This window comes from Dipodomys spectabilis, unplaced genomic scaffold, assembly GCF_019054845.1.
Source record: "Dipodomys spectabilis isolate Male_0828 unplaced genomic scaffold, ASM1905484v1 ptg000069l, whole genome shotgun sequence".
NCBI lineage: Eukaryota > Metazoa > Chordata > Mammalia > Rodentia > Heteromyidae > Dipodomys > Dipodomys spectabilis.
The window spans coordinates 26342973-26411944 of record NW_024870746.1 but is presented as its reverse complement, the minus strand read 5'-3'; the positions used below and the strand labels follow the sequence as shown (position 1 = coordinate 26411944).

General features: G+C 50.7%; 2 protein-coding genes across 12 annotated transcripts; one reads left to right on the top strand and one right to left on the bottom strand.

Annotated features, from left to right (window-relative positions):
* The first annotated feature begins 9560 nt into the window (after positions 1-9560).
* On the top strand, positions 9561-48669 carry Ppfia4 (PTPRF interacting protein alpha 4). Of its 11 annotated transcripts, none has more exons than XM_042681727.1 (29): positions 9969-10202; positions 13464-13565; positions 13978-14142; positions 14431-14505; positions 14625-14714; positions 15118-15309; positions 15585-15731; positions 16031-16138; positions 18825-18908; positions 19179-19310; positions 19589-19651; positions 20255-20346; positions 22440-22548; positions 24770-24978; positions 26153-26393; positions 26776-26811; positions 27034-27167; positions 27458-27624; positions 29696-29789; positions 30566-30647; positions 31178-31378; positions 31968-32030; positions 32621-32647; positions 35153-35328; positions 38511-38608; positions 39053-39228; positions 41697-41765; positions 47673-47850; positions 48445-48669. In XM_042681727.1, the coding sequence occupies exons 1-29, from the start codon at positions 9969-9971 to the stop codon at positions 48492-48494; spliced, it is 3594 nt and encodes a 1197-aa protein (XP_042537661.1). In that variant the 3' UTR covers positions 48495-48669. The 11 variants fall into 11 exon arrangements, with proteins under 11 accessions (XP_042537659.1, XP_042537657.1, XP_042537661.1 ...); XM_042681724.1 differs by having other exon boundaries at positions 16004-16138; XM_042681725.1 differs by lacking the exon at positions 19589-19651 and having other exon boundaries at positions 9561-10202; positions 16004-16138.
* Positions 48670-56297: 7628 nt separating this feature from the next.
* On the bottom strand, positions 56298-58121 carry Myog (myogenin). The gene is made up of 3 exons (XM_042682261.1): positions 57651-58121; positions 56974-57055; positions 56298-56419 (listed from the first exon to the last, which is right to left on the bottom strand). Exons 1-3 carry the CDS (start codon positions 58119-58121, stop codon positions 56298-56300), a joined length of 675 nt encoding a protein of 224 aa, XP_042538195.1.
* Between the last annotated feature and the right edge of the window lie 10851 nt (positions 58122-68972).

Sequence of the window (68972 nt, the reverse complement as noted above, 5' to 3'; positions counted from 1 at the left end):
TTCATAAAATGAAAATCCCTAAATCTCCTTTAAAGCACAGTACAGGGGTATAGTTTTGAAACCCTGAGCAACATTGTAAATATATAGATTTTTTTTGTTAATGACAAACAATATATAATGTATATATTATTGTATGACAATTGAAAATATAGATATACCTAAAACAATTTTATAGGTAAGTGTTGTATGCACTAGCTGATTTGCATGTAGAGGCCTTATGTGCCCAGCTAGTGAGTTGAGTCATAAGTGAATAGCTGATGTGCTTTTGTGGCTATTTTCCCCAGCTAGATGACTGTCATTTCACAGGAGAAATAGATTTCCATTCACTTTAAGAATTACTTCCGTGGAGTGCTGAAGAATAACTCCCTCCTCATATAGTAGTAGTTCCTGAAGTATGATTGAGTGAACACTGAACCATCAGGGATATTGTAGTAGGAGCCCCACACACAGGGTAGGGGAATCTGTGTCCCAGTTAGGGGGCTTGGAGAGGAATGGCTGTTGGATGGAAGAACCCTTGATATCTGCTTCAGAAGAGAGCTGTCCTGAGTTAGGCTCAGAGGAGTGCTGCTGAGGGTGGAGGGCCTGGGGAGTGACCAGGCCCAGGGCTTGGCCTTGGCCTTTCATGAGAATGGGCATACATTTTACTTATCCCTATCCCTTCTTTCTCTCTTTCTCTCTCTCACACACACATATGACTAGCAACACAGTCTCATGATCGCACACACATATACGCAAAAGCTTTCATATTTCTGCTATGTTCTGAAGAGCACGCATTCTCTCTCCATCTTTCACATTCACATGTGTACACCATGTGTTCTCATGACCACACACTGACACACAAGACCTCCCTCATATTCTCTTTCTTTATAAACGCTCTCTCTCTTTTTCTCTCCATGTCTTTATTTCTCAGGGTGGAATATACTCTGGACTTTCTCCCTGGCACCTGTCAGCACTTTAGTCCGTGTGTTTTCTTAATCTAATGTAGTGATTTCTTTCTTTTCTTTTTCTTTTTTGTGTTGGTTGTGGGGCTTGAACTTGGGGCCTGAGTACTGTCCCTGAGCCTCTTTGTGCTCAAGGCTAGCGCTCTAACACTTGAGCCACAGTGTCACTTCTAGTTTTTGAGTGGTTAGTTGGAGATAAGAGTTTCCCAGGAACTTTCCTGCCCAGGCCTCCTGAGTAGCCAGGATTACAGGTGTGAGCCATAGGCACCTGGCTTAACATCTATGTTAGTTTTTCTCCAATCACAGAAAGTCCTGTTCAAGATTTGTCCAAAATAGAATCTTTGTTTTCAAGAATTTGTGCTCCAAATCTACCTCACCTCACTTTTTTTTTTTTTTTTTTTGGGTGCAGGTACTGAGGCTTGAACTCAGGGCTTTGTACTCTTGTTTGACTTTTTTGCTGAAGGCTGGTGCTGTATCATTGAGCTATACCTTTACTTTTGGCTTTTTTGCTGGTTAATTGGAGTTAAGAGTGTTAAACTTTTCTGCCTGGGTTGGCTTCGATTCAGCATCCTCCAACCTCAGCTTCCTGGGTAGTTGGGATTTACTTGTGTGAGCCACTATATCCTGGCTGTACTTTACTGATTACTTTGATTCTTCTTTTGCAAACATATTTTTTTTTGGGGGGGTCCAGTCATGGGGCCTGAACTCTGGGCCTGGGTGCTGTCTCTCAGCTCTTCAGCTCAAGGCTAGCACTACCACTTGAGCCACAGCGCCACTTCCAGCTTTTCTTCTTTTTGCTTATGTGGTGCTGAGGAATCGAACCCAGGGCCTCAGGCATGCAAGGCAAGCGCTCTACCACTGAGCCACCTTGCCAGCCCCTGCAAACATATTTTAGAACAATTGTGTTAAGTAATGGTTTAGATAGATGAGAGGAAATGGCTAGGGTTACTGTATTCAATGTAAGTTCAGCAAAAAATGTACCTGTGTTCAGTGATTACTCTTGCTTTGGCTGAATACACAAGCTCTGAGTCTCCTGGAATGTGGACAATGATTGGTGGGTCCCAGAGTTACCTCTGCAGCTTTTCCAGGCTTATTGCTATGTTGTATTTGATGGTCTAGCTCTCTGAAAGGACTCTATTTTAGCAGAAAAAGAAGTTTTTCTGTAGACAATACTGTGTGTGTGTGTGTGTGTGTTAGTCCTGGGGCTCGAACTCAGAGCCTAAGTGCTGTCCTTGAGCTTTTCTGCTTAAGGCTATCTCTTTTTCTTGAGCCACACCTCCACTTTTGGCTTTTTGGTGATTGAGATAAGAGTCTTGCTGCCTATGCTGGCTTTTAACATGCGAGCCTTAGCTCTCAGTCTCCCAAGTAGCTAGGATCACAGGTGCGAACTACTGGTGCCCAGCAGGTACTTATATTTTCTGAGCAGGTTAAACTATGGCCTAACTTTTTTTTTTTTTTTTTTTTGCCAGTCATGGGCCTTGAACTCTGGGCCTGGGCGCTGTCCCTCAGCTCTTCAGCTCAAGGCTAGCACTCTACCACTTGAGCCACAGCACCACTTCTGGCTTTTTTCTGCTTATGTGGTGCTGAGGAATCGAACCCAGGGCCTCATGCATGCAAGGCAAGCACTCTACCACTGAGCCACCTTCCCAGCCCCTGGCCTAACTTTTTATTTTTATTTATTTTATTTATTATTATTCTTATATTTTGTTGGTCATGGGACTTGAACTCTGGGCTTGGGCACTGTCCCTCAGCTCTTCAGCTCAGGCTAGAGCTCTACCTCTTGAGCCACAGCACCACTTCCAGCATCTTCTGCTTATGTGGTGCTGAGGAGTTGAACCTACCACTGAGCCACCTTCCCAGCCCCGGCCTTAGCTTTTTAGAATATTAAAAAAAAATTTAATTTATTTTTCAACAGGGTATCACTCTGTAACCCATGCTGGCCTTGAACTGATGATTTTCCTGCCTCAAACAAAAAAATAGTATATGGGCACAGTACCTCAAGCCTGTAATTCTAGCAATTTGTGAGGTAAGGGTTGGAGAATCGTAGTTCTAGTCAATCTAGATTAAAAAAAAGTTTTGAGACTATACCTTGACCAATGTTGTGGTGTGGTGATTCATGCCTGCTATTTATTGACAAAGGAAAGCACAAATAGGAGGATCATAATCCAGGTTGGCATGTTCAATTTAGGCAAAGTCCTAATTTGAAAACAATCAGTGAAAAGGCTGGTAGAGCAATTCAAGTGTCAGAGCACCTGCCTAGCAAGAGCAAGACCCTGAGTACTGCCCAAACACACACACACACACACACATATCTGACAATACTTTAGGGCTTTTTTAAACCTCTTTTTAGTATTGGAGCCCTAGAACACAAGGGAATCTCAATCAGGTGCTTATAAACTGCCTGATTTAGATATGGTGGGACTGCAGTAGGAAAGGTGAGCGCAGAGTTCTTTGCATCTGTAGTGCTGCTTCACTTTTTTTTTTTCCACCCCAGGCTGCTTCTAAAAGCCCTTTGTACGAAGTCCAGTTTTCATGGCTGTCTGAAGGTAGAAAGGGTTGGTGACGGCTGAAATTCGGGTGTTATAGAGGAGAAACTATTTTGGAGGGCTACAGAAGCATGTAGTCCTCCTTCCTTCCATTTGTCTTTGTCATTAATCCTTTGGGGTGATGACAGTGAGGTTAGCTGTATTGTTGGGTGTGTTTAGGACAGACTTAGACTTGGGTTCTCCTGTGATTATTTGTGAGACTTCCTTCTACTTTGTGTATGTGCATGTGTGTGATACTGGAGGCTTTTTTTTTTTTTTTTTTTGTCGGTCATAGGGCGTGAACTCTGGGCCTGGGCACTGCCCCTGAGCTTTTCTGCTCATAGCGCTCTACTGCTTTGAGCCACAGCTCCACTTCCAGTTTTCTGGTGGTTAATTGGAGATAAGAGTCTCAGGGACTTTCCTGCCTGGGCTGGCTTTGAGCTTCGATCCTCAGATCCCAGCCTCCTGAGTAGCTGGGATTACAGGCATGAGCCACAGGTGCCTGGCTAATACTGGAGTTTTGAAGTAAGGACCTTGTGTTTGCTGGGCAGATGCTGTACTACTCAAGCCATATTTCCAGCACTTTTTGCTTTGTTATTTTCTGAATATGGTCTTGCTTTTTGCCCAGGCTGTCCTTATACCTTGATTCTCTTAATCTCAGTCTCCCAAGTAGCTCGGATTATAGGATTATTGGAACCAGAAAGTCTGGTTCCACCTTTCACCAGTGTCACGATTTGGGCAGTATGCTATGTGCTTGCCTGATGGGTGATAAGTCCTGCCTTGGAAAGAGATGGTCTGGTGTCTAACTCCTGAGGAGAATCTGGAGAGACTGGTTCACAGATAGCCCCTGGGGGAAGCCTGCCTGTTCAGTAAGCATGTACCTCCTCCTGTGTCCATGGATTGGGAAGGCCCAGAGAACTGATTGTTTGTGAAGGAGTCGCTAGCTACTCTAAAACTTTATTCTTTGGAAATAGCTTTCTCTATCCACATGGAAAATGAGAGGGCCTAGTCTTGAGGGCTCTGGGAGCTTTGGCTGCTAAGAGTTAATTGACAGAGTGTTTGCTAGGGAAAGGGAACTAGCAGTCTTCCTGTCAATTTATTGGAGAAGGTAGGCACTGCTGTCACCCATATTTCTCAAAGGGGGACTGAGGTTCAGAGAAGATAAGTACCTTCTCAGGGTCACACATATAGCCAGGAAGGAGCCTGTGTCCAGTCAATAAGCCTGCTCCAGATTGTATCTTTAAAGATAGGAGTAAGCCCAGCTGGCTTTTTATTTTTGGGGGGGTCCAGTCGTGGGGCCTGAACTCAGGGCCTGGGCGCTGTCCCTCAGCTCTTCAGCTCAAGGCTAGCGCTCTACCACTTGAGCCACAGTGCCACTTCCGGCTTTTGCTTTTTGTTTATGTGGTGCTGAGGAATGGAATCCAGGGCCTCAGGCATGCAAGGCAAGCGCTCTACCACTGAGCCACCTTCCCAGCCCCCAGCTGGCTTTTAAGAAGGTGTAGTTGCCTGACACTGGTGGCTCACTCCTGTAATCCTAGCTAGTCAGGAGGCTGAGATCTGAGGATTGTGGTTTGAAACCAGCCCAGGCAGAAATGTCTGTGAGAGTCTTACATCAGAAAACCAGAAGTGGTGTTGTGGCTCACAATGGTAGGGTGTTAGCCTTGAGTGAAAAAGCTCAGGCCCTAAGTTCAAGCCCCACAACTGACAAAAAAATCTGTAGTTTCCAGAGGGTCAGTTAAATGCGCTATTCACAGGCCTTGAGCCAGGTTTTCCTACGTTGGAGTTTTTCTTTGATGTCAGTTGAAGAAGGACTTCCCAGATAGCAGTGGGTAACACAGATGTGTGGACTCTTTGCTGGAACTTCCAAAGCTAAGTAGGATATGGTTCTTTAGATATGATCATGTGGTAGAAAGACACAGGGAATAGAGAGCTGTCTTGGGCCAGTGAAGGCCAAATGCTATGCATTGGAAGGAATCAGAGAGGAGGAGGTGGTATTTGAGATGAATTTGGAAGATAGAGAAGGGAATCTTAAGAGGCAGGCTCAGTGAAATGCAGAAGGTGTTGGATTCTTGCAATGGTGAGCTGGACAGGAGAGGAACAGAAGCTTCTGGATGAGAGGGAAGGACAGGTGGGCAGCCTATGGAAATCCATAGCCAGGAGGGGAGCAGTAGCTTATAGCTGGGTATGGAGCCACCCAGGGTGAAGAGAGAGCTCTGGGTGGGTGGTTGGTGCCTTGGCTGCAGGTCATTGCTTTTGGGAAAATGGTCCTTGTAATTGGTATGTCTTCTCCATGGCTCAAGGTGGAAGGGCAGCAGGGAGTGGAGGCTAGCAGTCGTCAGGCCACTATCTCCCTGATGAAGGTAGGGAGGGTCAGGCCCTGGTGCTTTGGTTCCTTGGGGGTGACGATATGCCTACAGGTTGCATTTCATTCTCTTGTCCTCCATCCCTCCCCCTCTTTGGAGTCAGTCAGACAAATGGAACCTTCAGTATTTCCTTTTTTTTTTTTTTGTTAGTTGTGGGGCTTGAACTCTGAGCCTGGGCACTATCCCTGAGCTCTTCAGCTCAAGGTGAGCGCTCTACCACTTGAGCCACAGAACCACTAACAGTTTTCTGGTGGTTACTTGGAGATAAGAGTCTCATGGACTTTCCTGCCCGGGCTGGCTTTGAACCATGATCCTCAGATCTGAGCCTCCTGAGTAGCTAGCATTATAGGTATGAGCCACTGGTGCCGGCTCAGTTCTTCCTTTTATCAGCTGTGAAATTTGCTCACATGACTTTGACTCCCAGTTCTGACATGTGTGAAATGGGGAGAAGGATTATATCTTCCTCATCAGGAATTGTGAGGAGTAAAATCAGTTAATATTTGGCACATGGTAAATATTGATAAATCATAGCAGCTACCACAAATCATTATTATTTCTTGGATCACCACTCCCTCCCCATGGCCTAAGGCTCCCACCCTCCCTCTAGCTCTCCTACTCTTAGCTCTGAAGGGACTTCCACACTGAGGCTCCCTCGGCCCAGCCGTACCCCACCACAGTTGAGCACAGGCCCCAGCCTGCACAGTAAGGCCACAGTCTCACCCTTGCTGAGCTAGCTTGGGTGGTTGAGGCCTGCCATCTGGTAGTCCAGTAGGGAGCCAAGAATATGTGTGTGGCTGGGCAGTGTCAGACCCAGGTGCCCAATCCTCCTGTCGGTTAGGAAAAGATAGGAAAGCCAAGATGCTTCAAAGTTTGTCTCCATGTTTGTAAAGCCAGAGGCCTACTTTTCCCTGCCCTGCCTCCTCACACCCACTCACCCTCGAGTCCTCTTTTGCAGCCTGCCTACATTCCAGGCAAAGCCCCTGGAAGATGCTTGCTTTCGGGGCTGGCAGCTTTCACCTCTGAATCAGGACCTGTAAGTGTTACTTACAATTGTGTAGGAGTTGAGAGGCCTCTGTTAGGCAGAGATGATAATTGTTCTATTTAAAGATGGACCTGGAGTCAGAAGAAGCCAGGTGTCCCCATGTGGCTGCGCTAGAGTTTCCTTCTGCTCCCTGGCTTGTGCAGTGTGTGTGTGTGTGTGTGTGTGTGTGTGTGTGTGTTGGGGGGGTGGAGTGTGTACATTGGGTCTTGTAGCTACCTCTGGGGTGTATACTTGAGACTCACACATTCCCACACATTCTATGTGCCTCTAGAGGCTCTCTAGTACCTGGTTTGTAGGAGGCCAGGGAAGAACAGCTCCTCGGTTGCCAAAGGCTAAGCTGGACCAAATAGAACAGTCTGCTCTCTCTTCCTGAATTCTTTGTCTTCCACAGTTGAGGACTGAACTCAGGGCCTTGTACTTGCTAGGCAAGTGCTCATCACTGAGCTAAATCCCCAACCTCTTCTGAGAAGTTTTCCAGCACCTCTCCTGTAAGCTTTTTAAACTCTATTTGATAGCCAGGTGCCAGTGGCTCACGATTATAGTCCTAGCTACTCAGCAGGCTGTGAGATCTGTGGATCACAGTTCAAAGCCAGCCTGGCAGTAAAGGCTGTGAGACTCTTTTGTCACCAATTAACCACCAAAGAACTGGAAGTAGAGCTGTGGCTCAAGTGGTAGAACACCATCCTTGAGTGAAAAACTAAATGACAGTGCCTAAAGCCCCAGTACTGGCACAAAACAGCAGCAGCAGCAACAACAACAACAACAATAAACCCTCCATCCATGCTGGGTGTGGTGGCACACACCGGTCATCCCAGCATTCAGGGGGACTACAAGTTCAAGATCAATCTGACCTCTACCTATCCAGAACTTGTCTCAAACATACAAACCACCCCACCTCCCCCCCAAACAACAACACAAAAAGCAAAAACTAAAAACAGATCCACCCACAGGCCTGCCTTTATCCAACACTCACTTCTCTGGCCTCCTGTCACTATAGGGCGCCTTCTACTCCGCAGAGCTCTGCTCACCCATGGTCTCATCCCGTTAAGAGCTGTAGTTCAACCTTAGAGGTTGTCAGCCAGATGATCTCTGGTAGAAGTGTAGCCCCAATCTAAGGCCCAGCTCTGGATTTCTTCCTATGATGGCACTGGGGATCTTCAGGGCTCAGGCCATCCCCGGGGCACCTGAGGTCCTGAGCTCACTGTTCTTCCTGCTCCTCCTTCTAGCCCTCCCTTCTTTGTTTCCTTCTTTCATTCCTCTGATTCCTCCTGGACTGTTTATGGGGTACAGGGACCCCAAGCATTCAGCCTTGCAGTGTAGAGCACTCAGTGAAGGGCCTGGACCCAGTGAGTAGGAGATCAGAGGAACTGCAAGAGGGAGATGGGGAGAGGAGGCTGTGACCCTCCTCCTCCCCTCCCTGCTGCTCTATGGGTTGGGGAGGGAAGTGTGGGCTGCCAGGCCAGAGTTCTATGTGCCGCCTTGGGGCCCTCTGGGGACCCTACCCTCCATGGTGGGAAGCTTGTGTCCAGTTTTGGTGTCTGTTTCTTGAAGGGTGGGGAGGAAGGAGAGCACCATTTATGGAGGTCTCCAGTGTACTCAGCACTGGGCTGGGACGCCATGTCCCTTTAGCACTCTTGTCCAATGGGAAGACATTGAGAGCTGATGAAGGTACTGACCCTTTTGTGGGCAAGAGGCTGGCAGCCATGGTTGGCAGAGAAGCTACCAGCTATATTATGCTTCCACATTTTGTCTTTCTTTGCCCTGACCACTGGGCTGCGCAGTGTCAGGCTCTGAGAATCACTGGAGCCATGTTACGCATACTGACATCCCTAGCTGTTGACTCCTGGTGGTGCCAGCAGTGATAACAAAGGAATAGCTTCCTAGGCTGGAGGAGGTGGCTAAAGGCCTACTTGGAGTAGCCATCCTCCATCCCCACGTGGACCCGGGGTTCATTTCAGTCATTTAGTCACTTATCCAACACAGAGGTGGTAGCTATAAATCTAGAGTCAAAGACTGCTGTCTGCCAGGCTTGTGTGCCACCCTTGGCAGGTTTCAGAAGTAGGGAATGACATGAGCCAGAGCTGCCCCCTTGAATTATGGACATTGTAGTAGGTCAGGACTCTTGGCCTAACCTGTGCCTAACCTGTGCCTCTCCAAGGCCTCAGCCATGTGTCCTCTGAGTGATGGCAAGCCCCACCATGCCTCTTTCCTATGACCCCAGAAGTCCAGTCTCTGTGGGATCCCTGCCCTCGAAACCCTTTAACGCCATCCACACTTGCGTTGGCCCAAGTGTATGGAAGAACTCTGAAGGGGCTGCAGGGCAGAGACCCACTTCCTCTCCTGCCACCCTTAGGTCTCAGGAGGGCTCTGGGCAGCCTGCTGGCTGCTCCCCTACCACTGACTGAATCATTTCTATATTTGGCCAGTGAGCCACGTGGGTGGGAAACCTCTGCGGCTGCACTGCTGACAGCTGCAGGGGGTGGGGCAGGGGCTGCAGGCAGCAGAGGCTGGGCAGCAGGCATGTGCATTCCTTGGGGGAAGTAAGGAGGTGCCACTGGAGTGAGTGAGCCTGGAGAAGGGGCTTGTGCCAACAGCTCCTCCCTTCTTTCCCCTTGGTTCCAGGCCTGCCCCCGTCCCCTGGATGCCCTTCTCCCCTTCCTTAGCAGGTCCTCACAGAATGCTCTTCTCCCGCAGACCACACAGCCTTCCAGAAACCATGGGTGTCGCTAGACCCAGCTGGGACTCTGCCAGGCTCCGGTGCTCAGTCTAAGACAAAGGCCGCCTCTCAGCCCTGCTCTTCCTGCCTGTCATGGCCACACTTGGATGCTGCCTGCTTGTCTGGGGACACAGGGCACTAAGCCCCAGCCCTAAGAGGTTAAGCCGGGCCTTCTGGCTCCATTCCACAGGGGCACTGCAGACCCCAGACTCCTTTCAGAGCAAGAGCAACTGATGCCATGGCAGAAACCCCTGCCCACCTGTCTTCTTGCCTGGCACTGCCCACTCCGAGACCTGTGCCCTTCTGGGTCCTCCTGCGGGTACCAACCCTGTGAGTCCCTCCCCATCCCCTGACGTGGAGAAGGTCCTGTCCACCCCTACCATGTGTGAGGTGATGCCCACAATCAATGAGGGGGACCCTTTGGGGCCCCCCCATGGCGCCGATGCTGACGCCAACTTTGAGCAGCTGATGGTGAACATGCTGGATGAGCGGGAGAAGTTGCTGGAATCCCTTCGAGAGAGTCAGGAAACCTTGGCAGCCACGCAGAGCCGGCTCCAGGATGCCCTGCATGAGCGGGACCAGCTCCAGCGCCACCTTAACTCTGCCCTCCCTCAGGTAAGGGTTAGGCTCTGCACCTCTCAGCCCCTCTCTCTTCCCTGGGTCCCTTTGATTCCAGCAGAATTGGACTGCAACCTTTGGCATCTTTTCACACATCAAACATGGAATACACGGAGAATTTGCTTGTCATCTTCCCTTTTCCTGTCACTTCAAAGCTTTTCTGCCCAGAATGGCCTCACCAGGAGAAATGAATGGAATTTGATGCCGGAAGTTAAGGCAGCCATAGTTGTCAGCTGCTTTGAGCCCAGCTTACCAGTAGGTGGCACCCTAGACTGGAAGGAAGCCTCTTGCTCTGCTTGCTCCTCACCCGAGCTCTATTCTGGGAGGTGGCAGGTAGGGAAATCACAGAAAGTGGAGGTGGGAGAAGCCTTAAGATCACCTAGTCCAGCTCCCTACTGCAGAGATGAAAAATCCAAGAGACGAAACACAGACAATGACAGGCAGAGCCTGTCTAAGAAGCCAGCTATTCTGACAGCCCACCTCACGCTTCTCGGAGGCACAGCCCAGCGCTGCAGTGCAGTCACCCTTTGCTGTGTCTTCCTGCGGACTGAGCTAGCTAATCCCTGCAGCCGAAGGTTCGTTCATCATCACTGCCATCCTGTCTTGTAAGGCTGAGATGGAAACTTGGAGCGATGGATCAGTTACTCGTGACCTGGAAGTTAGAGGGGCAGCTGCATCTGGGGCACGCATGCATCTTCAGAGGTGATGTGCTCCCTTCTCCCATCCTCTGTATTTCTCTCCACGTGGGCTCTGGAGCTCAGTGCCGCTTACTACTCCCCACTCAGTTGGTCATTAGATATTCCAGGCAAAAGAACTCTGAGGATAGGAAGGGGAGCAGGAACCTACTTTAGTTATCCTTCTGCTTGTGAACTCTGCCTGGTAACCAAGCCTGAGAGGGGGGTTGGCAACTGTCTGTGAGCATGGTTCTCAGGGATGGAGTGAATATCCTGCATTCTCTACTTCCTCTTAAGATAGAGATGGGTGTTGAAACCAGATTTGGAATGTATTATATAGCCCACCCTGAGCCTAAAAAGGTGCTTTCTTGGCCAGGGGAGGCAGCCCTGAGGAATCATAGCTCAAGCCTCAGGGCCAGGCTCTTTCCCCAAATGTAGGGAGATGAACCAGGCCTGGCTAGGGTGGGTCAGTTTTCTTCCCAGAGTTCAGATGTGCTGTTTTATTAACAAGAATATGGAGTCTGGTTGAGAGATGGTGTGGGCAGGTGGGCTATTCCTTCCTCATCATGTCTGAGACCCTGAATATGCCCTGTAGTAAATGAGCTGGTGTTGGCCCTGAGAGACCAGAAAGAAGGCACAGGAGAATCCAAATGAGTAGGAGAGAATGTAGAGGAAGATAAGGAGTCCCAGAAGGGTGGTTAGGTATGGCATCAGTGATTAAAAATAGCTGCCTCTGGTGGTGCTTTCTGTACATCAGGCTAATTTAGCAATTCCCAGAGAGAATTGCTTACCTCTGTCTTCTGGATCAGAGAATGAAATTAGTTGAGAAAGGCTAAGGAATTTGTCCAAGGTCACATGACTAATAGGAAGAGCTAAGATTTGATTCCATGCCTTGTGGATTGCTCTGCATGGCTTTCTGAGGAGGGAGGAAGGCTTGTACCCCATTGAGGATTCTGGAAAGGTCCTGGAGAGGCTATATCCAACTTCGGCAGGGCTCTGTGGGAGTTGAGGGGGAGAGTCCACTGGGAGAAGGAAGGTGTGGCATTTGGAACTCTTGCTGGTGTTTGGAAACTGTACCAGACACACAGCTGGACTAGCTAGGACTTAGGTGATGGGAGAGGAGCCAGAAGAAAAGTTTGAGAAGTTTGTACAGGCTGAGAAGTTAGTACATAACTTTGTAGATGTGTTTTTGGGACAATATTCTGGTAGCTGTCCACCAGATGAGTAAGGGAGAGAGAGGACAGGCTGTCCAAGACCAGGTAGCCACTCAACTTGAGACCAGAGGTGTAGAGAGCATCATGGCCCTTTAGTGGCAGTGTCTATGGTATAGGGTAGGGACAGGCCACTGAGTCCTGTCTCTGGGTATAAGCATATGTGTGTGTGTGTATGTGTGTATAAAGGTGTATGTGTGCATAAATATGACTCTGTGTGTGCATGAATGTTAGCTGAGGGATGAAGCAGCACCAAGCCCAGGCCTCAGTTTCCATGTGTGAGCTGGGTGATCTTGACTTCCTTGACCACAGCCTTGATGGAAAGGGACAATCAAGGAAAAGGATCAGAGGTCTCCATGCTGTAGCTTCTCTCATTCCCTGTCCCTTCTTAAAGCTCATCCAGCCTCTTTTGTCTGGGCTGGAGTTCTAAGAGGGGACAGCTTTGGGACTTCTTCCTTTGGTTATGGATTCTTGGTGTGCAAGCGGGGAGGGGCTGCAGTGTAGGGCAAGGCAGCAACCTCTTCCCAATCACTTGAAAACCTTTCTGATACCCTATGTCTGGTCAGTAGATAGGCTGTGATGGGCCTGGATCTGTGGGGTCAGGCTCTGTACCCTAGATGCTTGTCCTAATGGAAGATGATAAGCAGGAAGGGTCTTTGGCAATGTAGAATTGTGCTCACCAGAAAGGGATACTGAGTCACTGATACTCAGTGAAGCTGGGGCAAGTATTTTAGCATCAGGCCCTGGGCTGTAGCTGTGGTGAGTGGGGCTCCCAGGTAGCTAGGGCTGAAGCCATGTAGCAGTTGACTGGTCAGGGCTGCCTGTGGCCTTGCTCTCCCCTGTAGTTCTTCTATCTTCTTGTCTCACTGGCCACCTGCAGTTGGCTATACTCTGGGTAGGGTGTGGAAGAGAACTTCCTGGGAGTCACTAGATAGAAGAGTCTCAATGTGCTGCTCTCCCCCCATGTCTGTCAGATTGGTGTGGCTCTCACTCCACCAAACCAGCTATGGTACAACCCTCCACGAGTTTCTGCAGATGCCCTGAGTGGCTGGAGAAACGGAAAAACTGAGCGGGAGGGAGGGTGGGATCTGCTCACATTGGTGGCCAAAGGAGGAAGTGGCTGCCAAGCAGACTCTTAACTTTCTCGTTCTTGTGTGGGGCTCTGTTCCCTTGGATCCCAACACACCCTTGAGCTTCACAGAGGCCTCAGACCTGGGCACTGTTGGGGAAGCTCACACTAGCTACAGGAGGATTGGTTGGGCTCCACTGTATTGCAGGCAGAAGTGAAAGATGGGAGACAGTAGCTCACTATGGACTTGGGTGTGCAGGATACTACTTTAATCCTCAAGTACTGAGGCCTTGGGGGTTTTCAGGAATTTGCTACCTTAACCCGGGAGCTGAGCATGTGTCGGGAACAGCTTCTAGAGCGGGAGGAAGAGATTTCGGAGCTGAAAGCAGAACGGAATAACACAAGGGTAAGTGGGGGGTGATTGTGTACATGTGTACATGATGTGTACATGTGTGCATGTGTTCATGCATGTGAGCATGTGTCCACCTTGACCAACAGGCAAGACCAGAGGCAGCTGCAGCCCCAGCTCCATCCTGACCTCGTCCTGCCTTGCATCATCCCGTCATATGACTTAGCCACCAGTGCTGGGCTTTTCTGAAGCTTCTGGGTCATGGAAGGGTTGGGGATCCTAGGGGAGAGGCTGGAGTAGATGTGTTGGAGGTGGATGTTGAATTAAGGAGAAACATGGGAGAATTCCAATATTTTAGCCGTGGTATGGTTGTATTTGTGGCTATTGGGTGATCATGTGGGTCCTGCTAGTATTCTCCTGGGACACAAGCTCACAGCGCTCCCTCTTGCCCTCCCCTGCTTCCTGCCAGTTGCTTCTGGAACATCTGGAGTGCCTGGTATCTCGCCATGAGCGGTCACTGCGGATGACTGTGGTGAAGCGCCAGGCCCAGTCACCTTCGGGGGTCTCTAGTGAGGTGGAGGTGCTAAAGGCCCTCAAGTCGCTGTTTGAGCACCACAAGGCCCTGGATGAGAAGGTACCAGCTGCCCCTGCAGGGCTCCCCAGTGCAGCCAGGTTTCCTGAGCCGCCTGTCCTGCTCAGATCTCTGCATCCAGTGATAAGGGAGGACTCTTCAAGCTTCGGAACCGTCCGTGTTCTGCCGCTGGCCTAGTTTCAAGTTCTAGTTAGCGTCTCTCCTGGGACTTGCCTCTTGGCAGGCCCTTTACTTTTCCTCATACCTGATAGTAGTAGATCAAGCCCAGGCCCTCTAGTCTGAGGTCAACGGAGCCACTTTTCTTCCTTCATCTCCCCTTTCCTTGGGCAGGTGCGAGAGCGGCTCCGGGCAGCACTGGAAAGAGTTACCACCTTGGAGGAGCAACTGGCAGGAGCCCACCAGCAGGTAAGCTGACGACCTGCCCTTGGTCTGCACATACAGCTACTGAGGTCCTGCCGACTGGACCTGACACAATGTATAGGAAGTTCTCTCTGAGTCATTGCCCTCAATGCTGTGCCCTACAGGTGTCTGCCCTGCAGCAGGGCGCAGGGGTTCGGGATGGAGTGGCAGAAGAGGAGGGGACTGTGGAGTTGGGACCAAAACGCTTATGGAAGGTAAGTAAGGGGGATGCTATTTAGGAAGGGCCTCTATTCTTCAAGACAGGAATGGAAGTGGGAGCAAACCAGAGTCCCACAGAGAAATAACTTGAATTAAATTGGGGGATCTCTGCAGTATCCATTCCTCTTTCCTTCTTCCCACACCATAATCTACAAACAACAACAAAACATACGATTTCTGTTTCTGTGCTAGGCATGGTGTATGCTTTTCTACTTGAATTGTAGAAACAGTTTTTCAGGGGGTACACGGCAGAGCAGGGGTGTTCGGCAGCTGTCAGGAGTGTACTAGAAGCTGCACTCTGATGTGGGGGCAGAGCTGGGACCTTCTCTCCCCTGGGGCCAGGCAGGGTATGGGACTCCCTGGGTGCCATGACTGACAGAGGACTTGCTTTCTCTGGAGGATGACACGGGCCGGGTGGAGGAGCTACAGGAGCTCCTGGAGAAGCAAAACTTCGAGTTGAGCCAGGCTCGGGAGAGACTGGTCACTCTGACAGCAGCCGTGACTGAACTGGAAGAGGACCTGGGCATAGCCCGTCGGGACCTTATTAAGTCAGAGGAGATGAGCAACAAGCATCAGCGGGACCTCCGGGAGGTGAGTGAAGGTGCATGCCTGCTGTCAGTCACCTCCTCTTGCTGGGTATGGGTGTTGGCACTCACCAGCTGGAGTGTACAAGTTTGAACACTTACAGGTCCGGTCCAGGGTGGGCAGGGGTGATGGAAGATTGGTCAGGCCAGAATCTGGCAGAGGAGCCTATATCAAGCCCTTTCTGGGTTAGAACCAGCCACATGTGGGTGGGAAGGTACAGACAGGAGGAGGACAGGGAAAGGTTGGTGACCTTTGCTCTCATCCCCTCTACTTCTACCCAGGCTCTGGCCCAGAAGGAAGACATGGAGGAGCGAATTACCACGCTGGAGAAGCGCTATCTGGCTGCTCAGCGTGAGGCCACATCCATCCATGACCTTAATGACAAGTTGGAGAATGAACTGGCCAACAAGGAGTCCCTGCACCGCCAGGTAACTACTCCTGATGGGGTGAGTGCTTCACTTGACACTAGGGCTCCTCAGATGATGCTGGTCCAGAGAGAAGCCCGGCAGCAGGGGTGGAGGACAGGGAAGGGAATCTTGCAGGTTCCTCGGGAAAGGGAAATTCAGGCATCTTGAACAGTCAAGAACCAAGATTGTCCCTGCTATGTCTGACCTGTGACCTACCTCCCCTCCGCTGAGATGGTATGTGGCTAGGGTCCTAGTACACTCTCTTAAATCTTTTCCTCACCCCACCTCGCTAGTGTGAAGAGAAGGCCCGTCACCTACAGGAGCTGTTGGAGGTGGCAGAGCAGAAGCTGCAGCAGACAATGCGCAAGGCAGAGACTCTGCCAGAGGTGGAGGCTGAGCTGGCCCAGAGAATTGCCGCTCTCACCAAGGCAAGTGTGTCGGGGGCCTGGGATCTGCCTCTGTCCCCTGTGTGCTGAGCTCTTATGGAGCCAGGCAAGGTGTGGAGAGATGGGAGGCACTTCAGGCTAGAACCAGAGAACTGCTTCACACTGCCTGATGCTAGACACCACCTTGTTTCTGTTGGAAGAGCAATCCCGCCCTCATCACCCCACAGTTCTGTAAAAAGGAGGGTAAAAGTCCTTTTAGAGATGGATCTACATTGATATGCAGGATATTCATGATCACCTACAACATTATGATTGAAGCTTTTCCTGTGGGGCTGGAATGGAAAGATTAGGGTTTTCATCTCAGGAAAGAGGAAACCCAAGAGGAGATAGGATCAAAGTGTGCATGGCCCTGAAAATGTGCAGAGAGAATTTAGGTCAAGCACATCTTGAAGCATTCTAGATGTAGAGACTGCTCCTAGCCGCTTGAAGATTTCAGCTTTAGGATGAATATAAAAGGGAATATAATCTTACCTGATACGAGTGATGACTTTACAGAATACTCTTTCCTAAGAGGTGTGCAGGCTGAAACAGGAAGCTTCTGGAAGAGCTAGGTAAATGAATGCAAACTTAGAGACACAATACATTCGTCAGATGATTTTAGGAGTCTTTTCAGGTGGTTAGAGGCTTTTTTGGGGGAGTCTTATGTGGGATCACCATTGTTATGCCCAGACCTGAGGAGGAAAGGAAGCCAGGGTTTCACAAGCACCTGGTGCCTGAGCCTCTGCAGAATAGAGACTAGTCAGGTGCTCTGGGGGTGGAACTCACACCTGGCTGTGCCTCAGTCTGCTTCTACCGCTATCCTGTTTTGTGACCTGGGAAAGTCCTTCACTGCTTAGTGGGGCCTTAGTGTCCAAATCTCTTCAATGGCGAAGTTGGTGCTGGTCCCTTCAGTCTCCCAGCCCTTAAGAATGAAAGGCTGAGTTTAAATCACAGCAGAAGCTGTTATGTGTGGGAAGCTAAGCAAAAACTGACAAGAAAGGATGAGCTGAAGTGATTAATATGTTAAGTGAGTCATAGCAGAAGGGTTCTAAGGAAGGGTTTCCTAGTCTGTGGTGTTCTATAGTATCTTGCCAGCAGAAACAATAGGGTCTCCATCTCTGGAGGTATAAGAAGAGGAAGGGAGATGGCGCTGCTACCTGAGCTGGTTCAGTAACAGAGGCTAGTAGCACTGTGGAATGCTCACTGTTCGAAGCATTTGCTGTGGACTATTTCACTTAGTCCTGGTGAGGGACCCGTGGCCATTGGTGGTATCATTATCCACATATTACAGTTGGAACTAAGGTATGTAGAGGTTCAGCGGTTTCCCAAAGTCACAGTGGTGCTGGGAAGGAATCTGGATCTGAACCCAGGCACTCAGTATTGAGTCCATGCGCCAGTACAGTGCTGTCTATGGAGATGCACCATAGTGTTTGAAAGCGCTTTCTTTCTTTCCTTTCTTTCCTTTCCTTCCTTCCTTCCTCTCTTTCTTTCCCTCCCTCCCTCCCTCCCTCCCTTCTTTCTTTCTTTCTTTCTTTCTTTCTCTCTCTCTCTCTCTCTCTCTTTCTTTCCTTCCTTCCTTCCTTCTTTCTTTCTTTCTTTCCTTCTTTCTTTCTTTCTTTCTTTCTTTCTTTCTTTCTTTCTTTCTTTCTTTCTTTCTTTCTTTCTTTCTTTCTTTCTTTCTTTCTTTCTTTCTTTCTTTCTTTCTTTCTTTCTTTTTTGGGTCTGGTTGTGGGGCCTGAACTCTAGGCCTGGGCGCTGTCCCTCTTCAGCTCAAGGCTAGCCCTCTACCACTTGAGCCACAGCGCCACTTCCGGCTTTTTTCTTTTTGCTTATGTGGTGCTGAGGAATCGAACCCAGGCCTCATGCATGCAAGGCAAGCGCTCTACCAGAGCCACCTTCCCAGCCCCTGAAAGCTCTTTCTTTCAAGCAGTTTTTTTCCCCTTCTGAAAGCATGGGGAAAGGATTAATAGTCTTATTGAGCTGTCAGCTCTGGAATTAAAAAAAATTGGTGTCAGTCCTAGCATTTGAACTCCAGGTGTGGGTACTGTCCCTAAGCTTTCGTGTTCAAGGCTAGTACTCTGCCACTTGAGCCACAGCTCCACTTCTGGTTTTTATGGTACTTAATTGGAGATAAGGGTGTCATGGGCTTTCCTGGCCAGGCTGGCTTTGAATTGCAACCCTCATATCTCAGCCTCCTGAGTAGCTAGGATTATAGTTGTGACCACCATGTGCCCAGCAGCTTTGGATTTTTTTTTTTCTGGTCCTGGGGTTTGAATTCTGGGCCTGGATGCTGTCCCTGGACTCGTTTTTTTTTCTCAAGGCTAGTGCTCTACCACTTGAAGCACAGCTCCATTTCTGGCTTTTTCTGTGATTAATTGGAGATGAGAGTCTCATGGAGTTTCCTGACCCAGTTGGCTTCAAACCATGATCCTCAGATCTCAGCCTCCTGAGTAGCTAGGCATGAGCCACCATTGACCTGCTGCTCTGAGGTATTTTAAGGCTAACCTTGAGCAGGAAGGAAGCCAGGGTCCCGGCAGGGGTCAGGGGCAGTGGTGATGGTAGTTCTGCTCCCAAGATGATAAGTAGCATAGGGCTAGGTTTTCTTGTTAGTCAAAGCCACTGTGGGATATGGGAGCCTGAGCAGGAGGAATGAAGATCTCAGGGTGCACTGACCCATCCCTGCCCCTAGGCTGAGGAGCGGCACGGCAACATTGAGGAGCACCTGCGGCAGCTGGAAGGGCAGCTAGAGGAGAAGAACCAGGAGCTGGCAAGGGTGAGGGCACTGTGCTAGCTCTCAGGCCACCTCCCTATTCCCAGGGCAGGCTCACAGGTTGGGCTGTGGAGGGTCTCAGAGGAGGAGGGACACAGAGGAAAGGCCTGTCCACAGAGAGAGCCACACAGTGCCAGAAAGAGGTTGGCAGATGGGGGAGGAGGTGGTGGAGAGAGCCTGAGAGCAGAGGTGAAGGGGGCAGCACTGCAGAGGGAATGGGTGGCTCCTGGAGAGAGCAGCACCAGGCCCTTCTGAAGGCCGGCGGCTGTGCAGGTGCGCCAGCGGGAGAAGATGAATGAAGACCACAACAAGCGGCTGTCAGACACTGTGGATCGGTTGCTCAGTGAGTCCAATGAACGCCTGCAGCTCCACCTCAAGGAGCGTATGGCCGCCCTGGAGGAGAAGGTGCGGAGGGCCTGGAGGTTGGGGTGGGGAATGGGTGGGTGGGTGGATGGAGCCTGTCCAAAAGCTAGAGGTTGGACATGAGAGGGAGCATGAGAAGAGGGGCGTGGTCATGGTGAGGCAGACGGGCATGGCGGGGACTTCAGTGAGTGGGTCTGGACAGCAGCTGGGCCTGGTGAGGCAGGCTGAGACCCCAGGCCTGGAGGGTCTGTTCTACCCGGGAGATGAAGGCACAGGCCTGAGCCAAAGCCAGGACCTGGCTCATAGCTGCTCTCCCCCAGAACACGCTGATCCAGGAATTGGAGAGCTCCCAGCGCCAGATTGAGGAGCAGCACCATCACAAGGTACCCAGCTGCTGGCCAGCCCCGTCCAGCCTGGGAGGGCCTGGGTGTCCCAGGAAAGGACACACCCGGATGTCATGCAGCTGCTCTGATACCCAGCTCTGTGTCAGCCTCTCTTAGTCGTTTTTTCATGACAGCCCAACACAGTACAGACGTTGTGTGTATTACTACCCAGAGGTGAAGAATAGAGGTGTAAACACAGGACACAGAGTGGGCAGCAGACTCAGGGCCCGGTGACTGGATCTGTGAGAGGATTTTGGTGGCAGGGAGGATTGACGACTGTCTCTGCCGTAGCAGTACGTGGCAGCGCACCGGCCCCTCTGCTGCCCAACCTCAGTTGCTATGCTTTTGTCTGGTAATGAGGGTCAGTCCATCTCTTTCAGTAGAGTCCATTCCCAGGGTCTCCCTGGCTGGCCTGCTCACTTTCCAGTCATATCCTTCTCTTTGGTGTCATCATGGTCCTGGCCGGGCCCTTACTTCATGCCTTAGGTGTACTCTTCTGCCTCTCCCCAACTCCATTGTCCTCTCTGTCCCTCTCTGATGTCCACTCTTCCCTCTCTGCCCCTCCCTGGCCCCCCCCCCCCACCCTGTGTCTGCCTGGCACAGGGCCGCCTGTCTGAAGAGATTGAGAAGCTGCGCCAAGAGGTGGACCAGCTGAAGGGTCGAGGGGGGCCGTTTGTGGATGGCATCCACTCCAGGTACTGGAGCACGGGAGGCAGGGTTTGCCAGGATGGGGTCCTGGATGGACCTTGAGAAAGGAGGCTTCCCCTCATCTGAAGGCCGCCCAGGATCTTAGGGCCCTCCTCCCATTTGGGGGTGGGATACTGAAGCTTCAAGTACTTGGCCAGTCACGGAACTCAAATGGGCAGTTAGGTAGGGTGTTCTATCCCCTGAGGGACAGTGAGGTAAGTAAGCAGAGGGGGCTCCTTGTCCACATGAGCCATGCTTCTTGTGTCACTGACAGAGCCTACCCTTGAGAGAGGTCGGCCACATCACGTGCTCTCCCTGACCCATGGTCCACTGGCAGGGAGTGCCACTCACTCTAGCTCACTCTGCTCATTGGGAGGTGAGGACCAACCCAAGTTCAAGTAGCTGAAGTGGAAAGTAGATGATGTTGGAAAGGCAGCAGGAAGATTGAAATGAGTCGGTCAAAACTTCCTATGGTCAGAAGATGCCATGATAATCAGTTACATGGTTATGACATCCCATTATCAGACACGGTGAGTGGAGCTTCCATGCACATTTTAGAGAACCTCTAGATTTACCTCCACATTTTGTGAAGCTGTTGGCATTGTGTACAGACCTCATGGTTGCCCTCCATTCTCAGTCCAGAGAGATAGGATCAGAGTCAAGGAGACTGAAGCAGATGGTGCCACTCAAGGTTCCATGGTTTCTGACTGTTTTCTCTAAAAGCTTAGATGGAACCCTTGTGGTTCCCTTTGCTCAGTGTTCTTCCTGTTTCAGGAAAACAGGGTTCAGCCACTGTGAAGAAAGGGTTAGGGAATGTTCATCTGAATGCGTGGAGGCAGTGCTAGAATGAGGGAAAGATGCCGGAGCTTGAAACATCTGGGCAGTGGACACTCAAGTTCTAATCTTCAAGTTCATCAGAAATTATTGTATATAGGGGTCCATAGGAGCAAAGGACAGAGGCATACAATGGTAGTTGAGATTCCTCTTGTCCTTTCTGTAGGTTCATTAGAAGGGACAGACCCTCAGTTAATAAGATTCGGTTGGTCCGGAATTCCCCAAGCCCTTGCTAGTGCTTGCATCTCTTACTGGTTAAGCATTCTGCAGAGTCACTGGACCCATCATGGAATTGGTGTGAGTTGCAGGGAAGAGGAGGGGCCTAGGCAGGATCTCTGCCTCCCTCCAGGTGTCTGATGTAGTTTGTAGGTTTACCTAGCCCCCACTCCTGGTTTCCTTTGAGGGTTCTGGGCTGGGAAGACATAGGAAAGAAGTGTTGCAGGCGTGGTTTCTCCATACTTTAGATTGTTACTGTGACCTTAAGGTCTCAACATTTGGATAGATGCGTAGGAGCCAGCCAAGGTGGTTTATCTGCCTATGTCTGTGGCACTGTGTCAGAGCCTCCTGAAGTTTCCTGGGGCTAGGGAGAGGTTTCTGATTAGAATTTCACAACTACATTCATAACAATCAGTCTCTGAATTAGGGAAAAGGAGAGGGAAGTATATCAACCAGGTTAATATTCTGTGGCTGGGGTGTATGTGGTGGCATGTACCTTTTATCCTGACACCTCAGAAGCCTTAGCTAGGAGGGTTACAAATTTGAGGCCAACCTGGACTATCTCAAACAAGAATGGCATTTTGCTGGGTGTTGGTGGTTTATACCCAGGGTGAATTTTAGACAGGGACTCAGTATAGATTATAAGGAGTCCTGAGATAAGTTACCAGAAGACCAGGACACCAATACCTTCCATGGATCTTCCCTGAAGAGAAGTTTAAAAGACCTTCAAGATCAGTCCAACTGGCCTTTCCTAGTACCTGGAGCCCTTCTCCATTGCACTTGTAGAAGATCAAAGAATCGCAACTTAAAAAAAATGTATCACAAGACCAGAACCTTCTTAAACTAAATGGGATTCTGCTGGTCACTCTCACCCAGCAGCACCAGGGACTAAGTCTAATCTCAGGTTTTCCCGGCAGTCCTTCAAAGGTTTATGGTAGCTTTATGTCCTGTTAAGGCTCCCCTCCAAGTACAAGATCTCTGACTCATTTGGCCCAGGGGGTCTGAGCTGGGGCTCTCAGTCCTCAGGGCCTGTCTTTCTTGCTCCCTGAAGGTCTCATGTGGGCAGTGCGGCAGACCTGCGCTTCTCCCTGAGCACAACCACCCACGCACCCCCAGGCCTGCATCGACTCTACTCGGCACTGAGGGACGAGTCTGCCAAGGTAAGGGTGGAAGTGTGTGTGCGTGCGTGTGTGTCTCCCTCAGGAGTTTGGGGTCAGTTCAGCCGCGTGCCTGGCTCCAGTGGCACAGACGGCTGGCGTGTGGTGCAAATCCTTCTCCTGCCTCCCCCGTGGCAGCAACAGCTGCAGCCTTGGGGCCGGGGCCATCGTCAACTGCAGCAGCTGTGACCCTCGCTTGCCTCAGCCTCCTAGTGCACAAGAGGTGGGGGCTGGGAGGTGGCCAGCCAGCTCCTGAGGCCATGCTGACCTGTGGGCACCTGTGCTTGGGTGTGCGGTGTGTTTCTGGTGGCCACAAAGGGGCTGGGGGAGGGGTAAGATGGGATTGGCTGGCTTCCTAGAACAAAAGTGTGATTTATGGGAGATGAGGGAGGGAATGACATGTTAACTGGCCCTGGGGATGACACCTGGGGTTTCTGAGAAGCAGCTGTGGCTTCTTGCTGAGTTGGCTATGGAGATTAAGGGATAAGAAAAGAAGATGAGGGGCCAACAAGGGCTGACTTCCATCTTTTGGGGAAGCCAGATTCCTGCTTGGTCCCCTAATTGTTAGTCTTATTGGTCTTGAGTCTAGGTCTTCTGGGACACTGTAAGATTTAGATGGAGAAAGAAAGACCTCTTAGTTGGATGGGGGAAGACTCATCTTGGCCTTTAAGTAGCCTTTAGTTTGAGGTCAGGTGTGGCAGTGCATGCCTATAATCTCAGCACTTAGGAGGCTGAGACAGGAAGATCTGTCAGCTCTGGCAAAGTAAGTGAAACCTTATCTCAAAAACAATATTCAAAGGGAAGGGCTGGAGGCATAGCTCAGATGGTAAACCCCAGGCCTGTCATGTGTGAGGTCCTGAGTTTAATCCCTGATAAGAAAAAAAAGTCTGAAGGTACTCCTTTTTTCTCCCTCCCTTCAGTCCTTCACTCATCTGTTTATAAGAATACAACAGTGGGGCTGGGAAGGTGGCTTAGTGGTAGAGCGCTTGCCTTGCATGCATGAGGCCCTGGGTTCGATTCCTCAGCACCACATAAGCAGAAAAAAAAATCCGGAAGTGGCGCTGGGGCTCAAGTGGTAGAGCGCTGCGCTAGCCAGAGTTCAGGCCCATGACCGCCCCCCCCCCCCAAAAAAAAAAAAAAAAAAAGAATACAACAGTAGCATCCAGGGAGCTTAGACTAAAGTCACGAGAGGTAGAAGACATCCCTAAGGAGAAACTTGGGAGCCTGTGTGTTAGAGCCCATCTTTGTCCCTGGACCCCTCTATTCCTTTCCCTGCTCTTCTGCTTTCCTGGCCCAGGCGCATGCTATTCCTTTTCTGAGCCTTTGTCTATTGAAGATGTCATAAGATGATTTCTGAAAAATTGCTACTTCTCAGGGTTAACCAGAAATTCTTGTGATGTACTGAAACTCCAAAGCACACAAGATAGACAGGCTTGCTGGGTCTCCTCTTGTTCCCTGGCTAGTTACCTTGCCTGATGTTTCTTAGGTAGAAATCATGAGCCTTTATAGAGAGCCTGCTGTGTGTTGGGTACTATATATGCCTCATTGAAGCCTTACAACTACCTGTGAGGCATATATTCTTACTGTCCTCCTTGTACAGATAAAATGAGGTACAGAGAGGTTAAGCAACTTTGCCACAGCTATCCAGCTACTATTTAATGTAGCCAAGATCTGAACCCAGATAATCTCTCTGGAATCTGTTTGTAATCAGTCTGCTAGCTCTTTCTTCAAGAAGAATCTCTTAGAATGCAACATTAACAGATCAATATCAGTGGGATTCTGCATTTTTAACATGGTCTCAGAAAAGCAGCCAAAGTCCTGCTCCTCAGCTATCTAGGAGTCTTTTTTTTTGCCAGTCCTGGGGCTTGAACTCAGGGCCTGGGCAGTGTCCCTGAGCTTCTTTTGCTCAAGGTTAGTACTCTACCATTTGAGCCACTGTACCACTTGCAGCTTTTTCTGTGTATGTACTACTGAGGAATCGAACCCAGGGCTTCATGCATGCTAGGCAAGCACTCTATCACTAAGCCATATTCCCAATCCAAAGTTTCTTTTTTTCTTTCTTTCCTTCTTTCTTTCTTTTTTTGGTTGGTCATGGGGCTTGAACTCTGGGCCTCAGTGCTTTCCCTGAGCTCTTCAGCTCAAGGTGAATGCTCTACCACTTGAGCCAAAGCGCCACTTCCCAGGGGTCTTATTATTGCTTTTTTTATCTTCCTCTTTTGCTAAGGACTGGGAGTCATCACCACTGCCTGGGGTGCTGGCCCCCAAAGCCACGCCTGCCTTTGACAGCGACCCTGAGATCTCCGATGTGGATGAGGAGGAACGAGGGGGGTTGGTGGGTGCTGTGGATATTGTCTCCCCCAGTGGCCACTCGGATGCCCAGACCCTGGCCATGATGCTACAGGAGCAACTGGACGCAATCAACGAAGAGATCAGGTTGGGGCTGGGCAGAGGGCTAGGGAGCCTTGAAGGATGGGGCCTGTGTGTGATATATGTATTGGCTTGTCTCTTACAGTCTTAGAGTGCCACAGTCTAGGAGTCCACCTGGAAGGTTCTGGTTCAGTACTGACCCATGAGGGGCAGGGTCAGATTAATTGTCCATTTCCTCCACACTTTTGGATTTCACAAATTAGTTTCAAAGAATGTCCATAGGTAGAGTGTATGTGCACAAATACACACATACACGCATACACACACAGGAGAGTCACACAGTAATATGACAGCCCACCTTTTACTTTGCAAAGTAAACCATGAAAGATAAATACATCATAATCATGCTGCAAAAGAAAGGCCTGTGTGGTGTGTGTGTGTGTGTGTGTGTGTGTGTGTGTGTGTGTGTGTGTGTGTGTGTGTGTGTGTGTCTTTGTATCTGCGGTCCTGGAGCTTGAACTCAGGACCTGGCCACTGTCCCTGAGCTTTTATGCTCAAGGCTAGCACTTTTGCCATTTGAGCCACAGCTTCACTTCCAGCTTCCCTGCACCCCTACTCTGGCTTTCTTGGTCTGGTTGGCTTTGAACTGGTATCCTCATATCTCAGCCTCCTGAGTAGCTAGGATTATAGGAGTAAGCCACCAGCACTAGGCTCAAGGAAGGCCATTTTTAACACTCCCAGAGCTGTCTTGAAGGATGTGTGTTAACATATGTGTGTGTATGTGCACATGCATATACATATACATATTCCTTGCTGAGTGCCCCCTGGGCACACCCATTATTCTTTTTCTTATTTGTTCATGGGCCAGGGGAAATCCCGTTGGGGTCACCATTGGTTAAAAGTGTTTGGGAGCTACTGACTGACCACTACAGATTTGGCATATGGGAAATGAGGCACAGAGCAGAGGACCTGGCTCCAAGATGCCCTGTAGGTAGTGAGGGATAGCTTTAGAATGCTCACTTGGAGGACAGTATGTGTCTCACTGACCAAATGCCTCTACCTGTGAGGCAGGCCAGCCCGGAAGAGAGAAATGTTTCTAAGCCACAAGCCTTGAGCATTCCAACCAGAAACATCACCTTGCCAGGCCTGTGGTCCTAGGGTGGAGAGCGGGCAACGCCCAGAGCTGCCACCTGTGAGTCTACACAGCACTATGCTAGGCCTGGCTTTGCCCTCCTTACAGGATGATCCAGGAAGAGAAGGAGTCCACAGAGCTGCGTGCAGAGGAGATCGAGACACGCGTGACCAGTGGCAGCATGGAGGCGCTAAACCTGACACAGCTGCGCAAGCGCGGTTCCATTCCCACCTCTCTGACCGCCCTGTCCCTGGCCAGTGCATCCCCACCACTCAGCGGCCGCTCCACACCAAAGCTCACCTCCCGCAGTGCCGCCCAGGACCTGGATCGAATGGGGGTCATGACCCTGGTGAGAGTCTTTGTACAGCTGATAAGCACAAAGTTGGGCTTGGCATGTTCCCACAATGTGTGCAGACCCCACATTAGGCCGCTAGCATGCCCTGCAGGGCAGGGGAGGGCCTTCATAGCATCTCCCTTCACCCTCCCTTGGGTACACACAAAATGCTTAAAAAGCTCACCTACTGCCCACACTCTCGTGCCTTCACCCCACTTCTCACACCTCTCCGGTCCTCCTGACTTAACTTCTCCAGGTGAGATTTGATATTCTGTTCTCCCCAGGCCAGTGTGAGGCTGGCTTCTGACTCTCTCACCCTGTCTCCTGGGCTCCTCTTGGGGTAGGTGTTAGGGCAGCCGGGGGGGAGCCCCAGCTCACTCTGTTCTCTCTCTTCCAGCCCAGTGACTTAAGAAAGCATAGGAGGAAGCTGCTGGTGAGTGCTGCCTGATGACCCAGGTACTAACGGGGTACCTCCCAAGCCCCTCCCTTTCCACTCCTCCCCCAAGGTCCTGGGGGCAGAGTCTGAAGTTAAAAGGCAGCAGGGCCTCCCCCACTGCGTTTCTTTGTTTCTCCGCTCCTCTGCCTCATCCTTCTGGGCTGGGTAGGCAGGCCCACCTGGCCCCCTCCATCCCCTGACGGCCCACTGTCTGTTCAGTCGCCAGTGTCTCGGGAAGAGAACCGAGAGGATAAAGCCACCATAAAATGTGAGACTTCTCCTCCTTCCTCACCCAGGACGCTGCGGCTAGAGAAGCTTGGCCACCCAGCCCTGAGCCAGGAAGAAGGCAAGAGGTGTGTGGAATGGGCCTTACCTCTCTTGTCTCTGCCCTGCGCCATCTCATCCTTCCCTCTGCCTCTGGAGAGAGCACTTTGCACCTGTCCTTGGTGCTTGCCTGTTTTGCTTCTTGTTGAAACACCATGTGGAATGGGTATTCCCATGTCCTCCCTACTCTGATCCCACCCTCTTGCCCCACCCCGCTGCTGACAGTTAAGTTCTTCCTGAGCCCTACCTTCTATCTCTCCTGCTATAATTTAAGTATGTTTTTTCTTGTTCCACCGGCTCCTGTCTGCCAATCCTGTAGTGCCTTGGAGGATCAAGGCAGCAACCCCAGCAGCAGCAACAGCAGCCAGGACTCCTTGCACAAAGGCGCCAAGCGCAAGGGCATCAAGTCGTCCATTGGCCGCCTGTTTGGGAAGAAGGAGAAAGGGAGGCTGATCCAGCTGAGTCGGGATGGAGCCACAGGCCATGGTCTCTGCCCCCATTGCAGCAGAGGGCTGGGTGGGCATTGGGAAGTCAGGCAAGAGAGCAGACTTACAGTTGGCCTCCCCCCTGCCTCCAAGGGGCCATGGGCAGAAAGAAGTGCAGCCAGGTAGTTTCACACAGAGGGCAGTTTTGTTAGTGCTATGTTGGGATGGGATTAATGTTCTTGTACGTGGTAGCTCCTGTGCCTAGGAGCATGAGGCAGTAGCTGGTGGCTGTTTATTTGGCAGGGATTTGTGCAGTTGGTCAAAGACTGGACTGCTGGGGGGGGGGGGGAGGGTTTCCTACTCTGGAGGCTCTTCCCACCTCAGAAACCCTCCCACTCTGGACCCCCTTCCACCCACAGAACTCCCACTTTGAAGGCTTTCTGATGTGCTGTACAGGACCTGAGGAGAAACTTCTGCTTTCTTTAGAGGAGTCAGATCTTGGTTAGAACTTAGCTCTGGTACAGCCTGCTTACAGGACAAAGAATATGGAAACATCTAATTATGGCTTTGTTGACATTCATTGAAGGAAGTGCTGAGGCATGGGTAGCACTTGTCACTGCTATCGCCATATAAAGCTCAGATCACGTTTGGCCTGTGGGAGGAACACAATAAATGTTCACTTCCCTCACCCCTTCCTTGTTTCCTTTCTTCCTCTCTCTCCTCCCCTCCTTTTCCTTCCTTCATCTATCCAATCATCTGGCCATTTATTGAATAACTCCTATTCCTCAGAGTATGAGGGGTTGGAACAATAGTTTGTTCAAGGATCTCAGTGTCTAATGAAAAGAGAAAAAAATAAAAAAGATAGTTCCCACACAGTCCAAATGGTAGAGAGAGGTCCAGATACCTCAGGAGCTTGGAACCAGCTGTGGAGTGGTAGGGGCTGGTGGGAAGGGCTCCTCCTTAGGCCATCCTCTGACTCAGAGCTTGAAGACAGCTAGGAAATAGCCATGTCAAAAGGAGGTCTGTGTGTTCAGGGTTTAATCTGGAAAGATGTGTGGGTGAGAGGGCTTTGTTGCCAGCATGTCTGCTCTGAATGGAGGAGGAAGAGGATGGGAGTAAAAGAGGGATGGACAGCTGGTCAGGGCCAGATCCTTAGCTGGTAGAAGAGGGTTAGAAGTCTCCCGAGGCGAGGCAGTGGGAACACTGGTGAATCATACAGGAGAGGATCTGAATCAGCTGGAAGAAAGGAACCTTTGAACTGAGTGCATAATTTGCCCTTCTGCACCTTAATAAGGTGTGAATCATAACACTGCTAGTGGAAGGAGGAGGGGAGGGAGGAGGCCAGTGTCTCTGCTTAGGCATTGGGAGTGTCTTCCTAGGAACGAGCAGAGCGTCTTCCTTCCTAGCCTCACGGGTGAGATGGGCTGTGGAGCCAGCCACAGACGGGGAAGCAGGAAGGTCTGATCAGGGGCAGAGGCATTTTGTGAAAAACCTTATGATCTCCTGTTCCCCACACCTGGTCAGTATATAAATCCAAGACAGTGTCTGGGATTGGTTTCTGGATACCTGTACCTGCTGCCCCTGTGCACGGTGGGAAGTGACCAGGATTTTGGCAAACTCTTAAGATGCTGCCTTTTGCCAAAGGTTCTTTAGAGTTTCAGCACGAGTTCAGGAGATCCTTAATAGAAGATAGAGCAGGGTGTGTTCCTCTGTGAAATCTGGACCAAGAAGCAGAGAAAGAAGCCTGGAGCTAAATAGTGTGCCAACTTCTCCTCCAACCCAGGCAGCACTGTCCCCTGTGAGCCTCATAGACCACACATATCTGTGCTCTTGGTTTGCTTTGTGCCTTGACTAGGAGAAGGGACAGGTTTTGTCTCTGATTCTAGGGAAGGACAGCTTAGGTCCATCTTGCTGGAAAACACCCTCAGGGCTGAAGTTCTTGTGGTACCATCTAGGCTAGGGAGGACCCTCCCAGTGCCATACCAGGATTGCCTGGATGTGGGAAGAGGCTCCAGGAACAACATGGGCCCCATCAGACCAGCTTGGGTCTTCCTTCTTCTACTCTGCACCCAAGGCCTAGGCCCAGGGAGGAGAAGCAGAGGTCTGCTGACATGCCTATCGTTTTCTTCCAGTTCTATTGACAGACTCCGAGCTTAGTCTTCAGGAACCTCTGGTCCCTGCCAAGCTGGGGACCCAAGCAGAAAAGGACCGACGACTAAAGAAGAAGTAAGAGCCACAAACCAAGTGCTGTCAAGGGACCTAGGCCCTACCTCCCTTCCTTCCCCTGAGCTGTCATGGACTGAGCTCAGGGAATCAAAGCTCAGAAAGTCTCTTCCCCAGATGTCCTGGTCCTTGTGGTCACATCAACACTGTCCTGAGTTGTGAGGAAGTTCTTTATTTGTTATGGTTGTGTTAGGGTTTGAACTCAGAGATTTGCACTTACTAGGTAAGTGCTTTGTGCTAGAGCCACATAAATGATTTTTTGCTGTTTTTGAGATAGGGTGTAGCTTTTTACTGGGTGTATCCCCCTGTTTATGCACCCTGCTGTAGTTTGGATGACAGGCATGTACCAGCACACCCAGATTTTCCTATTAAGATAGGGCCTTGTGTACTTTTTGCTTGGGTTAACTTTGATCTGCCTCCCAGGGATTATGAGCATGACCCCCCAGTGCCCAGCTGCAAGAAGGCTCTTAGGATGATCCTAGGAAGAGGGGAGCATGGGGACAGTGGGACAGTGACACGGTACTCATGGGTTTCAGAGCCAATTGAAATGTCTAACTCAGTATTTGTCAGGCCATGTGAAAACAATGTGAAAGCCCTGGGCCTTCTGTAGAGGTGCCTTCTCCCTCCCCCCACCTTCCTAGTGTCACCTTGTATCAAGCAGAGAGAAGAGTCCAAGGAAGGGGAGAAGGGAAATGGGGGTCCCAGCCCAGTTCAGTCATTTGTAGGAGTTGCCTGGGGGAGAGATGGAAGGACTAGTAAGTCTGTTTTCCTCTTACAAGACACCAGCTGCTTGAAGATGCCCGCAGGAAAGGCATGCCCTTTGCCCAGTGGGATGGCCCTACTGTGGTCTCCTGGTTGGAGGTGAGTCTGGGCAAGGGAATCTGCTAGGGGGGTCTGGAGGGAAGACTGTGCGGGGTGGGACACCCTGGTCAGCGGGAAGTGTTTTCTATCACTTTGTCAGCATGTTTCTCCCCTGCCAACTACATGTGTGGCAGCCCAAGCATTTACCCCTCCCCCAATGTACATATAGCACCTAACTTTGTAGGAGAGACGTGATGTTCCATCCTGATGTCTCACGGATGAGAGGACCAATCCCTGTAGTTTACAGACAGAGAGACGTCCTATAGGCTGCCATCAAGTGCCAATCATGCATGTGATACTGAGACAAATTCCTTTACCTTCTCAGGCCTAATTTTAATCTGTAAAATGGGAGAGAGGAGGATTTGATGACAGTCCTCTCCATAGGGCTAAGCTTCTGTGCTTTGCATTTGCTGAGACCACAGATGAGGCCTGGCCTTTGCTCCTCACTTGGTATGGCCAGAGCTCCTGGAAGTGGGATCCAGGCCATGAGCACAGGGGCTGAGTGATCTCCTTCTGCCCCATGTCCACAGCTCTGGGTAGGAATGCCTGCCTGGTACGTGGCAGCCTGCCGGGCCAATGTCAAGAGTGGTGCCATCATGTCTGCCCTGTCAGACACAGAGATCCAGCGAGAGATTGGCATCAGCAATGCCCTGCACCGGCTCAAGCTACGGCTGGCCATCCAGGAGATGGTGTCCCTGACCAGCCCCTCTGCCCCGCCCACCTCCAGGACTGTGAGTGCCCTCCCTTACCCTGGACCCACAAAGTCTTCCTAGAGGGAAGGTGGTGAATGGATCTCTGCTTTTTAACTTCCCATCCCTGTAAAAGGCTTTCCTGGGTCATTAGTAGGATGTGATGTTCATTCTAGGAGCATCCTGCAGTCCCAGCCTCCCACAAGTTTCCACAGGCTCCATTTCCTTATCCCTACCCTGGCAATTTGAGATCTCTTGGGAGTTTCTGGGACAGGACTTCTGTGGTTCTGTGTTATTGCCGGGTTGGGGAAGGTCAAGGCAGTAAGGCACTTAGGACTTCCATCCAGTCCTATAACCCCACCAGCTCCATGGCCTCCCAAGGGAGTATCACAGTTGTTCACCTCTGCAGCTGGGGTCAGCCCTGCTTCAGCTCAGCATTATTCATTCCTGTTCACCAGGAAACATGTATGAGCACTGGGATAAGCAACGACAAAGGAGATGTGTGTCTGCTGTGAAGGTGCTCAGAGCTGGGCCGTGCAGAGCTTGGGCAGACCTATGGGAGGACTGGGGAAGGAGTTCTGTCTTGTGTTTGGGAGTCCCAAGATGAGCTAGGTTTCCTCTCTGCCTACAGTCTTCTGGGAATGTCTGGGTCACCCATGAAGAGATGGAAACTCTGGCAACATCCACCAAAACAGTGAGTCTAGTCCTTAGTCCTAGGACCAGTGATACCTCAAGGGTGAAGGGGAGAGTGTGGGAAGTTGGGGGGCTGGCAGTAGATCTCATGTCCTTGATTGGCTTCTGCTCTCAGGAGGTGGGTTTTGCAGGTGACGTGGGGAATATTCTGAGTGTGTGTATGTGTGTCCTTGGGAGAGTGTGGGGTGTGGGGTGCCTGTTCCAGGGTTATAAGCAGCCTAGGACCTGGAACACTGCAGGGGAGAAGACCTGGGGTGCAGAGGCTATTGTCCTGCTGGTGGGCCTGAGCTTCATAGGCCTTACTCTTGGCTTGGTCCTTGGCAGAGGAGCAGAGGGGCGCTGGGAGTACATGGCATCTTTCCTGGCTTCCAGTCAGGCCTGCCTGGGATGTGTGGCGGTGTCTGTTGCCACACCACTGTGCTCCCCTTTTACTGCCACTGTGGGTACCAGCCTTCTGCTCTCACTGTCTGCTAGTCACCCACACAGCTCTTCTCCCCCCCACCTGCCCCCACTTTGGATGGAGCTTGGGGTGGAGAGGCTGGGTTTCTTGACTTTCCTGTTTCCCTGACATGCCGCGCTTGTTCCTGCTAGGACAGTGAGGAGGGCAGCTGGGCCCAGGTAAGACTCCCTGGCTCATTGAGCCAGCTCTCAGGCCAGGACTTCGTCCTTCTAACAGCCCTCTTTAGCTTGGCCCACCTGGTCCCAGTGTGCATGCATCCACAGGCAGAGCCGTGATGCAGTTCTTTCCTCTTGCTGAACGACCCCTCCTCTCCTAACCCCCGCCCCCCCCCCTCCCCCGCCCCCGCCACTCCTCCTTAGCTCTGCCCTCTGATTTCCCCAGAGGGCAGCTGAGGTCAGCACCACTGGGTCCTCTTTTCTCAGGAATGCGGAGACTCAGATTCCCAAGTCCCCTCCTCTCCCTGTCCCTCCCTGGGGCGAACCTGGCATGTAATGTCTGCTGGCTATTCTAAGATGGTTAAGTGAACCAGCAAAGCCACCCTGGAGCTGTAAACAAGAGAAACTATCAACAAGCAGTAACAATAGGATAGAGATAAAAACAAACAAAGGGACAGTATTGGATCATGATAAGTGCTATGAGGAAAAAGGAAGCCAAGCAGCTACTCCCAGGAACCCCATCCGGGGGACAGGGCAGGGCATTGCTGTCATACAGTAAGACACTTCAGCAGAGCCTCTCAATCTGAGACATACAAGTGAAATATGAATTCCAGCAACATTTTAAAAAAAACAAAACAAAACAAAAAACAAGGGTTGGGAATATGGCTTAGTGGTAGGGCACTTGCCTAGCATGTATGAAGCCCTGGTTTGATTCCTCAGTACCACATAAACAGAAAAGGCCAGAAGTGGCACCGTGGTTCAAGTGGTAGAGTGCTAGCCTTGAGCAAAAGAAGCTCAGGGACAGTGACCAGGTGCTAAATTCAAGCTCCAGGCCTGGCAAACCAAACCAAACCAAACAAACAAAAACCAAGCAAAGTTAATATATTCTTTAGAAAAATCTTTATTGGTGACTGTAAGTATATATAATATGTGTATGTAATAGGCATATATATGCATTACTGGGGTTTGAACTCAGCGCCTTGTAGTTTCCAGTCAGGCACTCTACTGCTTGTGCTATGTCCCATCCCTTTGTTTAAATAAGGTCTTACATTTTACATTTATGCTTAGGCCAGCTTGGACGGTGATCCTCCTATTGACATTTCCTGTATAGCTAGGATGACAGTTGATGCCACCATGCCAGCTTTTACTGATTGAGATGGAGGTCTCACAGAATTTTTACCCAGACCAATAAAAAGAACTATGCTCTTCATCTCTACCTCCCAAGTAGCTAGGTTTATAGTCATGAGCCAATGAGCCTGGTTTGTAAGAATGTATTTTTAAGCATGAGAATGCCATACAGGAAATTGTGGTGGTTACTTCTATGGGGAGCAGTAAGTAATGGCATGGGGAAGAACCACAGAATGATGGATGTGAGGGTGAGGATCATATTCTGGTTCCTAACTCAGATACTTGTCCAAACTTCACTTTTATGCTTAAAAAATGGCTTTTGTGACATATAGTTTTATATGTACCAACAATTACCTTTTAGAAGGTAACAAAATAGAACCTTTGAAACTGAAAAACATTAAGTAGGATGAGGTTGATGAAGGTGGTATAGGGTAACTGTAAAAAAAAGTTTTCTAAAGATAGTGTTCAGAGCGCAGCAGGAGGTGATGTCAGAGTCAGTGTAGGCTTCTCAGAGCTAGGTGTGGTCTGTGCACAGAAAAAACCCTGAAGGACCTGCAGAATTCTTAGAGCTGAGTACCAGGCCTTAGGGAACCAAACTGGCTCTTCAGGCACAGGCCATCTGTGGTTGGGTTTTGTCTGTCTTCAGTCCAAACTTATCATCCCTGTGGCTTGTGAGGCCAGTGGTTTCCAGAGTGGGCTGATACCTTGCCTCTCTGCGTGTCCACTGTCACACAGCTTGTGCATTGGGCTGAGAGTCAAGGAGGCTGGTCAGCTGGACAGCAGCAAACACGCCTTCCTGAGTCTGCAGGAGGGACTTCTACTCTGCTGCCTGGACAGGGACTCCTATTGTGTAGTATAGATGATTGATGCACGAATGAAACTCAGCCTTTATGTGTGTGTGTGTGTGTGTGTGTGTGTGCGCGTGCGTGCGTGCGCGCGCGCGCACACACGCACGCACACTGATCCTGGGGCTTGAACTCAGGACCTGGGAACTGCCTCTTACCTTTTTCTGCTTAAGATTAGCACTCTACCACTTGAGCTATACCTCCACTTCTGGCTTTTTGCTGGTTAATTGGAGATAAGAGTCAAAGACTTTCCTGCCTGGGCCGGCTTCAAATCACAATTCTCAGATCTCAACTCCTGTGCACCTAGGATTATGGACATGAGCCCCTGGAGACTGGCCAGAACCCAATAATTTTGAGTCCTGAAAAGTTCCATTGAAATCTCCTACCACCTACTATTCCCAGCCTCTTAGTGAAAAGAAACTGGAGTGTTATGAGTCCTTCTCCCTCCTTCATGGTGGAGGGTGGATGAAAGCTTCTCCTCACCAGATTTACCAGCTCTGACCTGATAGCAGTACCTTCCTCTTCTCATCCCCAGACCCTGGCCTATGGAGACATGAACCATGAGTGGATTGGGAATGAATGGCTGCCCAGTCTTGGGCTCCCTCAGTACCGCAGCTACTTCATGGAGTGCCTGGTGGATGCACGCATGCTGGATCACCTCACCAAGAAAGACCTGCGGGTCCACCTGAAGATGGTGGACAGCTTCCATCGGTGAGCCAGGCCTGAGCCGGGGCGGGGTCTGTCTCCATGAATGGAGGTGCCTCTCCTCTCTTTCCATGGCTGGTCCCAGTGGTAACAGGTGTCCTGGTTGTGAAAGTCTCCTTCACGGAATTCATGTCTTATCCTGCGATGGGAGGACTTGATCCTTTCACCTCCAACCCTTAGTACACACAAAGTCATTTCTTTGGGGCATCATCTTTTCTTGGTTTCCTCCAAGGTCTGAAATTTCTTGGCTTGTTTTTGAGCTTGCTGGATTTTCCATTTCTGCCAAGTGGATGCACCTGAAATCTGTCATTTGATTTAGATGTTTCAGTTCCTTCCAGGTTGAGTGAAAGGGTGGCTGGGGCTTGGCCCTGGGAGGAATCAGCTGTGGGTCACATCCTTTTGTGTGTGGTGTCACCCATTTCTCCCCTCCTCTTGGCTAAAAAGATCTGCTCAGCTGTGGGCAGAGGTCCTAAACTGGCAACCAATGGGAGGAATTTGGCGTATAGATATGTTTCACTTGGCCCACATATATTTTGAAAATCACTCATTTTGTTGCCAGTACTTCAATGTAGGAGAATTCATACAGACTTCTGGATTTCTGGCTTTGCAAACCTGAAGCTCTGGCAACAATCTAGCAGTTTAAGTAGCCCCCTGGCTGGTGCGGCCTTCACTGGCTCCTCCAGCCCTTTCAGCCTGCTTCCCAGCAAGTATTTAACTTGGAGAGAGTGGTGGATAATAATGCTTCTAGAAGTTGACTTTGTTTTTGGTCGGTCATGGGGCCTGAACTCTGGGCCTGGGCGCTGTCCCTCAGCTCTTCAGCTCAAGGCTCGTGTTCTACCACTTGAGCCACAGCACCACTTCTAGCTTTTTCTGCTTATGTCGTGCTGAGGAATCAAACCCAGAGCTTCATGCATGCAAGGCAAGCATTCTACCACTGAGCCACCTTCCCAGCCCTTTTTGAAAGTCCTCCACAGAATCCAGATTCAAGTAGCCCCGTTTGTTATTTAAGCCAGGTCGTTTCCCTTGAGTGGGGTTAAGGTTGTGCAGCCTTTCAGGGTTCTCTAGGGCTTGTAGCTGCCCTACTGCTTATGTAAATCAGGAAGGGATCTAGGTAGCTTATTATGCATTTTAATGGATGGGGAACCAGTGGTGGGAAAGACTGGTAACCCACGTGCAGGTGGAATCAAGTCTGCAGACTCAAGTCCAATGCTGTGGTCACCATAGGCAGAGACTTCTGTCTTGACCTCAGCTCAACTTGGCCTCTCTTCCTCCCGCTCCCCTCACTGGGCTGAAAAGGAATCTTTTGTCTCTGGGAGGGAGGCTGCCAGGCCCAGCGGCACCTGTCCTGTCCTCCTTGATTGATAGGGCTGGGGAGAAGGGGGAGTCTCTTGCCAAGCCAGAATGGGCCTGGGCTGCTGAGGAGCCCCTCCAGCCTCAGTGGGATGTGGAAGTTACCCCACTCATCATCCCTCTGGCTCAGCCCCCTCTGGGAGGGAAGGCAGCTTGCCGCATGCTGCTCCTAGACCAGCTTTGTTCTCCAGTGCTTCCGACTTCGAAAGCCTTTCCACATCCTCTCTCCCTAGCTATCTAGCACGATCTGCTTTTATTCCACTTAGATTTCATAAACATGTTCCGCAATCTAGAATAATTCTATTAACTCATCCTTTTTTATGACAAGAAAGGGATATTTAAGAACCTTTCATGCTCCCTCAGGGTAGCCAAGGCATCACCCAGCTGAGTGAGAATAAATGTATGGTTTGAAAGTGGTGTCTCTGAACTATAACTTTGGGGCAGAAGGATTTCTGGATAGAACTGTGGGGAGACCAGAAGGGTGTAGTCTGCATAATTTATTCTCACAAGTAATGGCTCGGTAATAGAGTCAAAAACAGCTGGCACCAGGTGCCAGTGGCTCATGACCGTAACCCTAGCTGCTTAGGAGGCTGAGATCTGATGATCACAGTTTGGAGGCAGCCCTGGCAGAAAAGTATGTGAGGCTCTTTTCTCCAATTAGTCATAAAAAGCTAGAAGTGGAACTGTGGCTCAAGTGGTAGAGTTCTAGTCTTGAGCACAAAAGCTCAGTGAGAAAGTTCAGGCCCAGAGTTCAAGTCCCAGGACTCCCTCCCCGCCCCACCAAAAATAAAGCAGTTGGTGTTGGAAAGAACTTTTTGTCCCTCCAGGGATGGAAAAACCCAGAACAGCTAAAGGACTGAGTTATGTTAAGCGAAAGCCCTAGGAAATCATCCAGGGTGGGATGAGCTGCCTGGGGAAGGGAGAGTCAATGGAGGTATCTGGGGACTGGCTGAGTAACTGCTCTGTAAGGTACATAAAGGTGGCTCCTGCTTTAGGAGAAGCTAATGACTAATTAGACTAACAGCTCTGGTGTTCCTTCTAGCCTACAGACTCTAGTTCTCAGTCTGGCTTACTTAGTGATTTTAGGGCATACTGTGTCCTGGCACTCTTTAAGTACTCCTAGTAATTTATATGAATTATCGCAATTATTTATTTGTTTGTTTATTTATTTATTGTTGTTCGTGAGACTTGAACTCTGGGCCTGGGCGCTGTGCCTGAGCTCTTCAGCTCAAGGTGAGCACTCTGCCACTTGAGCCACAGCTCTACTTCCAGTTTTCTGGTGGTTAACTGGAGATAAGAGTCCCACAGATGTTCCTGGCCAGGCTGGTTTTGAACCTTGATCCTCAGATCTCAGCCTCCTGAGTCGCTAGGATTACAGGTGTGAGCCACCGGCAACTGGCTGAATTATCCCATTTGATTCACTGAACATTTATAGAGTATTTCCTTATGTGCTAGAGTTGTAAGATGTGTTGTAAGTGAACAGAACTAAGTCCCTGCCCTCATGGAGTTTGTATTCTAACTTGGCAAGACAGTTAAGGAGAATAACCATCCAGTATGTTAAATAGATCAGAAATGCTATGGAAAAAAATCAAACCAAGAAGAAGAAGATTGGGAGTTGAGGTATGGGTGGTGTTGGTACAGTTTTTAAAGCTGATGAACAAGGAAAAGAAAATAACTGTACAAGCCCCAGCAAGAGATGTGTGAGAGGGCTGGGGGCCTCCCTGCTGGAGGAGGTGGGTCTGTACTTGCTGTGGCTGCTCTGGGGGGAGGGGTAATGGGGCAAGTGGGCAGGAACATGGCCCTACTGTGGCTCAGGCTCAGGGGGCTTGTGCCTGCAGAACCAGCCTTCAGTATGGCATCATGTGTCTGAAGAGGCTAAATTATGACCGGAAGGAGTTGGAGAAGAGGCGGGAGGAGAGTCAGCACGAGATCAAGGGTAAGCTGCTGGGGCCTGCTGGGGCCTCCATAGAAAAGGGCAGCGCAGCCTGCCTCTCTGGTCTCTCCCTTGGACCCAGTGGACATTCCCACCCCCAAGGAGAAGATGCAGACCAGCTGCTTCATGGACTTCCAGTCTGAGGAAAGGGCTGTAGTCCGTGCATGGTCAGCTGTGATAACCTTTGCTACAGGCTGAGGCCTAAAACCAGGCAACTGTTGGCCCTTTCCTGAGTCCTGTGGACTGGCAGGGATGGGATGAGGTGGGGCTGGTTCTGGAGACACTCAGGATCCAAGAAGGCAGAAAGAAGATGTGGGAGTTGGAGAAGGGATGGGAGCTGGAGAGCAGGTGACTGGGCTCCAGGCTAGGGAACTCTATCTGTGTCCCTGCAGGATCAGGGACAAACCTGTTGTCTTGTTTTTGCTCCTTCCTTCCCCTGTCCTTCAGATGTGCTGGTCTGGACCAATGACCAGGTTGTTCACTGGGTCCAGTCTATTGGGCTTCGGGATTATGCAGGAAACCTGCATGAAAGTGGGGTCCATGGCGCCTTGCTGGCCCTGGATGAGAACTTTGATCACAACACATTGGCCTTGGTCCTCCAGATTCCCACGCAGAACACCCAGGTGGGCAACCCATCAATCTGTCTCTGTCATGCATGTGTGTGCAGGCCCAGGGGTTTGCCTGTATGTTTGGTAGGAGCTCTTCTGGAGCATGTCTCAAAGGGGAGGATTGTGATGTCCTCAAATTTCCCTGTGTATAGCCAAGGTCCCTAGGGCATGTGCCCTTTATGGGCAGAGACACCTGGGTTTGTCTCCACTTTGCGGTGGGTACCTGCAGCTCCTTCCAGTGCCTTTCATACTTCACACTTGATGTCTTCTGGCTCCTCAACCTGCTTCACTCAGCTATCCAACCTGACTTAAGAGGAAAGCGAGCCCCGAGGCCCATAGAGACCAGATAGCCCATAGCTCCCTTGCCTGCCTCCCTAGGGATCTGTTCCTGGGCTTCCAGGTGTCCCAAACCTAAATATACCAGATAGTACAGCCCAAAACCTTTTTACCCATCCACAGAACTGCCCATCCACAGCCCAAAAGATTAGACATCTCCTTAAATTACATTCCATATTTATGATGGAGCTGTCATCCACAAATGTATCTAAATTCCCTTGAACCTATTTATACTTTTGGCTTTTCTAACTTCCTGTGGGTAATGGACTCTAGCAGTACTAACAATTGTGTAAAGTACTTCCTGATTTTATTTGTCAGGCTTTCCCTAGGGAAGAAACAACCCCCTCCTGGTGTAGGTTTGGTAAGGATGTTTGTATTTGACCAGTTCTCACCTTTTGTACGAACTGTGAATTTCATAAACTCTGATTTTATTGCCTCTAGGCCCAAGCTTTTGTCTTTCCAGACAGAGTAGTCTTAATTCTTTTAGCCTTCCCTCATATAGACTTGTCCATGTCCCTGATCATTTTAGCTGCCCTTGTCTGGACTGTTTGCAGCTGTCAGAATGCTTTTGAAATTCAGCCAGCCAGGCTCTGTGGGCTATTCTGGGAGCAGACACGTTTTGACTTGAGGGGGGATAGGGCAGTGTGTCTCCTGGGTGCTGTGCTGGCCTCTGGGACAATGGCAGCACACAGTGTCATTGTGTACTATAGGGTCTCTGCAGTAACCCTTTCTAGTCAGCCAAAACAAAGCATGGATCCCTTCTTTTCCAGGAACAGCTTAAATCTCTGTCTGGGTGCCACTGTCTGCCTTTGCTCACCTTAGCCCTTTTTGTCTTGTTCCTGCTCTGTTTCTCAAGCTGATAGCTCTCCACTTTTTGTTATGCAGAGGAGTAGCACATTAGATACTTGAAAATTAACTCTGCTTTTCCTTTCAGAACATTTGTGAAAGCTGTGCTCCCAACACTGATGAAGATTAACCTATAGAACTGGAAATGGGCCCAACCAGAAATGAGCTTTTTTTTTTCTCTTTCCTTCATTCACCATCTCAAAATTCTAGTTTTGTGGGTGGTGATAGTTCTTTAAATTTGTATTAAAGATACTTATCCCTCTCTTCCTAACCTTTCTTATTATCCTGACTTTATTTATTTAGCTATTTGGGGAAGTAGTAGCCAACCCAGTATGAATTCCTTCACTTTTTTTTTTTTTGGTGTCAGTATGGGGCTTGAACTCAGGGCATTATACTCTTGCTTCGCTCTTTCTGCTCAAGGCTGGCTCTACCACTTGAGCTATATCTCCATCTCAAGATTTTTGCTAGCTAACTGTAGATAAGAGTCTTTTAGACTTGTCTTCCCAGGCTGGCTTTGAACTATGATCCTCAGTTCTTAGCCTCCTGAGTAGCTAAGATTAACAGGTATGAGCCACTGGTGCCCTAAAATGATCAAAATTATCTGGGAGTTAGGGATGTGGCTCGAGTGATCAGAGTTCTTGCCCTGGGTTCAATACCCATTGCCACCCCCCCAAAAAAAAAGTGGTAGCAGAAAGGTTTGAAAACTTTATTTGTTTTTCGCAGTTTTCTTAATAAGTTAATTTCTGAAAGGCAAGAGCCTCTGTATGCTATGTAGGCCAGGACCACCAATATCTACTGCTGAACAGTAGTTGAAATTTGGGATGTGGAACCTCTCCCCTCCCCCTTCCCCCCCCCCCCCCCCTCTCTGTCTGTCTGTCTGTCTGTCTCTCTCTCTCGCTCTCCCTCTGCTCCCCCCAACCTCCCCCCACATTGCAAATAAGTTAAGTCTTGGTTATCTGTAGTCTGTATTTAGTTCTTATCCTAGCCCTCCAAGAGAAGTCATGCATGATTTTCCCCTTATGGGAAAAATGTGGGTTTTGTCCAGTAGTTAAAGCCTATCCATTCGTGTGGTCTGTGTTTTTTTTTTTTTTTTTTTTGCTAAATGATATTCCCCCCTCCCTCCAATGTACACACTGTTAGTGGTTTACTTGACAAGGGCCTCAGGAAGGTTTTGAATAGGCAAATACACTAACCTTCTGCCCCTTCTCAGCCCTCAGACCCCAAGAAACAGGTAGAAGATGGCAGAAAGGTCATTAACCTTAGCCTTCTCCCCTTTGTCTTTCTTGCCTTGTGGCTCCCAGGCCCGCCAGGTGATGGAAAGAGAGTTCAATAACCTTTTGGCATTGGGCACAGACCGGAAGCTGGATGACGTGAGTACCTGGCTGTGAATCCAAGGCCTTGGGGATCCGGTTGGTTGGACTGAGGTTGATGAGTTCTGCCTATCCTGGCTGATGATGGGTGAGCTTGCCTCAGGGAAGAGATCCAGGAGTATGAGATGTTTTAGAAGTCAGGGAGGCCAGCCAGGCTCAGCTGACTGAGCAGTGACTGTGAATTCTATATGACTTCTATCTGGCATAAGTATGTGATACTTCAAGCATCTTCTGGCTTCAGGCCCAGTGCTCCTAACTACACAGGATCAAATGTCTTCCCTAGAAACCATACCCTTGGGGTCTAATTTGTCTTTTAGACCCCATCTCAGTGACACTTCTCTGCCTGCTAGGAGACAGCAGCCTCTGGCTCCATCCTGTTGTATCTGAGGATAGAGGTACTGAGTGACAGTCCTCTGCTCCTCGTACACTCTGATGGCATTAAACACATAGCTTAAGCGTCCATCATCCCAGCTCCCTGGCTTTATGTTCTCTCTGTTGTCATACTACATTAGGGCTGGCCTCTCTTGGTCACTGCAGATGCAGTCTTATGCCTTTCTTCTTCAAGCCTTCCTCTCAAGTTCATGGCAGACCCTGACAGCTTGAGCCATAAGTATCTCCTTAGAAATACCTATCCCAGTTCACCTGTTCCCCAGGACTACAGCCTGGCTACCACCTCTGCCTTTCTCCTCTCTAATTACTTGCCTGCCCTCGCCAGTCACATCTGCCTTAGCCATTCTGGCTCCAAGAATGTTAAAAAAGAGCCCAGGCTCTGTTTATTTTTAGCTTCTTCATCTTCAGACAGATCATTGTTTCTTAGTTGGATTTAACAAGGCTAAAAACCACCTTTGTAGAAGACCACTCACTAGTAGACAGGACACACGAGAATACATAGATTTTTGTTGTTGTTGTTGTTGTTGGTCAAGGGGTCTGAACTCTGGGCCTGGGTGCTGTCCCTCAGCTCTTCAGCTCAAGGTGAACACTCTACCACTTGAGCCACAGCGTCACTTCCAGCTTTTTCTGCTTATGTGGAGCTAAGGAATTAAACCTAGGGCCTCATGCATGCAAGGCAAGCACTCTACCACTGAGCTACCTTCCCAGCCCTACACAGCATTTTTTTTGGGGGGGTCCAGTCATGGGGCCTGAACTCTGGGCTTGGGCACTGTCCCTCAGCTCTTCAGCTCAAAACTAGCGCTCTACCACTTGAGCCATAGTGCCACTCCGGCTTTTTTCTTTTTGCTTATGTGGTGCTGAGGAATCGAACCCAGGGCCTTGAGCATGCAAGGCAAGCGCTCTACCACTGAGCCACCTTCCCAGCCCCCCTACACAGCATTTTTGAAGGTGTGTTTTCACAGAGGTACCCTGAAGTTGGGTATGTGTATTTGAATACACATATGTATACATGTATATATGAACGTGTGTGCATGCATGTACATTCTAATGATGTAGATACACCACCTGATTCCCCTGGCTGTCCCTCTTCTCAGACCCTTTAATTCCTTCTCATCTCCATGCTCCTGCAGTGCTGACCCTATCATTTTGTTTGCACAAACTGACAGTCTTAGCTTTCTTTGTCATCAGAAAAATGACTCCCATATATGTTAGTGTGGTATGTGCGTTCTTGTTTCTTTTCCTTTCTTCCTTCCTTCCTTCCTTCCTTCCTTCCTTCCTTCCTTCCTTCCTTCCTTCCTTCCTTCCTTCCTTCCTTCCTTCCTTCCTTCCTTCCTTCCTTCTTTCCTTCCTCTTTTTTTTTTTTTTGGTTGGTTGTGGGGCTTGAACTCTGGGCCTGGGCGCTGCCCTGAGCTCTTCAGCTCAAGGTGAGCACTCTGCCACTCGAGCCACAGCATCACTTCCGATTTTCTGGTGGTTTATTGGAGATAAGAGTCTCATAGATTTTCCTGCCCAGGTGGGCTTTGAACTGCGATCCTCAGATCTCAGCTTCCTGAGTAGCTAGGATTATAGGCATGAGCTACCAGTGCCTGGCAAGTATGGTGCTTTCTTAGAAGGCTATTTTTTGCTTCAATCCTCATGACAATCTTCTTTGAATGCCTTCTCTGTCCAGGATGAGCCAGGCACAGTAGCTCAGTGGTAACAGGAGTTTCATTTTGTTCTGATTGTCATCTATGGAGGTTATTATTGGCATCTTTCAGATGAGACTGGAAGGTCAAAGAAGCACCTCACAGAACTGGTATGTGGCAGGGTAGGTCTGGAGCAGTTGCATGTCTGCTTCCAGGGCTCTTTCCTGCTATCTCCTGGATGCCAATAGAGCTAGCTGGTTTCCAGTACATCTCACTGTGAAGTGGAGCTGTTGAGTGGAGCCAAGGGATACTGTCTGACAGCATAGTGAGGTTTCAGGGCTGCTTCTAGATATGGGATGAGAGAGGTCTGGTTCTTGCAGGAAAATTAAAGTAAAAGCTTGGTGGTGAGAATAGGGAAAGTTGGTAAAGAGGACGGACTAGGGAGAAAGTCTGATATCCAAGGAGTCTGCCTCCAGAGCATGAAGCATGTCATGGGTAGTCTGAAGCTGAGTCTTGCAATGACTTCTTCTGCCAGTTCTTCCATTTCCCTTGTCAAGCATCAAGGCTCTGAAAGGCTTCATCCTGGTCTCCCTCTACATGGAGATTGCTCAAGGGAAATGAGGAGAAGCAGAAAGAACATGTGCCCCATAGAAAACTTGAGGACCTAGAAGTCAGTCTTTGGGGTTGGCTGAAGGTGGTTGCAAGGGGTGAGGGAGGGAGGACAGGGCTAGATTAAGGGGAGGATCATGTGGAGGCTAGCATGATGAAGTTCTTGCTAGGATGGAACTCCTGCACAGGAGACAAATGCCAGTCTTTTCATTTAGCAGATCATTATTGAGTGTCTGTGGTATTCCCAGACACAGCTCACGAGCTGGGGATTCACTGGTTTCATGGTTTCTGCCTCCATGGAGCATAGAATTTGAGACAGAGGAAGAAAGAGAAAGTGAAAGGGGTGGAGGTAGGGGAGCTGGAAAGAAATATTCATGAAATCCTCTCTCGTAAGACCGTATAAAAATGCCTCTGGGACAAGTGCTAAGGAGTGTGAGAGCGTTTGGGTTCCACAGGGCACAGACAACAAATCCCAAGGGTTGGAGATAGATGTGTTGTTGAGGGGGAAACAAGGGGTTAATGCCAGTATTCCTTCTGGTATGGCTCAGCTGCAGCTGGGCCCCTGCAGTTCTGAGGACACAGAGTGGAAGGCGGGCTGGCTAGATCAGGAGGGCTATGGCTCTGATGGATGGCGTTTTCTCTAAGGTTGTGGTCCTGAGTGCCCATTGGCAGAGAGTGATTTTGGAGACATGGCTGCAGTTGGTGAGGGGCATGTGGTGTCCATCTTGTCCTTTGGAGGAGTGTATCTCTGATCATCCTCCTGACCCATTACTGCCATGGAGTAACTGGTATGAGCCCATTGGAGTGGGTAGTCCAGGAGCTAGGTGGGGCAGACCTTGGCATTTGCATTTTATATAAGAGGAAATGAGCCAGCTTGGCCTGGGCACATTGCCGCTCCTAAGGCAGAGTCAAGAAAGCCAGGTGTTCTCAGTCCTGTGCTGCCCCAGGGTGACTGGTGGCAGCCCTGTGCAGGCCCAGGGAAGCCTCGGCTCCTATCCACGCTTAGAGGAGCCACTTCACAAGGGGAGGCTGAGAAGAGAAATGCCTAGAAAGATCTGTGGACACCCCAGCTTCAGTTTGGGACCGTTGGGGTGTGGGGGAAAGCTGAGCCCACTGCTGGATGACTGCTGTGACCTCAGCAGCCTCCTTCTTGACCCCTTGTAGCTGGCTCAGAGTTCCCACCTCACCTCTGATCCAGAGTCCAGAGGAAGAACTGAGGGCTAGAAAGCCAGCCAGCCCTGGGCCTGGCTCCCTTCTTTGCTAAGGGACGAGTGTGGTAGCCCTAGAGCGGGGCACGTTCCAGCGCACCCCCAGGTCCTGAGTGTGCCCCGGGTCCTGCGTGTGTCCCGGGTCCTGAGTGTGCCCGGGGTACTGAGTGTGCCCCGGGTCCTGCGTGTGCCCCGGGTCCTGCGTGTGCCCGGGGTTCTGAGTGTGCCCCGGGTCCTGCGTGTGCCCCGGGTCCTGCGTGTGCCCGGGGTCCTGAGTGTGCCCCGGGTCCTGAGTGTGTCCCGGGTCCTGCGTGTGCCCCGGGTCCTGCGTGTGCCCGGGGTCCTGAGTGTGCCCGGGGTCCTGAGTGTGCCCGGGGTCCTGAGTGTGCCCCGGGTCCTGCGTGTGCCCGGGGTCCTGCGTGTGCCCCGGGTCCTGAGTGTGCCCGGGGTCCTGAGTGTGCCCCGGGTCCTGCGTGTGCCCCGGGTCCTGAGTGTGCCCCGGGTCCTGCGTGTGCCCCGGGTCCTGCGTGTGCCCCGGGTCCTGCGTGTGCCCCGGGTCCTGAGTGTGCCCGGGGTCCTGCGTGTGCCCCGGGTCCTGCGTGTGCCCGGGGTCCTGAGTGTGCCCGGGGTCCTGCGTGTGCCCGGGGTCCTGCGTGTGCCCCGGGTCCTGCGTGTGCCCGGGGTCCTGAGTGTGCCCCGGGTCCTGCGTGTGCCCCGGGTCCTGCGTGTGCCCGGGGTTCTGAGTGTGCCCCGGGTCCTGCGTGTGCCCCGGGTCCTGCGTGTGCCCGGGGTCCTGAGTGTGCCCCGGGTCCTGAGTGTGTCCCGGGTCCTGCGTGTGCCCCGGGTCCTGCGTGTGCCCGGGGTCCTGAGTGTGCCCGGGGTCCTGAGTGTGCCCGGGGTCCTGAGTGTGCCCCGGGTCCTGCGTGTGCCCGGGGTCCTGCGTGTGCCCCGGGTCCTGAGTGTGCCCGGGGTCCTGAGTGTGCCCCGGGTCCTGCGTGTGCCCCGGGTCCTGAGTGTGCCCCGGGTCCTGCGTGTGCCCCGGGTCCTGCGTGTGCCCCGGGTCCTGCGTGTGCCCCGGGTCCTGAGTGTGCCCGGGGTCCTGCGTGTGCCCCGGGTCCTGCGTGTGCCCGGGGTCCTGAGTGTGCCCGGGGTCCTGCGTGTGCCCGGGGTCCTGCGTGTGCCCCGGGTCCTGCGTGTGCCCGGGGTCCTGAGTGTGCCCCGGGTCCTGCGTGTGCCCCGGGTCCTGCGTGTGCCCGGGGTCCTGAGTGTGCCCCGGGTCCTGCGTGTGCCCCGGGTCCTGCGTGTGCCTGGGGTCCTGAGTGTGCCCCGGGTCCTGCGTGTGCCCGGGGTCCTGCGTGTGCCCCGGGTCCTGAGTGTGCCCCGGGTCCTGCGTGTGCCCCGGGTCCTGCGTGTGCCCCGGGTCCTGCGTGTGCCCCGGGTCCTGAGTGTGCCCGGGGTCCTGAGTGTGCCCCGGGTCCTGCGTGTGCCCCGGGTCCTGCGTGTGCCCCGGGTCCTGCGTGTGCCCCGGGTCCTGCGTGTGCCCCGGGTCCTGAGTGTGCCCGGGGTACTGAGTGTGCCCCGGGTCCTGCGTGTGCCCTGGGTCCTGCGTGTGCCCGGGGTTCTGAGTGTGCCCCGGGTCCTGCGTGTGCCCCGGGTCCTGCGTGTGCCCGGGGTCCTGAGTGTGCCCCGGGTCCTGAGTGTGTCCCGGGTCCTGCGTGTGCCCCGGGTCCTGCGTGTGCCCGGGGTCCTACGTGTGCCCTGGGTCCTGAGTGTGCCCGGGGTCCTGAGTGTGCCCCGGGTCCTGCGTGTGCCCGGGGTCCTGCGTGTGCCCCGGGTCCTGAGTGTGCCCGGGGTCCTGAGTGTGCCCCGGGTCCTGCGTGTGCCCCGGGTCCTGCGTGTGCCCCGGGTCCTGCGCGTGCCCCAGGTCCTGCGTGTGCCCCGGGTCCTGAGTGTGCCCGGGGTCCTGAGTGTGCCCCGGGTCCTGCGTGTGCCCCGGGTCCTGCGTGTGCCCGGGGTCCTGAGTGTGCCCGGTGTCCTGCGTGTGCCCCGGTCCTGAGTGTGCCCCCCTGGTGCAGGGGGAAGACAAAGTGTTCCGCCGCGCCCCGTCTTGGAGGAAACGCTTCCGGCCGCGGGACCACCACAGCGGGGGCATGCTGGGCACGTCGGCCGAGACCCTCCCGGCGGGCTTCCGAGTGTCCACGCTGGGTCCCCTGCAGCCCCCGCCCGCCCCACCCAAGAAGATCCTTCCGGAAGGTGAGCGGGCGGGGCTCGGCGGGCACCGCGGCCTGCGGCCTGGCGGGTAGCGGGCGCGGCCGGCGCTGCTGTAACGGCTGTGTGTCGAGGGGGCGCTGCGGGGCCGGCCATGCGGGGACCCTGCCGCGGCCACCGGGCGGGCGGGCGGCGGGCGGGCGGGCGCGCACTAACCCGGCTCTGTGTTCTCCCGCGCTGCCAACTCCCCCCCAGCCGGGCCGGCGGGGGCGCAGAGACTGGAGACCTCCACGGTTCGGACCTATTCCTGCTGACCCCCACCCTCCCGCCCCGGGTCCGACGGGGGTGCGCCCCCGGCTCGGGGTAAGTGGGCCCGGCCCGGGGCGCCCCCGCCGCACGCCCGGCCCCGCCCGGCCCGCCCGGCCGCTGGCTCCGCCTGCCCGCTCTGCCTGGCCCTGCCCTGCCCGGCTCCGCTTGCCCTGCCCGGCCCTGCCTGCCCTGCCGGCTCCCTTCCCGCGCGCGCGTGGCTTGGGGCGCTTTGCGCTAGGGAGCATGCTGCCGATCCTCGCGTCCGGCTCTGGGGGTCCGGGGGAGCGGAGGGATCCACGCTCACGGCTGCCTATGTCTCTTCTCTCTCAGCTCGCTCCCACTATCTCTACGGACACATGCTCTCCGCCTTCCGGGACTAGCCACGGCCTGGGCTGCCTGGCATCTCCCGGGTTCCCAGGCTCAGCCGGCCCCCGGCCCCTCCTGCTCGCTCCCCTTCTTCCACGCCGCCCAGTCTCGTCCTTCTGTGACTGTCCAGTTGTTCTGGATCTCAGAGTTATCCCCCACCACCCCCCACCCGGGCCCCGGGCATCCCACTATCCCCATTCCCACTGCGCGTCCTTTCTAAGTCTCTTGTGGATGTGGCCTGGGTCTCCTCGTGTCCCGGAGGTACCCAGGTCATCCGTGCTTGGTGCTTGGGATTCTGCGGGATGGAGCCCAGCGTGGCACCATGCTCCCCCCTCTGGACCTAGCCTGGTCTGGACTGTGCCCTCCACCAGGACCAGGCCCCACCCTGGGTCAAGGCCTGAGCCGGCCCCTCCTGCAAGGGAGCCTCTCAGACTCCTCCTTGCCCGGCCTGTTCTGCCTCCTGGTCCCTGCCCACTCTGGCAGTCTCCTCACAGTTGGTTTGGGGATCTCCAGCATCATCTCGCCCCCTTCCCAACCCACCACAACTTGAAGCTCCTGCTTCTGGGACTTGCTTGGGCATTGGAAGGGCTGCAGAAGACCCGATTGTCCGCAGCCAGGATGGTGAGACCCAGAAGGAGAACTGGGGACACTGAGGGAGAAACTGTGGGCCCTGGCTTAAGCCAAATCCCAGACAGGATGAGAAAGGGATCCCAGAGCTTCCTGCCCAGGGTGAGGGTGGTGAACCTTTCAGCCCTCTATCTGATGAGAGGGGTAGACAGGCAAGACAGAGGGAGAACTAACTGATGGCCCCTGGAAGCCATAAGCTCAAGGACACTGGGAATGTTAGCCCAAGCCCCAGGGACACTGGTCCTGCTGGGGAAGAGCAGTTGGGCTGGACACTGCTGACGGGCCCAGTCTCCCTTCCTTTGCTGTTCTCTGGCGCCACCCTTCTTTAGCGGTTCCAGCCCTCTAAGAACCAGCCTGAGGGGTAAGCTGAATCAATACACTGGCCTGGGAATCAGGTTTGGGAAAAAGGCAGTATCAAACTTCCTTCCTCCAACTGGCCAGGAAGAAAATAGCTTCCCCTTCCGTGAGTCATGCTTCAGAAATTTGGTGTTGGTGAAGGTTGTCACTCGTGCCTGTTCTTTAGATGTGCCTGGACTGTTACTCCCAGAAATGCTGTCACTTTAGTGGTTTCCCTAGCAGAAGGGAACTGGGGCAGAAGGATGTGGGTCCTGGTTTGGGAGGAATTTTATTCTTAAGAAATCTCTCTTCATCACCCACTGTGCCTGAAAGTGTTGGGGACATCAATTCAGGGTGAGCTGATGGGACTAGGGCTTCATCCAAGTGAGAGGAAAGAGAAAACACCTGGAGTAGTTTGCTGGAGAGGGGCAGTATAGTACCATCTTACAGTCCCCCACCCGCACCCCAACTACTTGGTTCAGAGCCAGTCTAGGCATGCAGGTGGGATAATGGACTAGTGCACCTGACCTGAAGGAGTTATGGAGTGTGGGGCAGGGTTAGGACTCAGCTTCTTGTGCTGCTTCTCAGTAGCGCAGAGCTTGACTAGTGGGCTGGCACCTGGCTGGGCAGGCAGCCACTTGCCCTTGCTCTCCCTCATTGTTTCTGCCCTGCTGGGAAGGGGGAAGGAAGAGTTGCTGAGCAGAGGATGAATTAGAAGACTTACCCCTCCCCCCATTTCTAGGTAGTGGGTTCAGTAGTGATAGAGATGGCCCAGAGCCTTAAGATTGAGCACTGCACTCCTTCAGGAGCCTTGTCTTTCCAGGGTCTATGTGGGAGAATCAGCCCTGGCATCTCCTCTCACAATGTAACCTTGTCATGGTTGGTCTTGTCCATTAGGCAACCGCTGGGGGAGCCAGGTGCATTCAGGGTTCTTGAGAAGGATTGCAGGGAGGCCATGGAGAAGGGGAATCTACCCAGGGACGGAAGGCAGTTGTCTTGGTATACCCCTTGCCTCGTAGCCAATCTTTTTTCTTTGGAGAGTTACCAGTGATCCAAGTCCTCGTCGTCAGCCTTCTGTGTCTCACCAGGTCCCTTCTCAGTACTGTATTGGCTCCGTGCATCACGAGTGAATGTGTGAGTGTATGTGGGTGTGAGTGTGGGTGTGTGTGTACCAATAAATGACCTGGTTTTAAGACAATGTACAAATGGCCTCTGGTCTTCTTTTGAAAGTGTGAGCTCACCGTCGTGTCCAGCTTCTTTGATAGCCCTCAGGGCTGCTATACTCTGAGAAGGAAGCATCACAGTTGTGAAAATCTGTTTATTTCTACCTCCACAGGATTTTGGAGGAGGTTAATGTTTTGCTGCCTTGTGCCAAGGACATAGAGGGCCAGATGAAGGGCCAGGAGCCCACCGCCAGGCTCCACTGATTTTATCTCTGCTCACCTGCCAGGCCTACTCTGTTTGTCCCCTTCACTCTGCACTGGAGTTGCTGCTGCTTCTCTGCACGTCCTTCCTCCACTCCTCTTTGAGCAGCTCCCATCACCTCTGGATCAGGCCCAGCTCCTCCTCCAGGTGGCTCATGATTTGGCTCCTTGGCCTCTCCATTTTCTGTCAGTTTGAGTCTAATGTGGAAATGTTTAGTCCCCCTGCCCCCTCATCAGAAGATACTTAGACTTCTGACTTTGTACCTTCAGGCCTTTGAGATCTACGTTAAGCCTCCCCTAGGAGGCAGTGCCTGCCTCTCCAGCAGAATTAGGAAGCCAGCAGCCCTTAGGTCCATGAATGCTCTGCACATTCAGATGTTAGGCACTCTTTGTCTCCCATGCCAGGCTGCAAGGCTGCTCCATAGGTCAGGATAATGGGCCTCTGTGTCCCATTAATTCATTCACACACTTGAGTGAATGAATGAGCGATCTTATCTCAAGAAAGTTGTCAGCAGAGCGAATATGAATAGAAGCTGAAAATTACTGCCTATTGTATGTGTCAGACACTGTGCTAAGCATTGTCTTAGTCTGTTATCATTACTATAACAAAATACCTTAGGTGATTTATAATCAACAGAAATGTATTCTCATAGTTCTGAAGAATGAGACATCCAAGGCCAGGGACCCAGCAGACAGATCTGGTGTCTGGTGGGGGTCCAATCCTTAGAGATGGCACTTTCTTGAGGGTTCTTACATACTCCTTTTATAAGGACTTTCATTTCTGAGAGTGGGGCCTGATGAGCTTATTGCCTCCTAATTCAACTCTGTTAATACTACTGAATTGTAACGTGAGTATTGGAGAGACCAAATGTGTAATCATAGCACTTACTAAGTGGATTAATTTATTTGACTGTCACAGCACTGTGATATAACACCATCTCCATCTTATAGATGAGACCATGTAGGCCTAGCTAAGATCTTACAGCCAGAAAGAGATGCGAATCCCCTGACTTCAGTGCTTTGTCCTTAACTGTGGTTTCAATGTTAAAGTATTGCTCCAGGTGAGAAGTGGTGGCAGTGCCTGTAATGCTAGCAGTCTGGAGGCTGAGGCAGAAGAATTAAGAGTTTGAGATACATGGTGAGATAAATACTCCAGTATCAGGAGTGCTTGACCATGTGACTTGATTCTCTTTTAAGGGAACTTGTGACTTCTCCAGCTGCCCTAGCTGTTTGTTTTTCCCAGCTTCTGTGAATTGGCATGGGGCCCTGTGTGTGGTGGTGAACGCCCATCAACACAGAAAAATGCTCTGTGCATCCTTGTGTCTCTGTCTGTGGTTAGCAATGCCCCAAACATTGATGGAGAAGGCCCAGATGACAGACAAGAGAGTGCCAGGGAAGGCATCCTAGACAGAATCGAGGAGGAGCAATCAGAGGCAAGGGAAGGCACTGGCCTAGTGCCTACAAGCTTCAAGGGGTCCCCTTCATCTGCTCCTGGATGAAAGGGAGAATTGATGTATCTTGGTGGACAGATCTGAAGGGATGTAGAAGGAACAGGCTTTGCAGAAAGGAGAACTTAGTGTTGGACCGGCTGAGCTTGAAGTGAGACCCCCCCAACGTTGTGTTTCTCTCAGCATTTGTAGAAAGCCGCAAAAAAATCTGGAATTCTGTCCCAGAAGCCCAGCAAAAGGAATTTGTTCCAGACAGTGAGTGGCAGCAAGTCTGGGTCTGGGGATCAGGGGTTCCCTGTGGCTGAGGGAAGGCAGGGATGAGGCATAGCCAAAGTGGTGCCATGTGGGTTTCCAAGGAGGTCATAGGCTGGTCTTCCTTTCCCAAGGTCAGCCTGGAACCTCCCTGTCTCATTTGGTGTTCTAACTCCTGCAGGCTTCTGCTCCTCAATTTGAGCCAAGAGGCAAAGAAGCCAAAGAAGTGTGAGGGGCATGGTATGCCGCGATGATGTCTGCCGGTAAAACAGGTTGAGTAGAGGAGCCTCCTCTCCTCTTTCCCTCCATTATCTTTCACCTTTGAACTTCTCTCCAGTTGGCCCAGCCACCTGCTACATCTGGAACACTTAGGTTTTTCAGCCTGCCAGATTAATTATCTGGAGAAATTAAATACCCATGAGTTTATTGGAGTATACAAATAGTACTTTAAACACTCAGCAGTTCATACTAATTATCTAAACTATTTCTACACTAACAACTGGTGTGCCAATTTCAGGTAATTCCTATCTTTTCATTCCAGCGGATTCCCTAAAGTCCATAATTAGGCAACATTTGATTAACCCAGTTTGATTTATTCTAAATGCTTCCACCGAGGAAGGAGTTTAAGCTAATTTCCCTGAAGGACTCCACCTCACTGTTCATTAGCCAGAATCCTATCTGTAATTCTATTGTGAAAGTTAAGGATTTGTTAATTAAGGAAGTCCCTGTGCTTTGATGACAATTATTTATTCTGTAAAAATAATGACTGAATCTGGGCTCCTGTGTGGCAGAGATTGCCATTCATTCCTGGATGGTCACAGCACCATATGTCAAAGTTAAAGACTTAGGGTATGATAAAGTAAGTAGGTGACAATAACACCTGACAATGTCAGGGATCTCCTGCTCTAGTAGCCATTCCTAAAGTGCGGTGTGTGTGTGTGTGTGTGTATGTGTATGTGTATGTGTGTGTGTGTGTGCATGTATGCACACAGGCACGTGTGTATATGCACACTGGGTCTTGAACTCAGGGACTTGCACTCTTACATAGCATATTTCACCCAAGGCCGGCTCTCTACCACTTGAGCCATACCTCCACTTCTGGTTTCTTGCTGGTTAATTGGAGATAAGTCTTGGATTTGTCTGCTCAAGCTGGTTTGAGCCAGGATCCTCAGATTTTAGCCTCCTGAGTAGAAAGGATTGGATTATAGGCGTGAGCCACCAGGGCCACCACCACTAAAACTGCCATTTGTTTCAGAGGATGAATATCAACCTGAAGGTCCAGTTGACTATGGGCTTTAAAACTATATCCGGTGATTCCGGAGCCTATCAGATCCTTGGTATTGATGAAGGCCCTCCTTGGCCAGCCCTAGATGCCAGTAAGAAGGTCAAGTGATAAGCAAGTCCCAGCTGAAGGCAGTAGAGTGGTGTCAACCCTAGAAGCTTGAGCAGTACTGGGGGTAGAGGAAATGAATCTGAGAGGAGAAGATTCTCCCCACCCCTGGCTGTGCACTACAGTGTTTTGGTGGGTAGTGAGTAAACATAGACTATAGACAAGTCATGGCAGCCAGCCTTGTCTTGCTTACTCTCAGTGGATCAAGACTAAGAGTTATGGAAATGACTTAGATTAGTCTCTCCAGCCCCTCCAAGAAGGAAAGACTATAAATTCAGTGACACAAACTCAAAAAGAAAATCTCCCAGACCAGGACAGATTAGACCAGCTGATGATTAATTACTCAAGAGAAGCAGGTCTGGACTTGGGGCCCTGTCTTCTACACACTCATATCCTCTGTACACACCCTATCTTCAGCATTCTCAGACTCTGTTGAAGCTTTCTTTTGATCTCTTCCTTAGGTAGAATTTGTGGACCAACTAGGGGCAGGATGTTAGCTTCTTCTTTAGGAACCAGGCCAGGGGGGCCTGGGCTTAGCCCAGCTAAGCCTAGAGTAAATACAGAATGGCCTGCCATTACTGGTGTGTGAAACTGAGTCAGGTCAGTTACCAAGGGCCCCAGAGAACTGAGTGGGAGCTAGGATGTGCTGTGCTCTGAACCCTCGCTCTTCTATAGTGATCCTGAAATTTATAATTTGCAACCAAACAAACTTATTCCCAAGCTGTTGGAGTTAACGTTTTTATTGGGCGTTTGTGGCCCATTCCAGTTCTAGTTCCCATTAACTCCCCCAATGAATCCATATGTAATCTCTATCCAAAATCTCTGTTCTTGACTTTCCACCCACCTTCTCCCCTTAGGAAGCCAGTTTTTGAAAAATAGCATCTTAAATGAGGAGAACCCCAGGTTCTCTTTTGATTGTTCTTTGGGAACCTCTGGCCACTCCCTTAGCACAATCTCCTGTGAGCCTTGGGCAGGGATGGCAGCCCCCTCTGCTTGGAGGGAGGGGCTAAGGGTAGTGAGGGGACATGCCATTAGCCTACAAATAAATGGTCTGATACTACTTGCTCTAATATAATCACCTCCCACTTCCCTATGAGGAACCAATGGAGTTACAGGGACTTGAGAGCCCTGCCTATCCAGCTCTGCCGGCCCTCCCAATAGCCTGGGCACATATACGTGCTTAATTAACTGGAGGCAATGGGCTGGCTATTGGCTATAAGGTGGAATGCAGCAGACTGTGAGCAGTATCTAGGATTTCAAGTGCAGAAACACCCCCAGGGCTTTCTGTGGGCTACAAGGTTTCTGTATTAACTGATTGTCACCCAGGCTTTGAATCAGACCCACCTTGTCCCCAGATGGCAGGAAAAGGAGCAGGGCTCCTCAGTGCTTAGTGGGCATCATAGGTTGGTGCTACAGGAAGTCTTTGGTGCTTTTGGAGCCCTGCCCAAGTCAACCCTGGGTGTCCTTGGAAACGCCACCTCTGGAGTGAGCCAGGACCCCTGAAGGGCTGGGGTAGATACCATTCACGCTCCTCCCTCTATATCACCACAGACAAGGACAAACTTGCAACCAGTCTTTATTTGTTTTTTTAAAAAAAGGAAATCCAAATAAGTTAGCAAAAAAAAAAAGGTACAAAACAATGGCAAAACCACACAATGCTTAGTTAACAAAAGAAATCACCCCCAAGAGCTCCTGCCTCCTTCCCTGCCTGTCCCCTCAACTCATCACAGGAGACCTTGGTCAGATGGCAGCTTTACAAACGACACACAAAACAAAACAAAAACATAAAGCCACTGGAAGTTTCCCAATATTCACTGCAAAAACTTTCCCTCCCCCGCCCCCCCCTACCCCAGAGACAGGAACAGAGAGTTGTTCTCCTTTCTCATTCAGCTCAGGGCAGGCCCAGCCCAGCCACTGGCATCAGGAAGTGACCAGAACAGGAGATGTGCACATAGTCCAGGTCAGAACACTGTCTTTGTCTCTCAAGAGATTTCATTTTGGGGGTTGGAATTGAAGACTACATTATGAGAAAAAGGAAGCTCCTGAGTTTGCCCTCCCCTGAGCCGGGGGCATCCACAAGGGGGCGCTCTGGTCCTTTGCTTTGTCTCCTTGGAAAGGGGATGCCCTCTGCTCTAAGAAGTCACCTCAACGAAGGCATCCATCCTCTCAATGGGCCTTGCATGAACCCTAAGTCAGTGGGGGAGGGGATAGTCTGGTCTATGGCAGCCTGGAGCTATCTTCCTGGCAGCGACAGCCCGGCTTAGGAGGCCCCTACTGCAGAAGTGGTGGCATTTGCCACCACCGTGGGGGCTCCCACGGACACCCAACCTGTGGCCAACTTCAGTTGGGCATGGTTTCATCTGGAAAGGCCACAGACACATCCTCCACTGTGATGCTGTCCACGATGGAGGTGAGGGAGTGCAGGTTGTGGGCATCTGTGGGGTCAGCCGCCAGCAGGTGGTCTGTAAGGAGGTCAGAAATGTGTCACCTTTGGGGGACTCAGATTGGATGACCCTTGGGTGACACAGGTTTTCCAGGACTGATGGAGGAGCAAAGCTTCAGAGTTCAGGATTCCCTAGCTCCTGACTTTCTCCATGTTGTGAGTCCATATATGCATGCATGTGTGTGTGTGTGTGTGCGTGCGCACGTACACACACCTATATGCCCTCATATGTGTGGAGTCAGGATAGCAGATCTCAGAGGGACTGGAGCTGCCTTTTCTGGACCTAACTTTTCAGTGCCAACTCAGTAATTCCCAGAGACGGTCCAGGGCAGGCCAGTCTCTGGTCACTGAGGAGGTCAGCAGCAGCTAGGAAGCAACAGGAGGCCCCCACCTCTTAGCCTGCCAAGGCTGCAGGGAGGCACACAGCTTCCCAGATCACCCTTTGGGGTCCTAGGGTCACTAGGTCCCTGGAGAAATACAGGAAGAGGACCAGAGCAGGGAATAAAGTGAGAAGAGAGGAGTCCTCCCCCACCCCCACCCCAGAGCCTGTTATCAGGATCAGGCTTCACTTACCAGCAGGGTTAGGGCCAAACTCCAGGGCACTGCCCCACTCTGGACTGCAGGAGGCGCTGTGGGAGCTGCACTCACTGGGCACCTGCAGGAAGGGGCCAAGGCCCAAGGTCAGGGCACAGCCATCCTGGACCGTACCTCTGCCTGGCACCAGTAGGCTGAACTCAAGTGGGGCTGGAAGGTGGGCCACAAGCTGGGGACATCAGCCGAGGACCCCCTCTCCCATGTCAGAATGTTCACCCTCTGCTTCCAGGTCCTTTCTGGCTTCCAGGATGATCATTCTCTGGTCCCAAGATACCTGCTTAAAGGGGTATCTGTGGCTGCTCAAGACACCCAGGACAGGGTTGGGTCTGGGCCTCTTGGCATACTTGGCCTGGCTGGTCAGCCTGTGACTCAAGCACTGGAATGTGCTCCCTTGCGCAGGCTCAGTAGGAGCTTGCTCAGGGCCCTGTCTGTAGTTCTGCACCAGCCTGCCCCACCCCTCAGCACCTCTTGCCCATCGCCTTTGTCTGATCGGGAAGCGCCAGGGGGCACAGGAGGTCAGCTGGACAGCTGAACTCTGGAAGGGGTCCCTGCCTGGCACCTGCTGCAGCCATCTGATCAACCCTGTGTGGTGTCCCGGAGGCTGTCGGGGTGCCCCCCCCCGGCCCTCCTTCTGGGGCAGGTGCCTGGCCACTTACCGCAGGCTGGGGCCCGCCCCCGCCCCGGTAGCGGAGGTCTCGCTCCTCCTGGTTGAGGGAGCTGAGCAGGGCCTGCAGGCGCTCGATGTACTGGATGGCGCTGCGCAGGATCTCCACCTTGGGCAGCCGCTGGTTGGGGTTGAGCAAGGTACTCCTCTTCAGGGCCTCGAAGGCCTCGTTCACCTTCTTGAGCCTGCGCTTCTCCCTCAGAGTGGCTGCCCGCCGCCGATCCACAGACACCGACTTCCTCTTACACACCTTGCACGCCCACGGCAAGCACTGGCCGGGACAGCGTTCCGGGGTCCCCAGCCCCTTGTCTTCCAGGGGCCCTCGGGCCTCTGGGCTCAGACTGAGTTCGGTCTGCTCATAGCCCGGTGGCTCGAAGCCCTGGAGATGGACAGGCAGGTAGTTCTCCCCATCATAGAAGCGGGGCTCCTGGTAGAAGAAGGGGGACGTCTCATACAGCTCCATGGGGTCGGAAAAGACTTGTTCCTGCCACTGGCCCCCAGGCTCCTGCAGCCCCTCACGCCAACTGCTGGGTGCCATTTAAACCCTCCTGACTGGCATGGAACCAGAGATAAATATAGCCAACGCCACAGAAACCTGAGCCCTCCTCTAAGCTGTTGCTGCACATCAAGACGTTTACAGTGGCTTAGATGTGATTCCCCTTCTCTCTCCCCAGGCCCCCACCCACCCAGCCCGCCTGCCCCTGACTGGGGTGGCTTCTGTGCACGGGTCGGGAGGCCGTCGGCTGTAATTTGATTAGTTTTCATTTCTCCGCAGCCCCAGTGGGACAGGGGAGGTGGGGGCGAACACATCCCCCTCTCATCTGCTCCTTTCAATTACTCCTCCCCAGCCGCCTGCCTGTCCACTCTGCTCTCTCTCTCCAGGCCAAAGTAGCCTGGTGGGTGAAGGGCAAGAGGAACGGGGAAGAGGTGGGCTTAGGCTGGATGGGGGCCTTCAGAGCCAATCCATCTGTCTTGCTGCTTCCAACCACCCTTGCTGGGCTATAACAGTCCAGCAAAAGTTAAAGACTACCCACCCCAAAGACGGGTCTACTTCCATCTGGGCATGTACGGGTCCCTAGTGCCCAGGCACAAGAAAAATTGAAGCTCACAGGGTTCAACTTCTTGTTTTCTAATGCACCTTTGACCTCCTATGTTCTCTTAGATCTCATATGATGGGTGGTAAATTGACCAAGAGAATTTAGGGTTTTTTAATAGGAGGTTTTCTCCTTAATGAGGTCAGAGCAAGGATTAAAATTCACAGCCCATGTATCACCACTCTCCCTAACTTCAAAGGCAAGGTTAAGAGTCTTTTTCCTTCTGTCACTGCCATTTATCTGTCCGTCCATGTCACCTCCTCAATTCTTATTTCCTCCTTGCTTCAGTACCAGAATCTTCCTGAATCCTTAAGGTGGATGGAGTAGCAAAGGAGAGGGGAGAGACTTCATACTCCCTTCCTCTGGACCACCTTGGCTGGGTCCTCCTACTGCTTCCTGTCCATGCCGTCAGCCTTATAAGCATCCTTCGGTTCTCAGATGTGAAATGGAAGAGGAACTATGTCATCTCTGAGCGTCGAGGTAGATGGTCACCTCTCATTGCTGAGAGAGCTGTTCCCTGATGTAGTGCCAGGGCTCACATGCCAGTGTGAACCAAGCTCAGGCTTAGGCCTAGTGGTCACAGGGACACCCCTCTACCTCCCTGTGGTAGATATCATAAGGAACAACTTGTCCCGCTCAACCTTTGATACCTGACCCCTAGGTCACCATTGTCCGGCCTCTGCTGTTGTCACAAGATGGCCCCTTTTACCCACGTGTGGCTACTTGAGTCCTGGGTCTTGGGCTGCAGTCTTTCACCCTTGAGTTCCAGGTTTTTCCTCTAGAACCTAGTAGACTAAGTCTGGTCCATCGTTCTATCCCTATCCCATGGTAGATGCGACTGATGAGTTATAATCATTGGCAAAGACAATAAGAGGAAGCAGAATCCTGTGGGGGACCGAGGGAGGACTGGCTTCTGAGAAGAAGTGAGGTCTCCCTAGAATTTGAAGGACTGGCTTGCTTTCTTCGCTTTCGCCATGGGAAGAGACAGGAAAATGTTGGTGTCCTTTTGAAGCAGGAAATGGGTGAGGAGAGGACATAGCCAGTCGGGTCTTGAACCTCAATCCCAACGTTCTTGGCCTCTCAAGAAGCTAGGATTATAGCCATGGGCTATGGACACCTGGTTTAAGTTGAGAGAAAATACAGCACAGGTATTATGGGTATACCAACCAGCTGAGCTGAAGAAGGATCTGTTTCCAACAGCCAACCTCAAACAAAACCCAGAACAACCACCTTGCCCCCGTTTACACTCCAGTCCCACAAGCCCTGAGAAAATGAGTGATGAGGCCTGTAATCCTAGCTTCTCAGGAGGCTCAGATCTGAGGACTGAGTTTGAAGCAAGCCTGTGCAAGTAAGTCAGTCATATACTTCTCTCCAATAAACTCCCTCTCCCCACCAAAAAAAATAAAAAAGGCCAGAAGCAGAGCTGTCTGTGTCTCAGTGGTAGAGCACTAGCCTTAAGCAAAAAAAAAAAACAAAAACTCAGTGCCCAGGCCCTGAGTTCAAGTCCCAGGGCTGGCCAAAAATAAAAATAAAAAAGAATGATTTCAAAGCTCCATGGAAACCCAGAAAAGTTGTCTATTGTGCTTTTGGAATCCAATCTGACTTTCTTCTAAACCATCTGTTCCTTCCTCTCAAATGGAAGCCGAGTAGACTTGTTCTGGGATGGTGCTTTCTGTCTAGTAGCCTGGATGCTGAGCTCTGATGCTTGGTACAGGTCAAAGCGGAGCTAGATTAAAGCTGCCAACACTTGCAAACAAGTGTTTTGACAAAAGGGTGTTTGAGGAGTTTATAGAAAGACAAAACCACTGAAGGCTGGGGCCTCTGTGGAGGGCCTGGGCAGGAGCTTGCTGGGCCATCTTAGAGAACGGTTAGGATGCGGACAAGAGGAAAGCAGGGAACTGAGCAGTGGGTCAGGCAGTGTCTATGCGGCTCAGGTCAAAGGGTGATTGCAGATGAAGCTGCAAAGATGGAGGAGGCTTGCCTGGCTTGGACGGCTTGGAAAGGAAGCCAGTGAGGCCACAGACCACCATGACTGGAATCCTGCGGTGAGATGATGAGGGTCTGGTTGAACAACCCTCAGAGGCTTAAAACTGGGAAATAGGCATGTTTCAAGCTGGCCAAGGGTGGTGGTGGTGGTGGTGGTGGTGGTGTGTGTGTGTGTATGTGTGTGGGGGGGTGTGTGTCTGCATGTGTGTCCCTGAAAGAATGGCAGTTGTATTAGATGAGAGGGCACCTGGCACACAGAAACACCACTAAACATGGAGGCCCATGTTTCTCCTCCACTCCTGGGCCCTCACCTGCTCTCAGCCCCGTGGTCTACCCCTAGGCTTCCTTCAGTGCTTCTCGGAGGCCGCAGGAGCAGGGATGGATGGGACACCTGTCTGCCTCTCCAGGTGCAGATACTCGTTCTTTCCATCTGATGTTAATGGGATGTGGTCTCTGCTGTCAACCTGTTCACAGGTGAGCGAAGGTCATGAGAGCAGCCACACACCAAGGCAGGAAGGGTGAGGTGACAAAAGAGAGTTCTAGAAAAGGTACCATATTGGCATTTAATCTAGAGAATAAATTGATTTGCTCGTGACTTCCTCTGCTCAACACCAATTTCCTGACGACAGACGCTGTGTCCATCTCCGAGAGGGGACCAGACTTGGGAGTGACAGCAGTAACTGGACTCAGCTCCTGTCTGCAGGCAACTGTGCTGATGAGTGTGGCTGTGTGTCTGTGACCTTAGACCTAACATCTGCGTATGCCTCTGACCTTACATCACAGCGGGGCTGGGAGGTTAAGGGTGATTTGTCTGTCTAGGTCTCTGTGAAGCTTGTCTGTAGGTATGTCTGTGTATGCCTGAGCGAGGTGAACTGAGGTCCTTGTCAGGGCTTGCTGTGGGGATGGTCCCAGGACACTGACCTCTCAAGTCCTGATAGGGAGAGACTGGCCCTAAATACTTTTGTTCTTCTTCAGCCAAGTTGTGAAGAAGCCATGTCTAGGCCTTGCTCTCTCTCTCCTGAACAGCTCTCCGGCCCAGCCAGCAGGCTGCCCTCTGATGGATGGGAACATATTGGTGCCCAGCACAGAGCAGCCTTTGTGCTCAGCCACCAGTGTCGATCCATCAGCTCTAACCTGACAGCAGGGCGTCAGGCCTTAATCCTCACCCCTGCTGCGTGGGCACACAGGGCCCCTTTCCCCAACTGTAGCCTCCTCTTCAGGAGAGCGCCTCTCTCCAGAGGAAGCCCTGGTCCCCCACGGGGGGCTCCATTGCCAGGCTCTTGGCCCTCCTACCCCAAAGATCTCAACTTGGTTCTGTCCATTTACATGCTAAGCTGTTCTCATTTGCATGAGAGTGTTGGATTTCAGAAATCCCCTTCACCTGCTCCTGCTCCTTCCTTCCCCTTCGGCTGCCCATCCAGCCACGTCTGGCCTCCAGCCTCGCCTAGTTGGTCCCTGCCGGCTTCACGGGTGGGCTGACTCAGACTGCCAGGTCGCTTGGTTGAAATCAAAGCAAGCTGTGCCTTCTGAAGTCTAGGTGCTGGAGAACAGAGGAACAATAGGGTCTAGACAGTGACGGCCTCTAGCTTCCATAAATAGTTCCACTTTTTGGTTCCTGGGCTATGTCTTTGAGTATCATTGATGAAGATGACTCAGGAGTTGGATGTCAGGAATGTGCGTGCATTTCAGTAGGATATAGGTTCATCTATCTAGCATGCAAATCAGCATTGACTGATTATTTGGGAGGCAGTGGCTTCTTGGCAGAGTGAGCAGATTACAGCATCTCAAATGGTTCAGAGCTTCAGGAGGTCTCAGATCAGCTCATCCAAAACCCCTCTAGGCAGTGGGAAACAGAGGCCCAGGGAAGGATGCCCAGGCTTAGTATCAGAGTATGAAGGCTGTCTGCACCTAGACCACCTGAGCTTAGATCCTAGCAGCTGAATCCATGTTCCCCCTCCCTTCCCTGAAGTTGCAGGTGAGAAGGATGTATGTAGCCTGTGGGAACGTGCTTTCCAGCTGGCTATGAATGACACCACAGGCAGATGGACAGTGAGAATTCAGTGTTCAGATGGCAAGTTCAGGGAAAGTGTGATGGAGAGAGGAAAATGGGATACAGGACAGCAGTGAGAGGAGACGCCAGGGGCTTGGGACAGGAGATGGGGTTTGGAGGTGAAGGATCAGAGTTGAGAGATTGGTCCCTACTGGTCCCCAGCCTCTGGCTGCACCATTCCCATTGAGGACTGAGCATTGGAGAACCATTGGGAAATCCCACCCCTACCTGGAATCTGGAGTTCTGAGCTGGGATCATCCCTCAGGAATCTGTGGCTTCAGGGTGGGGGAAGGTGGAGACCTGGAGGCAAAAAGAGGTTGAGTCTGAGGAGAGTGGTGGGCCAGGATAGGTGATTCCTGGAGACAAAGCAGAAAACTGGTCTTAAAAATACCCAGTACAGAGCCGGGCGCCGGTGGCTCACACCTGTCATCCTAGCTACTCAGGAGGCTGAGATCTGAGGATCATGGTTCAAAGCCAGCCTGGGCAGGAAAATCCATGAGACTCTTATCTCCAATTAAATCACCAGAAAACCAGAAGTAGCACTGTGGCTCAAGTGGTAGAGCACTCACCTTGAGCAGAACTGTTCAGGGGCAGTGCCCAGGTCCAGAGTTCAAGTACCATGACCGACAATCCCCCCTCCCCCCTGAAAAATACCCAGTACAGGACTCAACAGAGAATGTGGCAGTGTGAACCTGGGGCCTGGCTCCCATGGGGCCTTTGAAAATAAGGGAGAGGATTGATTTGTGAGTATTCTGTGTCCCTATGGAAACAGAGCCTTCAGCTTCTGATTGGGATAGACATGTCAGGAAATAAAGGGAAAGTGGAGGAAGGAAGCCTGGATATGGAGTCGGGGCCTGTCTTCTTTCCCCTCTGCGTCTCCATTTGCCTGCCTATAAACCAAATGATGTATGTAGCCCTCCCTTTTCCCAACCTAGCGTGTTGGGGGTCAGGGGAGGAGGATTTACTTTTTGTTTTGTTTTATTGGGTTTGTGGTCCTGAGGATCAAACCCAAGACCCTATGTATACACTCTGGGCAAGTGATCAACTCCAGCTGGGAAAGCTTTGTAGGCCCAGCCTGGTGGGGGAAGTGGACACCCTTGGTTGTTTTCCTCTCTTTCTTTCTTTTTAAATCCCATTGTTATTCTGCTTCTGTGTCTGACCTCACCTCTCCAGTGGTGATTCTCTGGCCCGTTTCAGCTCACTTAGAACTACCTCATGTGTGTTGGTCCCTCTCTCCTCAGAACGTGGCTCCCTTCCCCTTTACCCCTGCCCTGTGGGCTCAGAAGCCCTAGCATTCCACCCCGCCCCCTTCCACTCCCTAAACTGCTTCTATTTCTGCCTCTTTGACAAGTTGTGACATATTTGGGAGCAGCTGCTGCCTGGGTGGAGAAGTCTTTGCTTTCCTCCTGGCTCCATCTTCTCTGTCCCAGTCCTTTTGACAGCCACTCCTTCCCAGAATGCACTGAGAACTGATCTACATCCCCTCTCTGCAACTTAGATATCCAACTTCTCCTGGGATTCTGTAGGATGGCCCAGGCTCCATAGGGTTACCTGGGAGCCTTCTAGGGGCAGAAAGCCAGGTCGTCAAGGCTGGCGGGTAGGATCTCTTTTGCCAAGCTGTGTGTGGCTTGAGGCAAGCCTCTTCCCCCTCTGGACTTTATTCTTCTATGTTAAATAGGGATGATGCATAATTATGTCTTACCTGCCAAGTGTGAGTACCTTGCTGTCTACTAACTGCAGAGACTTGGAACCGTCCCAGTGCTCTTCGTGGTGCTGATTCCACTACGTTGTCTCCTCTGAGGATGTTCTCGCACTGTTTCTCGCTGCTGGCCTTTCCTCTGAGCAGCTGGGCATGCTGGAGTCTCTACCTCTTCCTCATGTAGCCTTCCCACCCCTGCTATGCTTTGTAGCTAACCTTCCCTCGTCGCAGGTTTCTAGAAAAAGGAGTTTGTATTTCCTCACCTCCAATTCTTTTGTCTACTCAATGGCTTCCATCTTCCCTGGGTCACCAAGGCTGCTCTTCCCAAGATCAACAGAGACCCTTCACGGGGGTAACTTGGGAGATGTGTTCAGTCATGACTTTTTTGATTGGTCTGTATCATCTGATGAATTAGACCACACCTTCTTTGTAACTCTGCTCTCTTGGCTCGCATTCTGTCTTTTCTCATCAAGTCTCTTTTCTTCTTTATCTCCGTGAGCTCCACTGCTGAAGAAGGCTTCTTCTATTCCTAGCCATCTTTTCTATGATTTTCCTTGACAAACTCATTCTCTTACTGTATATAAATGCCTGGCAACTGTTAGCTACTCTTACTGTTATGTATCAATTACTTCATATTCTTTGTTCCGCCTTGCGTGCTTCCCTGAGTTGTAGATCAGGTATTCACGGTTTTGGTAGATATCTCTACGTAGATGTCTTATGGGCTCCTAAATTGAATGTATCTATTATGGGATCCATCTACTCTCTCCTCCATTCCAGTGTCCCCTTTGTTGCTGACTGAGGCCATCATCCACTAAATTTCTCTTCATCTCATACCCATCCACATCTTATCCATACTCAACAAGTTCCACATTCCATCTCAACAAGATGAACTTACATAAGGTCAGGCCCCACCAGTCACAACTGAGAGGCCCCATTGAAGATATGGCATTTAACTGAGGCCAGAAGGGTCCTGTCTTCATGATAAAGTAAAGGCTTTTCCAGATGTGCCTTCAAATGTTGAAAATCAATGAGAGTGTGAGGCCTCCAGTTCAAGACCTATTATTGGCACATACAGACAAAGTGTTAAAAATCAGTGTTGGTGGTATAACTCCATGGTAGAGCTCTTGCCTAGCATGGCCCTAAGTTTGATCCCTAGCACTGAAAAAAATAAAAAATAAAACTTGAAAGCAAAGGCTTCCAAAACTAAGCCTAAAACTCTTTAAAAGATTATAATAAAAATCTAACAGTTATGTAAAATTCACAATGACATTCTCTCAAAAATTAGTAGACAACAAAGAAGGAGGAAAAAAATGTGAGTCATAACCAGAAGGAAAAATATCTGCTAATTATGCCAGCCTTGTGTGGCTCACACCTGTAATTCTAGCTACTCAGGAAGCTGAAATCTGAGGATTGTGGTTCAAAGCCAGCCCAGGCAGAAAAATTCATGAGACTCTTATCTCCAATAAACCACCAGAAAACCAGAACTGGTGCTGTGACTCATAGAGCACTAGCTTTGAGCAAAGGAACTCAGGGACAGTACCTAGGTCCCATGTTTGAAACCACATGACTGGAAAAAAAAAATCTAAAATGGACAGGGTTGGGCACTGGTAGCTTACACCTGTAATCCTAGCTACTCAGGAGGCTTAGATCTGAGGATCATAGTTCAAAGCCAGCCTTGGTAAGAAACTCCACGAAACTCTTATCTCCAATTTACTACCAGAAAATCAGAAGTAGAGCTGCGGCTCAAAGTGGTAGAGCTCTAGCCTTGAAGAGAAAAGCTCAGGGACAGTGCCCAGGCCCTGAGTAAAAGCCCCATGACTGACAAAAAAAAAAAAAAAAGAAAAGAAAAGAAAAAAAAAACCAAATCATATATCAGGCTTATAACCTGAAATATGAAATTATAACCCCTTTCTACCACTACTTAATAATAAAAGAAAATGTACTTATGAAGAAAAGAGACAGGAATGATACAATTAGTAGTCAAGTCTATTAAATTATCTGTGATAATTATGTTCAATAAAGAATTGAAGAGAAATGTGAACATGATGAAGAGAAAAATGAAAGGTAGCAAAAAGAATAAATATTTCACTAGTCCACACAGGCAGCCATAATAAAGCACCTAGACCTGAGCACCTCAAACAATAGACATTTCTTGTCTCAATATGTGGGAGGCTGCAAATTTGAGTATCAGCATGGTCATATTTCAGACTCTCTTCCTGGCTTTCACATCACTTCCTTCCTGTTCACATGGCCTTCCATTGGTGTGTCTATGGAAAGAAGAGGGAAAGAAGGAGAGAGAGAGAAGGAGAAAAGGAGAAAGGGGGGGGGGGGTAGAGATCAGGTATGCTATATTTTCTTCTGGAGTATTGGACCAGGAAAGCATACTCATGGCCTAGTTACCTCTCAAAGTACCATTACAGTGGGAGTTAGAAAAATTAACATATGAGTTTTCAAGGAGACATAAACAGTCCATGGCAGATTAATAGCAGATTAGACACTGCAGGGAAAAGTTGACTGACTATTCAAAATGAGACACAGGGTGGAAAAATACTAATACTACAAAACAAAATAAAAAGAGCTTCAATGTCCTAAGGGTAAAACCATACCAGTTGGATTTACATACATGGAATTGATATCCATGAAAGGGGAAGAAAATATTAAAAAAAAATAGCTATAATGTGCTAAAAACCATAAATTCACATATTGAAATCATTCACTAAGCCCTTAAAGTAACAAATACAAACACAGTGAGGCATTGCTGGAAACCATGTATGTTAAAGCAGCTAGGGGGAAGAGTGCATTGTGTGAAGACCAACAAAGAACTGAGCATTTTCTTTGGCTACTATGAAGGCCAAGCGACAATTAGACATCTTTAAAGTGCTGAACGGAAAAAAATCTGACAATCAGGGATTCTCTGTCTAATGAAAACAGCGTCTACAAAGGAAAAAAAATTTTTCAGATAGGAGAAGCTGGAAGGATTCATCACCAGAACTTTACAAGAAAAGTTATGATAACTTTTCTAGGAAGAAGAGAATTTTTGCAAGATGGAAACTGCTAATGTGTGCCTAAAGGTACTCTCCTAAAGGAATGAAGAACACCAGACGTGGTAAGCATATGGCTAAGTACAAAAAAAGACTTTTTCCCTACTTTAAATTCTCTTTAAAAGGTAGTTACCTATTTAAGGCAAAAGTAACAATATGTTACTGAATTTATAACATAATAGAAACAATATGAATGACAACAATAGTGCCTAGAATGGGAGGTAGGAAATAGGAATTAACTGTTGTAAGCATCTCACTCTTACCACTTTACTTATTTGACAATACTAGGGATTAAACTCAAGGCCTCAGTTGCTATGATATGACTTAAGTCCTTTTTAGCCTTGGTGATTTATAAGGTAGGGTCTCACTTTATGTCTAGGCCAGCCTGGCTGTGATCTTCCTACTTGTGCTTCCCAGTGTCGCTGGAATCACACATATGTGTCACTGTGCTCAGCCATTAGTTGAGATGGAGTCTTACAAACTTATATATAGGCTGGTCTTGGATCATGATCTCCTGATTTCTGCCTTCTAAAAAGTAGAGGCTTGAACATGGCATCTGGCTGATTTATAGTGGATTATATACTACTATATTTGAGTATAGACTCTGAAAATCGAGGATGCATATTGTTAACACTGGAGCAACTACTAAAAAATAAAATCAAGCTGGTGGCTCTCATCTGTAATTCTAGTGACTCAGAAGGCTGAGATATGGAGGACTTCAGCCCAGGCAGAAAAGTCTATGATACTCCATCTCCAAAATAACTGGCAATAAAAGTTGGGTTGGAGGCATGGATCAAGTAGAAAAGCACCAGTCAAGCAAGCAAGTTGAGTGAGCAAGCATGAGGACCTGAGTTCAAGTCCTGGTACTGGAAAAGAAGTCAGAAATACAACTGACAGTCCCGTAGTGGAGATAATTGGAATGTCAAAAAACAGCTAATCTAGAATTTAATAAGAAGTAAGAAAGAACAAAGAGATGGGACAAATTGAAAAGAAATTGAAAGATGGTAGAGTTGAAATTAGCCATATGTAAAAAAACTGTATTAAATGGAAATAGACTGAATTTTAAAAAGTGAGTTCCAACCATAGGCTTTTTACACATGACGATGGACAGGTTGTGCAAAATACATACATATATATATATGTATATATACCTACATATATATACATATACGTATATATACCTACATATATGCACAGAAACACATACAGGTGTGCGTCTGTGTATGCATGCACAATCATATGGAGTAGTCATAAGAAAGCTGGAATGGCTGTCTTAGTATCAGCACAAGGACATTGCTGGACAAAGAGGCATTGCATTATAATAGAGGGATCAATTTGTCTATTTTTGCTGTTGGCTCATGCCTGTGATCTTGATTACTCAGGGGCTGAGATATGAGGATCGTGATTCAGAGCTAGCCTGGGAAGGAAGGTCCACAGGACTCTT

Excerpts from the sequence above, each read along its gene's own strand:
- Myog (XM_042682261.1), bottom strand. The coding sequence starts at position 58,121 with ATGGAGCTGTATGAGACGTCCCCCTTCTTCTACCAGGAGCCCCGCTTC. Across the intron at positions 57,056-57,650 it reads GGGGCGGGCCCCAGCCTGCG|GTGCCCAGTGAGTGCAGCTC; the intron begins GTAAGTGGCCAG and ends CCCTTCCTGCAG. Across the intron at positions 56,420-56,973 it reads GTTTGGCCCTAACCCTGCTG|ACCACCTGCTGGCGGCTGAC; the intron begins GTAAGTGAAGCC and ends ACCTCCTTACAG.
- Ppfia4 (XM_042681724.1), top strand. The coding sequence starts at position 9,969 with ATGTGTGAGGTGATGCCCACAATCAATGAGGGGGACCCTTTGGGGCCC. Across the intron at positions 14,506-14,624 it reads TGGCAGGAGCCCACCAGCAG|GTGTCTGCCCTGCAGCAGGG; the intron begins GTAAGCTGACGA and ends TGTGCCCTACAG. Across the intron at positions 14,715-15,117 it reads GACCAAAACGCTTATGGAAG|GATGACACGGGCCGGGTGGA; the intron begins GTAAGTAAGGGG and ends CTTTCTCTGGAG.